The sequence below is a fragment of the Podarcis tiliguerta genome (assembly GCF_965153285.1).
Source record: "Podarcis tiliguerta genome assembly, chromosome: 2".
Taxonomy (NCBI): domain Eukaryota; kingdom Metazoa; phylum Chordata; class Lepidosauria; order Squamata; family Lacertidae; genus Podarcis; species Podarcis tiliguerta.
The window spans coordinates 59,455,090-59,511,753 of record NC_139535.1 but is presented as its reverse complement, the minus strand read 5'-3'; the positions used below and the strand labels follow the sequence as shown (position 1 = coordinate 59,511,753).

The following is a 56,664-nucleotide window of genomic DNA, read 5'->3' as shown; positions in this document are numbered from 1 at the left end:
GTGTTGGGAAATCATGTTAAGTGACTGCAGAATTACATCTAATGTGCAGGGGATGGAGGAGAGAAGAGGGGGTGACAACTAGTTTCTTCCCCCCCCCCCTCCTCCTGGTGCCTTGGGAGAAGCCTTATAATTTCTTGAAGAACCAGCAAGGCTCATTACACTACAGATCTTGGATGTTGCTTGAAGATTTTTCCATTAAAATTATTAATGCCTCTTGGGAATTGTTTTCCCTTTCCTGCAATTTAACAATACATCCCCCTTTGTTTGTGTTTACAATGAAAAACACAGTTGCTGTGAGTCATAGTTTATGGAAAGCTGTCAATTTCTGCAAAACTCTCTGTTCACAGGTTCCAGAGTCAGTTTATCGAGCATATATACTATCATCTCTCTTTGTATTTCAAAACACCATATGCAGGACTGCCAGACTATGATACATAAGACTGTTACCTGCTACTCCTTTGCAGGATAAAGCACATGTAAGGGAACAAGCTTTAGAGCGGTACCAACAAGTGTGATTCACCTTTTGTTGACCCATCCTGGAATAAGCATGCCTGCATGCTACAGACAATGGATAGATAGCCTGGTTTTAATGGAAAACCTTCTCTTTATTGAATCACAGAACAACATTTATTCTCTTTATATAATATAGTGCAGATTTCACAAACATACATATTTAAAATATAGATTCTTTGGTAGAAAAAGAATCTGTCCCAAACAATAGAACATTTATTGAAAGCTGAAAGACGTTTGCTCTGATGTAGCCACCATTTTGAGTGTGCTGCTGCAACGCTGCTTTTCTGAGTAACAGGGTATGCCAGTAGTCAGAGGATTTAGAAATCAGAGCAGTTTGAAGGCTGAAAAAGATACTAAAAATATTACAACAAACCAGGGATAAGCAACATGGTGCCCTCCAGATGTGGTTGGACTGCAACTCCTATCATCTCTATTGGGGATGTTGCCCAACAACATCAAGAGGGCACCATGTTCACTACCCTGGCAATAGACCAATCCTGATAAAGATGGTGAAAAATTCACTCTTAAAATAAGAGAAAAGTTGGGGGTTGGACTAGATGACCCTTCCAACTCTACAACTCCATGATACCATTTCAAACGGCTGTATCCAATGCTAGTCCTACTCAGAGTAGACCCATTGAAGTTAATAGATATGTTAACTTAAGTTCATTAATTTCAATGAGTAAGACTTAATTGGATGCAACCCCAAGCCTTTTCCCTTACTAGTCAAGCCCTCATTTTATTCTCTAAGTGGGGCAAAACATAGCAAGTTGCTTGGTTGTTTAATACAAAAATATTTAGGGTGTTCCTCCCAAACTGCAAGCACAAAGGGGGGGGAAAAACCTTCCCATAGCCATGCAAGATATAAACAATGCAAAGTAATAATTCTATAAAAATAATTCTGTCCTGAAATTCTTGGGGCTTCTCCATATGAATCAGCAACAAACCTTTGCCTAGGCATCTAGGCAGGGATCCCACACTGCTGAATACAATAGCGCAAGAGCATTCAGCCACTTAAGATAGGGCCAAGAGGAACAAAATACAGCCGCCAACTATGTACATTTAGCCTATATTAGCTTTTTATTAGCTAGTTCTCTTTGAGCTACTTTTCATCGATCACTGAAAAGGTAGACATTCCAAGTATATTGGCCAAATCTGGTCTAAGTTTCTGTTCTATCCAAACAAGTAAGCTCAAAGAAACAGTGCCACTTGAAGAGCGATTCTTTTAGAATTCCCAATTTGTCTCTAAGGTTTCATTAATAAAAGAAGCAAGGCTAGGAAGATAAGGGGCTGATCCAGGCGTTTAATGAAATCTCTTTAAAACACTCATACTTGTAGTGTAACCCCATGTTTGTTCACTTGGAAGGAAGTCACACTGTGTCCTATGGAACTTATTCCCGTGTAACTGTGCCCAGTATTGCAACCTTAATGATTCTTTCTCCAGGAACCTCCGGGGGGAAAACATTAACCGACACAGTGACAAAGCCGCCCCATACTTTGAACTTGCAGCGTTGTCTGCACTTTATCCTCCTCACTAGCCTAGGCAGATAAATGATGGCCATTCAGCAAGTTATTACTGGTCAGTGAAACACAGTCAAAACGTTTGTCTTTTGTTACAAGCTCCTATTATTTTGCTGAACCGGGGAGGTGCCGTTTATGCCGGCTGGGGCACTGCTCTAGGTGCAGAGATTTGATTTATTGCCGTGTTAACTCTGTACGAGCCTTGATGTGAGAAATCTGTAGAACTGGCAGGAGTAGCTGGAAGGCATCTTGGATGTAAGAGGCACTGTTTGAAGCCTGCAAAGAAGAACATAAAAGGGCAATCACGCTGGGGGGCCCTTTCCATAAAGAGTGCCTGCTAATTCTAGAGGTTAGCGTTTGTTCAGCATCTCACAACCACTGCTCCCCAAATCAACCACTTCAATGGAATAATGGGACATTATGCAACAAAAGGCATCTAGGACAAAGGACTGAGATATAGCCATGTCCCATCTGATAGCCTACAAACCATGTTCACTGAAGAGCTATGCCCACCCTCCATCCACTGTCATTTGAGCAGATAGTTCATATACTTTCTACATCTGCAATCCAGAAGAGTTTGGGGAGTATTAAAGATTATTTTTGTTCCAAAAATCCAGATTAAAGTTTTACAGCATAACCTCCCGCAGTCTAAATGAGCAGTCAGAAATATTTCTCAACATTTTATCCTCTACTTGCCACCCAATCAGCACAACAGAAAGATTACACCACACTTAGCTCTTTCGGTAATGAGATTTCAGAAACTAGTTACATAATATGAACCAGATGCCGTAACTTTATGACAATATTCACACACACACAAGATTTCTCAACTTATTCTTTCTTCACTCCAGTCATCAGCCAGCCCACTTCAGACAAAGTCATAGCCAGTAAAAATATACATTGTTTAACTAGCTAAAATTTTCAAGTACATTGCAACTGACCTCCAAAAACACTCCAGTGATTAAAGGGTTAAGGACATCTGCCTTCTCTTCCACCTGGAAAGATTGGATATTTTAGGTTGCATTACCAAACACAGCACAAAACCTCTTGAATATTATCTGATCTCCAGTCAAAAAATGATTTAAAGATACACTGATTAGATTAGCTGATAATCCATCTCACATTATTTGAAAATGCAGCTCTGATGTCTTTCACATCAAAAGCATGTTACATACAAAGTAAAGTCAGTTTCTCAGATGAGCTTGCAAAAATTAAAACATCAGCTGTAATACTGGGGCATCACGCTACTTGAGAGAGAGAAAGGTCAGTATGAACCAAGAGTACTGAGTGGGCTAGCAGAAATTATGAATAGGAAGTTCATAATATGCAGTCAATGTCAGCCGCCAAAGGAAGGGGGGGGGCATAGAAACCAATAAGATATCTCTAAAATAAGCATAGTGCAAAATGGACATTTTCCACAGACGTTGCTAAACAACAGTTTGCAAAATACTGTTATCTCACTAAGTCATATTATGAAATTAATGGACTTGAATCCAATGATTTTAGTTGGTCTACTCTATGAGTATAACTAACTAGATTATCACCTATGGATTTCCCCCCTTCTTTTCTTTTTTAAAAAAACCTTTTAATAAAGAGAGAGTAAAGTAAAGTCTAGAACTGAGCGCTGCAGCCACAAGAGACCATAGGCTGCCTCCTCTTTTAAAAAAGCAAAACAAAGGGAAATCCAGCTTTTCAGATGACTGAAGTAAGATCATACCATTGTCCAACAACTCTTTAAACTTGACTTCTTACCCCAGCAGCTGTTAAGCACGTCACGAAGCCTTTAGATACAGCCGATAGTTCTTTGCACAACACAATGGTCATTCTAAGAAAGAACAAACAGCACACAGTAAACACAAATTGAAAGAAAATTTCCTCCTTGAATGCAATGCTTTTCAATAACTGCTCTTCAAAACCAAAAGTGATTTGACGAATTAACATTCTTTTTGAAAAAAGATATGAAAGAATCAGCCTCCTTCAAGCTTAATTCAAGCCTGTATTCAAGAGACAGACGGTGGAGGGAACAGGGATTTTTCAAATAATCTGTCAGCATCACACTCTTACACTCTGGGGCGGGGGGGGGGGGCTGATCTGGACATCACTATTCTGTCTCATCGATCCACCACTTTGGGTGGTGAGATAAGTATAAAGTCCCCTGTGGAGTGAAAACAAGCACATGGCCCCAAAAGAGTGGTGTGATCTCCTGGCTCCGCAAGCAAGCAGGAAGACAAGTCAGAACTTTGGCACCTTTGCAGCAGGAACACAGCTCCATCTACATCATTGTGCAGGTTGCTACTGATTGGATTAGAAATTATTCTTGTGTATGTTTTTGTTGTTTATCGCTTCTAGATGCTTTGTGAGAAGCGATTCACAAATGAAATAGATGGAAGTATGAAGCAATCTGCCTCCTCCCTGTTTTCCCCACCCCCTAGTTCTGTGCTCCAGACTGCAGCATCCATGGCCGCATTTGATTTTTCAAAATGCAGAGGAAAACAACACATAACCGGGGGCAGTATCCAATGCACTTATTCCATTGGAATAAAAATTTATGCATGCACAAGGGAACTTTCCTCCGCTCCCCAAATCTGCTCTGGGGCAGATTAAAGGAGTGCATGGGAGGAGGAGGAAAGGGTGGAAGCTCCATTACACAAGCAAAAATCTTTGCATCAACAGAATGAGTGGTGTGGAGCTACTTTGGACACAGCTCTTGAGTATAGTTTGGCTTAATAGGTCTCTAATATCAAAATGAAGAGAAATGGAACAGTCGTAGCAAAGCAGTGGCGTAGCGTGGGGGGTGCAGGGAGGGCTGGCCGCACCGGGCGCAACATCTGGGGGGGGGGGGCGCTCGCACTCGCAGCTCTCTGCCCCTACCTGGCTCACTCACTCTCTCTCACTGCAGTGCTGGCTGTGCGAATCCGATCCGAGCCGCCGGGTCGCCACCCACTGTGGAGGGGAGGATGCCAGGCGTGTGGTGCGGTGCAGAGAGAGAGCGAGGGACTATCTGGGGGAGAGACAGTGAAGCCGGGGGGGGGGCGCAAATTACTTGCCTTGCCCCGGGTTAGGGGGCGCAAATTACTTGCCTTGCCCCGGGTGCTGACAACCCACGCTACGCCACTGTATCAAAGCCAGCAAGAAGGATTCTACTTATCATCTTCTACACAGCAGAGTGGCCAAGAGTGATCATCCTTACTGTGAAAGGGCTTTGGCCCGATCTAGGGCTAACACCTCTTGCTCCTGCCCGTGAAGAACCAGAGCTGCAGTTTTGTGGAACGCTTCGATAGAATAAGCTGTCAGTTCAGCCAGGCTCCTGATCGCACATGCGTGAACTTCCTGCAGAAGTTAGAAAAAGATGTCAGTCTCTCGTCTTTAAAAAAATAAATTATTATGTTACTTCCCCACCCAATTCCATCCCGCAGGCTTCATGCAGAGATTGTAACTGCAAGCATGAAGCAGCATGCTGTCAGCTATGAGCTTAGATTATATAAGCGCATTGACAGCTAGACAGCAGTGCAATATTCCTTCGGTTAAAATGATTACCTCTACTGATTTTTTATCCCCTTGCTCAGCATCCCCGGAGCCCACTTGCTGGTCTCCTTCGTTCGGAGTTTCTTGTTTTGCAGTTCGCGCGCTGAGGCTCTTTGTCAATTCATGAGCGGAGTTCCTTGCCTGTCCGAGAGGAAGCAGAAACACACCAGCACATCACCAAAAGGAGAGGCAGGACCACCCCGATCAAGATGCACATGGAGGAAGTACAACTGCCTCTGGAATGAAACTACGCAATGGGGAACATAATTTTTGTTGCATTAACACCTGCAGTTGTTCTAACCTAATTTCGACGTGCTGATTTCATATCTGAAGTTGGTTTTGTTCTGTAAGCTCTAGTTTTTTTTGCAGTTCATGTTTTTCACTTTTCACCATAATCTTTGTTTTTCACAGTGCAAGAATTCAGTATTTTATTAAACACATAGCCAAAGTAGTACAATATGAGTATAAATGTAAGTGACTTATATAGCATTGAACGTGACATGTATAGCATTGAAAATGACATGTATATCTATGTACAGTTGGAGGTGTGCAAAAAAATTTATTCCCTTGGGATACACAGTATACTGGGGAACAATTTTGTTTTCATTTTCTTTTGCATGAAATTTTTCAACTGTGCTTATATGTTCTTTCAATGCTGATTTCAAATCTGAAATGATTTCCGTGTACATGCTATAGTTGTCTTTCAATTTCCAACTCTTGCCGATATGTCATATTTACACGGGGGATAAGTGGACACTGACACGTTGATCTACCCTAACCACATGGTAATTATTGTTTTGCAAACCTAGATTTTCTTTATTTTTACAATTTTGTAACCTAAATATTTGTATTTTTCAGATCGGACCATGGCTTCTTCAACTAGACAAAAATGTGTAAACAAGCCTGATGCCTTTTGTGGCTGCTACACACTTCCTCGTCAAAGACGCAATATAACAGCGTTTGTGAGGTGTGCCTAACAGCCAAAAGTTGACAAAAAAAACACTCACTCACTTGGGTTAGTTTGGCTGGCGTTGTAGAGACTCGTAATTGTGAAAAGAGATCTCCTACTTCCTTTGTGAAGTCTTCCTCCTCTGAAAGCAAGAGATGACAGGTGCTGAATGCTACATCTAATCATCGACATTAAAACTTACTAAATTGCATTTGAATTTTGCATTTGTACTCATTTCTGTTCTTTTGTATAAATAGCTCTGCTTTACAAATACCGTATTTTTCGCTCTATAAGACGCATCAGACCACAAGACACACCTAGGAGGAAAACAAGAAAAAAGCCAGAGCAGCAAGAGTGAAAGCAGCAATCCCTCTTGCTGTTCTGGCTTCTGGAATAGCTGCGCAGCCTGCATTTGCTCCATAAGACCCACACACATTTCCGCTTACTTTTTAGGAGGGAAAAAGTGAGTCATGTAGAGCAAAAAATACGGTATGTTAGTCTCCTTAAAATCTACCAAGAGGGACGGCCTCCTGCTCAAGGATTTGCATTATAATGGTCTTCTTCCCCTTTATGTCAGGAATGATGAAGGAGATTATCCTGTGGAGCTTAGCAGTGCTTCTCTTGCGCAAGTCCACAAGACTTCTGCTGCGGTTTTCATGATCCCACTGATCAACTGCAATATCCTTCATTTAAGCTTTGGATCACAGACTCAAAGAGTGAGTGAGTCAGAATACCAGTAGTGATTAACCAAGAGCCTGATGACATAGATAATCTTGCCAAAGGTATTCACTTGAAGAAGCTGGAAGTGCACAGAGTAGTCAATTAACAGCCTGTGTTATCTGCATCTCCTGCAAAGCTTCCAGAGAACTGTCCACTGTCAGAAACAGAATAATGGCAAGATGGACCATTGATAGGACTTAATGGACTGGTTCATATGCTTAGTTTTCCATCTTTCATGTGTTATTGCACCACACTCATAACGGAATGACTGAACTCACCATTCAGTCATTTTACTTTTGCTAGTCAGTCTACTGTTACTTTTGCAAGTGGGAATTCTTGTAATTACCCTTCTTTTCTTCCTCTTCATCATCATAAAATTCAGCTAACGAAAACGCTTCTTTGAGCTGTTCCAGTTCGGCCTTCAAAGTCTCTAGCTCATCTCCGGAGAGGGCGCTTATCACCGACTTCACCTGATTTAAAAGGAAAGAAAGCCACAAAGAGAACCGTAAACTCACCAGCCAGAAACGCTTGATATTTGGTGTGAAAAGTTAAGGTGGCAGCACTAATGACAAGCTGACTACGGAAAGCAATTCACTCTTTGAGAAGGGGAGCTCTGTGTTTGGCATATTCCCTCACAGCAGAGAGAGAAGGTGTGTGTGTAAAAATATCAAACTTGCTCTACCTCGCAGTGCCATCGATTTTTACTATCAATGGCTCAGCCATTCGGAGCAACAAAGATCGAGAAAGCTCTTATTTTAATAAAAAACACTACACAAGGGGTAAAGAAACAGCAGGGGAGGGCAGGGAGAGGTGTTTTTCCTGCATTTACTGGCTTTCATTTACTGATGCTTGTGTGGAATCCATAAAAGGGCTCATCTGCCAGAGTTTAAAGAAATATTCATTTTTATTCCTCCTCAACTGTAAAAAAAGGAAATTGCTCAGGGCCATTACCTTTGATTCACTCTCTCTGGAAAGCATCTCTAAAGCTTCCAAATGAGAAAGACCCTGAAACTCATCAAAGAGTAGCCCATAATGGGCTTTCTTCTCTGTAGCCATGGAAACCTCAGTAGCTGTCCGCTGTTCTTCTCTCTCCTTTGCCTCTCGCAAGATCTACAAATGGAAAAGTTGAAGCGTTAACGCTGGTGCATGTATATAGAAACACACACAAAGGAAAGGTTCGTCCTGAAATATCTGGTGTTCTGCTGTGAACAGCTCTAGGGACTGATCATTTGCCATTAAGGGAATCCAGGAAGAGGCTACTCTTTGTTGCTGTGTGGAAGCTTGAAGTAAGCCAATACCTGAGAAAGTGTGGAATTTCTGATCATCAGGCCTTTTGTTTTCTTAAAACCAGGGTCACCTTCAGCTATCACATCCATGGTCTTCTTACCAATGAATTCTAATGCATCCAAACTTCCACTAATAACAGTCTTCCCCTAAAAGTGGGGCAGGGTAAGGTGGGAAGCAAGAGAAAGAGAATAAACCTTTGATGGATGGAGTTTACTTACGTGCTGCATTTCCACAATGAGCTGCACCCAAAGAGGCTTACAGCACACATTCAAAACATCAAAATACAGAGCATTGGAAATACAAATATACAAAACACAGAGCATGACAGTAAATTCAAAAAATTGAAGGAACAGAGATCAAAACTCAAGTCAGAAATATAAATCACATGATGAGAGCACTGGGAGTCAAGTGTTCAAAGTGCAGGGTGGGGTTTTTAGAAGTCTTTGGGAAGAATTATAATAGGTGGTGATAAGAAGGAACAACACAGCCTAACACCACTTTATCTTGATGCTGGAACAACCATAAACATGACAAATAATTTTTCAAAAGGATATTATTATATGCTGTAAGAAGTGGATAAGTTTGCAAAAACTATATTTCTCATTTTGTTTTACGAACCCAGTGAGACGCATTTCGTCTGCTTATTCCACACTGATTGAAAATAAATCAAAAGTCCCATCCACATCATACATTAAAGCACATTCATCACACATCTGAAGCACATGGCTTCCCCCAAAGAATCTTGGGAGCTGTAACTTGTTAAAGGTGCTGGGAATTGCAGTTCTGTGGGTGGTAAACTACAGTTCCCATAATGCTTTGAGGGAACCCATGCACTTGAAATGTGCATTGAATGTGCTTTAAATGTATGATGTGAATGTGACCAAATAATGCTTTCCAAAAAAAAACCCTCAGATGATTAAGAAGCCATGTTAGGTTGCATTGACCAGGTATAGGTCCTCCTGCTATTTTTACACTGAACTCCATACAGCATGAACTCCATATAGTACAGTGAGGTGGAAGGTGACGATATTAAACTAGAAAATTACTATGTGCTGCATTAGTTCAAACCTGGCCGCCGCCACCTAACACCTTACAGTCTTTTCTCAGGTTAGATTACAAGCCAACCTTGAGAAGCACCCCCCCCCCAACAGCTACCCGGCTGCAGAAATGACAGGGATGGATGTTTCTCTTCCCCTTTCTTCTTTGTGTTTGGAAGCTGCTAAGGCAACATTCCTCCTGCCATCACTAGAGCCAGCAGGAGGGTGGTTTGTGGCTCAGACTGTAGTGGGAAAACACTATTAGGGGAGGAAATATAGGCTACTTCAGAATACTAGCATGTTAGGAATACATCACGTCTCTAAATGAAATAAAGCGTTACAAAGTTCAGCAACATCACTAATGGCTAGCAAAGTCCACAGAATACTACAAATCCAAATCTTTATTGCTTAGCCAAAGGTCCTTACCACCACAAAGCACCATGCGATGTACCTTTTGCTAATGTACTTGTATACTTTCAGGATATTTCACTCCACCCCAATTAAACATCAATTCTAGACTAAGGAATTCACTGAGATCGGTGCCCAAGTCTTAAGCACGCAGCAGGAAATTCTCCTTTATGAAGGAATGCCCTCAAGACATTCCAGATTTTACATCTCAAGGATAGAATGACCTCTTCTACTCAGACGCCAATCAAAAACTTTTTCTTAACAAATACAGCTGCAAGACAGGTCACAAGCAACTAATTACCAACCAATAAGTTATGATAATGCATATTACACAACACTACAGAATCATTTGATGATTTAATGAGCCATTGCGCAGCATCAACCAACCGCTTGAATCAAGTTTTCCACTACTCAGAATTCAAAATGAAAGGCAAGCTTCCAATAAACAAATAAATTCAATAAAAAAATAATAAAATAAGCTGGTCTTCACTGATATATTGCTTGCAGTCTCACTCACTGTGCTCTGAACAGCAGCAGAGATGGTAGAAAACATTCCAAATGCACCACTAATAGGTGAGGGATTTTCAGTCTCTTCTTTGCCATCATTGCCTTCTTCAGAGTTTTGGATTTCTGAAACAAGGGGAAGGGAATAGGATTTAAGTGGTGTGTGGGCCAAACTTAGCCTGTGAGGGATTTAAATTTGACCTACTAGGCCATTTCCCCCAAACCATGCACACCTCTCCACACCTGACTTCATTTGCGGTGCCAGGTGTGGGGCAAGCAGAGATGCAGCAGCTGCCAATGCACAATCAAGCCCCTTCATTGACCACCCAATTGTCCATTGGCAAAGGAAAACAGGCTTTGATTCTGCTGCCCATCAGCTGGTGAGCAGTAGAGCCAAAGGCTGCTAGGTCAGGTGAAAGAGTTCCCTTGCACTCCTTATGCCTAGGGCTGTGCATGGTGATTTGAAGTCCCTACTTCAAAGCACCCAATCAGCTAACATCACTGTGATTGTCAAGTGACTGACAGGTGGTTACCACCACCTACCTGTCTAATTTGATAAGGATCTGGTCAAAGAGCCAAAAAGGTTCTCCACCCTGGTTTAGAACAAAAAAGGGAGGGAGAAATTGGGCAATTGTTTTACCCATTTTAATATATGCAATTGTTTCTATGGTATTATGACATTTCTGCAAGATGCTTTATAGGAAGCGATTCATTAAATAAATAAAGGTGTATACCAAATCTAAGATCTCTCTCTCTCTCTAAATTGCATAAAATTGATGCTTCTATGAAAAAGAGGCGGCAAATAAGGTCCCAAGCATCTTTTTTAATATATTTGTGATAATGCCACATAAAACTCATGCAATATCATAGATGTAGTGCCGACATGGATGTAGAGCATCACAGATGTAGTGCTTAATATCACAAACCTGTTGCAAATCTGATCTTCGTGTGACAAAATCCATAGTTGACTTCAGGGTCAGTGATAAAACAGCTACTTGATAGAAATCTAGGAATTCTGAAGTGAGCTGTAATCTTGTGTTCAACACTTGTGGTTAAAAGGCAGTTCAACATTTTGTGACCCATGAGGTCATAATTTGAAAACTGATTTGGATAAGCATGTGTCTTTACGAAATGGCAGATCTTTGCTTTATTTCTGTTTCCCAAATGACGTTTTCCGAATATGGCCAAATAGTTCTATTTTTATTTTGGGTTGAATCCAAAGCTTGAGTTCATGAGTCAAACAGTCCTTGCCATGAGCTCCAAATCTGTTCCAGAGGGTTGGGGGACCCTCAAGAATAGAACTGAGGTGTGCGTAGGAAGCTGCAGTGGGGATGAGAGGAGGTGAAAGTCCCCTAATGCAAATATTGGATTCTGCCCTCTGCCTCCATGTCTACTTTTACAATTGACATTCTACAATGAAGGAATCCGGTGTTATGGTAACAGTATCATCCTAGGCAAGGATGCAGGTGGCACATAATGCTAAGCCAAACCATGGCTTACTGTGAATGCATGAGTGTGCAAGTACTAACAGTAAAAATAAGGTCTGCTTTGATACCCACACCCACACGGTTTGGCTTAGCGTTACATCCAAATCCATAGTCATGGTTTGTGTCTTTCAGACAAACCACAAGTGCCAAGGCAAGAACAAACCTTGGCTACAGCTTGTCTGGAGTGAGACCAACCACAAGCCTGGATTTGGACACACCAGCAAGCCAGACCATGGCTGAGCTCCAGCAACATGAAGATCACAGGAAGAGTGAAGCAGGTTGCAGTTTTTACTGTTGGCACCTGCACACCAAGATAACAATGCTTAGCCATGCTTTGGCTTAGTGTTGCAATGTATCTAGGGCTTGATGCAGAGATATTTGGGCAAGGCCAGTGTAGCGTGACACTCCCTTCCCGACCAAAAGCTGACACATATGTCATCATCACAAGCTAACTTGAAAGTCGCCTTGATTTTCAATAGCTTGCCATGGGGAACTGCTCTTTCAAACAAGTTCAGAGTCCCTTTGAGTGCATGGAAATAAAAGTAAAGGTAAAGGGACCCCTGACCGTTAAGTCCAGTCATGGATGACTCTGGGGTTGCGGCGCTCATCTCGCTTTACTGGCCGAGGGAGCCGGCGTTTGTCTGCAGACAGTTTCGGATCATGTGGCCAGCATGACTAAGCCGCTTCTGGCAAACCAGAGCAGTGCATGGAAATGCCGTTTACCTTCCCGCCGGAATGGTACCTATTTATCTACTTGCACATTGACGTGCTTTCGAACTGCTGGGTTGGCAGGAAATAGTAATGCAATTATTTGGATCCCAGCCAATCTACGCCAGTAGTTTCACATGCAATAAGCTGAGAAATATGCACTTAATTTGATTGGGACCAGTAGTCATTTACACCATACAGCAAAGAATCCTCACGCGCAAAGGCATCTCCCACAGCCATACAGGAGGTGCCAGTGCTAGATAAGACATAGGCTATGGGCTGTAGCTCCCATTCCTTTGTGTATGTCTTGGATAAAAGGAGGCAAGGGAAGCTGATACTTATGAAGAGCCTCACAACCTGTAAGTAAACTAGTGACAGCAAAATAGCAGCTTCTATTGAAATATCTAACAGATTCCCTTGCACAAGAAGTAATAGCATTAAAACAACAACATCCATCATAGTACCACAAGGGGCAAACTTCAAATAGTTTATATATTTTTAATAGAAACCAACCTTCCCCAACATCTTTAGCCTCAGAAGATAATTCAGTAGGGCTGGGGATCCCAAGGGATGTCTCTGCTTTTTCAATGACATTTGAGATTCCGTGACCTAAAGAAAGCAGAGATGTTATTTTAGTCCAAAGGTAAAATGAATTACTTCACCAAGCAAGCAGAGGCCAAGTCAGCAAGATGAATTGCTGCAGGCAGTATGCTGCATTTGAAAAGCACAATGAATTGCCCAATCAAGCCAGTAGCTTAATATTTCCCTCTTTTTCCTCTTGAACAGACAGCACACATTGCAACCTTCAACTTCCTTGCTGCTGCTTACATTTTTACCATGTTTAATCTGCCACTAATTAATTTTCTTCTGTTGTTTTCTATATAGAACTTTTAACTGTCACTTTTAACTTCTAAAGGCAAAAAAGAAAAAGAAAAGTAATATTGAGCAGACCCAATTTATCTGATTCGGATTGCATAGCTTAGGTTTCGGGCAGCCTCACCTACGGTAGCCACTGTAGCAGAAGCAGTCGAGAGCAATGATTTTCCCCAGCTCCCCCAGTAACCCCATCCTGTCTGCGACTCTTCCATGGAACTGGAACTCTGGGGAAGAAACGAAAGGACATTGCCAACTGTACTATTGAAATTAAACATCCAGTTTAACCAAAATTCATTTCCAGACAGGAAAACCAAGTCATCCAGGAATTTTTATAGCAACACAAGAGTCTTGAACCTTGCCATATGGGCATCCAGTATATATGTTCTAAAGAGGTGTCACATGCTGTTGGCCATCTGCCCCCATCAGCAGTCTAGCTGCTGCATTCTGCACTAGCTACTGACCAATGCATGGTCTACAGAGGCCAAGTTATCCCAATCCAGACAAAGCTGGTAAAAGGCACATGCCCTCAAAATATGCTCTAGGGCAGTGGTTCCCAACCTTTTTTTGGCCATGGCCCACCTAAGCAACTCTAAAATCCTGATGTCTCCCCCCCCCCCCATGACATATCATTCTTATTATTCAAAAAGTGACCTCCTATTCACATGGAGGAAGCCTAAAAGGCCATTAACTGCTAACAAGTCATTCTTGAATTGTCCCCCTTAAAAATAAAATTGCCCCCCTGTAGGGCATGTGCCCCACATTAGCAATCACAGCTCTAGGGGGTCCAGAGCAGTTGTGGGTGTATATGGGGAGGAGAGAAAGGTGAAGTCTCATTGCACTAGCAGGAACCCGCTCAAGCAGTGTTAGATTCCACCATACATCTTTTTATTAAATAATTTTAAAAATAATTAATTAAATGAAAATTAAGCAGAGGAGAATGCAGGTCATTGCTTGTATCCCTTTTGACAGGTTCCATCCTCCTTAAAGCACTCAGTTTGTCTCAGCCTTTACAGACTGTCACAGTTCCGACCGAGTAAGGTAGCAAAATCAACAACAGGGTTTTGCCACTGTGCTGTCCGCTGCTACATCCATGCACATCTTCTTAGCCCATCATAAGTTACACAAGTCTGACTCCTGTTTTCCTTTTGTCTCAAACAGATCCAACAAGATGAATATTAATGATGCACCTGACTATTTAGCACACAGAGCAAATGTAGAACACAGATATCCACATCTCACAGTTCCACATTTCATTCAAATGGATCTTCTTGGCCCCCAAATCCTGCTAGGGAATGTATAATATTAAAATGTGAACATTGTTGTGGTAAATGAGAATTTACTGATAGCAGGTTTAGCACAGATACCTGTACATTCTGACCCTGTGGCTGTTGTGCAATACTGGGCTCAGAGATTTTCGCTTCAGGCCTTTTCCGTGTCATAGCCACAAGCTCAGCTTCCCCTCCATTAGTCTCAGTGGGTTCTGCCTCCTCTGTCTTCTGAACATTTTCCTCAAGTTCATGAGCAACTTCATTCAAGGGTTCATTATCCTTTTGGGACATGACCACAGCATACCCTAGATTTATAAAGAATTATTGTTAAAACACATACAAGAAGTTTAACAAGATAAACGGCATTTTTTTCACGAATAAACTTAACTGGAATATTTTCCAGTGGCCTACATAGGTTGTGGAGTGATTTAACATGTTTGGATCATATATACTTTTGGTGTCAATCTACACTCCTTACAAAAAATAATCCTAGTATGTGTTTCCCTAACAAGGACAGTCGTGGGAATGTGGGAGTTAATTACATTTTTAAGTGTCCTAATTTGACTGGCATTGTACCCATTCATTATGATACTAATTCTATGAGACAATGCATTTTGAAAACAAAGTGTTTTCCATAGAAAAATATAGCAGTTGAAAACTCCCCACCATTGCTCACTACTAGTCCCAGCGTATAGGGGATCTAAAATCCAGGTTATGTCCAGTTGTGAAATTCTACATAATGAAATTACATGGCCCAGTTAGTACAGTAGCTACTCAAAACATTTTTCTTAAGATTGTCGTGCATTCCAAGATGTATTCTATAGAGCAGAGAGAAGTGTATTAATGTTTTCCCTACTCATACCTACATCTACATTTTTAAAAATGTACTTGCTCTAATAGGGACCACCACTTGAAGACTTGAAGTGTCCTCCCATTCACCAATGGCTCTTTGATCCAGCAAAAACTTCCATAAACAGAAGGCAGGAGGCAATTTTTTGCCTCTTTCGCTCTGAAGATTCCTGTGCCTCTCTCCCCTGCCTGTTCCAGAAGGCTGACTGGTGGGGCAGAGGTCTTCAGGAGACAGGGACTGATACACACAAGTCACTCACTCCCGTTTTTCTTCACGAAAGCCTCTGCTGTATCAAACATGACAATGCTTGTCATAGAGAGTCAGCTATGTCCTGCTGGTCCTGATTGTGAAGATCAGACAATACTGACAGACAGAAACAACATCAGTGTGTGTGTGTGTGCTAACATCAGGGAGCACTCCCCAATATCGTGGAGGAAAATAAAAGATGACCATACCATAGCCTCTCCCTCTCTCACACACACACACACTTCACATATGCAGAACCACAAATATGTCTCTTCCTCTCTCTGTCCATGTGCATGACACAGGGCAGACAGCCCATTTCCCAAACATTTGCTCTTCTCAGGTCATATCACTTACCCCCCAAGTGACCTATCAGGCTTCTATTGCAGTTTAACATTACTGAATGACATCAGTGTGTTCAGTTGTATACAACACTGTTGTCAATAATAAAAATGAAGGGAGAAAAACTGGCTTTATTCAGGGTGGCAGCTAAAATAGCCTTCTGCTTAAACACTAGCCTGGTAGCTTTGTTGTTGTTTAGTCGTTTAGTCGTGTCTGACTCTTCGTGACCCCATGGACCAGAGCACGCCAGGCACTCCTCTCTTCCACTGCCTCCCGCAGTTTGGTCAAACTCATAGCCTGGCAGCTAGTGGTAGCTATACAGGTGGCAAGAAACGACATATAGGCAAGTGCATTGAATACCATATGGGTGAGTGAGGGAGCTGTTGGAGGAGGAACTCTGCACCTAGGATAGAAACCAGGGAAGCTCCTCCCCTCTGGTATCTAGCACAGAAACACAAGATGCTGCTGCAGGAGGGCTAGAGATCTCTGCCCCTCCTTGAGCAACACCCAGCAGACTACTAAAAAAACCTTCCTTTTCTAGGTAGGCCTCTAACTTTCATGCGCTTATTTGCAAGGCTAAGCTAAACGTGAATCAAAAAGGACTTTTTAAGAGCTATGTCTTAGGACCATTAAAAACAAAGCAAAACAAAAGTATATTAAAAAAAAAAGTACAATCGTTACCGAAAAGTGGCGGACAGCAAGTACTGGAAATGCAGCATCTGTTGATACTGTAAAAGATCAACCTGAGGCTACAGCTGGCAAACAGAGCGAGAGGTTGCTTTTTCCACACTTATGAGAAAACACCCGCTTTATGGAGCTGCTTTCAAATGGAGAACGGTGTGGGTGGGTCAGTGGGGGGGGGGAGGAGAGAGAAGAGGGACCTCCAAAACCCGCAGCGCCCCTGGAAACCCGTAAGTGGGTCAGGGATTTCGCACCGGGGCTCTCGCTCCTCCCTCCCGCGGATGCTCAACAGGCAGGCCCACGGCTGCTTCAAGAGGTCGGGACGGGGAAAGCCCCATCACAGGGAGGGACCCCAACAGAGAGACTTCCCCACCCCTGAAGGGGAAGCCTGACCCCGCCCTTTGGTTTGGGGGACGGTGACAGGCGCCCTCCGCCCCCAATCATCTCCTGGGAAGGTTTCGGCTAAGCATTGCTGCTGCTCCCCAGGGCGGCGTTGCAGGGACACGTAGAGAGTCGCGCAACTTACAAGCAACACAAACAAACCACCGGGCAACTCGCGGTCCGCCGCCTCCGCTTCGTCGGTTTCCACCCGCCAGAGACCTTCCCCGCCCCCACCGCAGCCACGTCTCAGCAAGTCAGGCACACGCGCCGCTCCCCCAGCACAAACACCGACGGACGGTCCTCCGAACCATAGAGGCGGCGGGAAAGACCGGCGGCGCGTGGGGGTGGGAGAGGCGAATCATTCCAGGAAAAAACACGCCCGACGGGCGGAAGTCGCGTCGCTCCTCCCGTTCCCTCGGTGGACCTCGCGCAGGAGCAGAAGAGGCAGCTCAGAGGAAGGGAAGGCGGAAGGTCCAGAGTCCCGGTTGGAGCTGTGCGCGGGGGCCCGTCAGCGGAGGGAACCTGGAGGCGGACTGAGCGGGCCGAGCGAGGGATGACAGGGCGTTGCCAAGGTAACTCGACACGGGCGCCGCTCCCGCTCGGAGTTCAAGGCCATGTCGTAGGACCCGGAGCGACGCGCCGGTGTTTTAGTGGGCGCATTTATGACGTCGCGGGCGATGGCCTCGGGGGTGAGCTGCTGGGAGCTGTGCAATGCTCACAGGGTGGTGTATTCGTGCATACATATAAATCGTGTGTGTACATGTATATGCATGCATGCATGCATGCAGAGTTGAAAGGAAGCGTGCACGGCCGCCACCAGCTCCTGGGAACTTGCGCCTCCTCTCTCGCAGGGCAAAAGAGAGACCAAAAAGGCCCCAAGTCATGAGCTAGTGAGGATGTAGGTTCTACAGTGCTTGCTTTCATCGTCCCTCCCTATTCCTTTCCCCCCTTTCCCCTCTTGCCTGTTAGGTTGCAGACCTTGCTGCTCAGAAAAAACAACAACACAGGCACTTTATACGTGTTAATAATAGCACACATGTGTTTACTCCCTTAGCAGGGCTAGCAGATAAAGCCTGCACAGGCTTGGAGGTGACATGGACTCAGTAGAAGGCGGGTAAGTCAGAACAGTACCTGGCAGGTTGAGGCAGACCCTTATGGTTCCCTAATGGGTTATGACAGAGTTAGACAAGTTGGGGAGGGGAGCAGGTTCAGATCTGGTAGTTGGGGGTGGAATTAGTGGAAACTTGTGGTCCAAGAGCAGAGCCTGGTGGCATCTATGGTGGACAGAAGTCCATGAAGCATTACTAGTTTTTCAGGCTCCAGTGTTGGTTTTTCCACTGAACACAATTTTACTGGTTGGACCAGTGAAAAGGTGACTGTTTGATAATCCAAGTGCCTACCATAAATAGAGTTTGTATTGCTAGTTGTATTGGGCTTCCTTTTTAAAAGGAAAGCTAGATGCAAACCGTGAAATGATCTGGTTACAAATGAGGAGGCTGATCTGGTCTGTAACACTGAAACCTGGGTGGGCGAACAGGGTGGAGTTGGTCTTACCCAGCTGTGCCCACCTGAGTAGTCGGGCAGCATCAGGGCAGACTTGGGGGTGGGGAGTTGTTGCAGTCTATAGAGATTCCATCTCTGTCTCCAGGTTCTCTGTCCAGTTATGTGGGGATCTAGAGTGTGTGTTTCTGGCACTGGGCAATTGGGACAGATTAGGAATTCTGCTGGTTTGCTGTCTGTCTCCCTACCCAGCACTCTGCCTGCCTGAGGTGATGGAGCTGGTTTTGAAGGCAGTGTTGAGGACCCCCAGACTGCTGGTTCTGGCGGACTTCAACATCCAGGCCAAGGCGATTGGCTCTGGGATGGCTCAGGACTTCATTGCTGCCATGATGACCATTTGCAGGATGTGCTGAACCGTTGTCTTGCCTTGGTAATGGATTGGAGAAAGCCAACAAACTGAAGCTCAATCCAGATAAGAGTGAGACATTGTTAGAGGGTGGTTCCCTAGATCATATGCATGGGAGGTTGCCTGCTCTTGGTGGAATTACACTCCCTCTGAAGGAGCAGGTACATAGCTCAGGGGTACTTCTGGCTCAGGTGGCTTCTGACCTGGAGTACCTTCCATCAGCTTCAGCTGGTGGCCAAGCTGCACTACATCTAGACAAGGGTAGCTTCACTTCTGTTTCTATTCCCTGGTAACCTCTAGGTTAGATTACTGCCACATGTTATACATAGGGCTGCCTCTGAAGATGGTTTGGAAACTTCAGCAGCCAGGTTGCTCACCAGGACAAGACAGTTTGAGCTGATCCTGGGTTTGGTGCTCTTCCTCAACAAACCCACTTTTTCAAAAATGATAAGAAAATTAATAGGAAGATCAAGAAAATTGATAGGAAGATCTGGGGTAACCATTGCTTGATGTGATGTTGTGTAACCTCCCCACAAACAAACCAGAAAGAATGCCCAATAAACAACCAGTGTTGTATAACACACACACCCTCCACTCCTGCAAAGTGTGCAAACCAGGGTGAATGCTCAACAAACAAATAATCTGGAATCAACCTCCAGCGTTTTTCTTTGTGTTATTCCATCTTCTCAGCATCGTATTCCTGTGATGTAATCTGCATCTGTGTCAGGCATGTGTAAGCACATTTGAAGTGCTTAGATATAAGCATTGCATTTAAAAATGTCTGATATGTTTGAAAAAAAATACAGGTATGTAGGATCAACAGCATATTTTAGGTAGAGAGTTTATTAGGATAGCTTTCTGCACAGTGGTGGGGGGTAGTATTTGGGGCTCTTTGTCTAGGCCTTTAAAGCACTCCAAATGTTGTTGGACTCCAACTCCCATTGGTAACAAATAGCACGACCAGTAGTTTGGTATGGTGGGAATTGTAGTCCAGCAAGATTCCCTTTTTTGCTTTAATTGCAGGGACTATCCTCCATATTATGTAGAACTAGAAAATATATATGTTATCTAATAAAGAATATCAGTGTGGTGATCACTTAAATTCATTAATTTAGTCTTGGAACTTAAATAAACAGCTTGCCCCTGTCACTTGGGAGTCTTGGAAACACTCAAAAAGCTGCAAAGTCTAAAGCTGAACACTGTCAGTCCTTCATAAAGATAAGGGTACCCCTGACCATTAGGTCCAATTGCGGACGACTCTGGGGTTGAGTGCTCATCTCGCTCTATAGGCCAAGGGAGCCGACGTTTTGTCCACAGACAGCTTCCGGGTCATGTGGCCAGCATGACTAAGCCGCTTCTGGCGAACCAGAGCAGCGCACGGAAACGCCATTTACCTTCCCACTGGAGCGGTACCTATTTATCTACTTGCACTTTGACGTGCTTTCGAACTGCTAGGTTGGCAGAAGCTGGGACCGAACAACAATCGCCAACCTTCTGATCTGCAAGCCCTAGGCTCTGTAGTTTAGATCATAGCGCCACCTGTGTCCCTCTCAGTCCTTCATATGTACAGTGGTACCTCGGGTTACATATGCTTCAGGTTACATACACTTCAGGTTAAATACTCCGCTAACCCAGAAATATTACCTCGGGTTAAGAACTTTGCTTCAGGATGAGAACAGAAATCGTTCTCCGGTGGCACAGCAGCAGCAGGAGGCCCCATTAGCTAAAGTGGTGCTTCAGGTTAAGAACAGTTTCAGGTTAAGTACGGACTTCCGGAACGAATTAAGTACTTAACCTGTATACCTAACATGTTTCTCGGAGTTCAAGCCTGATTCTGTACATATGTAAGCATAATTCTACATAACATCGGGCTGTTTCAGGAGCTACTCCTGAAGAATACTCTCAGCTTTAAAACACCTTGGAAATTTGGTGTGGGAGCTTCTTTAAAAAAAGAAATACCGTGAATTTTTGCTCTATAAGACTCACTTTTTCCCTCCTAAAAAAAGTAAGGAGAAATGTGTGTGCATCTTATGGAGCGAATGCAGACTGCACAGCTATCACAGAAGCCAGAACAGCAAGAGGGATTGCTGCTTTCACTGCGCAGCGATCCCTCTTGCTGTTCTGGCTTCTGAGATTCAGAATATTTTTTTTCTTGTTTTCCTCCTCCAAAAACTAGGTGCGTCTTGTGGTCTGGTGCATCTTATAGAGTGAAAAATACGGTATAAAGTCCAAAAGTATGGGTATGCTCTTTCCCCTAGTTTCACCTTTGTAAATATTGTCTCTCCGGATCACTGCAGTAAAATGAAGCAGCACCCAACTCTCTGTGATATATCAGCTTTGACATTTTCGTTTTCAAAAAGAAATGTTGTAAACTAGCAAATGTGGTGAGTGATTCTTAAGGGCTCTTAAAGCAGGGTGGGTTGAAACATGGTAACTCAAATATCTGTAAGATCCTTTGCTATTCATTGGAATATTAGCAACCAATAAGTTTTTGCCGTGATCTCAGTGTTTAAGTGAAATTCTTGCTCTTGAAATAGTTCTGTGAGTACTGGAGTTGCTGAAATTGATAAAAGTGAGACGCTTTGGAAGGATAACTGCAATTCGATAAAATGTCGCCATCCAGTAAACGTAGGAAACATTTGTTTTCGGTTCTCTTGGGGCCATAGTCTAAACTTTTTGCTTTTCCACTATCTATTTGGGCAGCAATATTGTAGATATTTTTAAAGTGCTGCAGAAACATGAGCATATGCTTCCTTCTGTTCTTTGAGAGTCCTGGTGGTTGTACACTGCATAAAATTGAGCATATGTTAGTTTTTAAGTGTGCAGATGAAAATGAAAGACATCTGCTTCTCAGTACATATACTGAATCTGTCTTCAGGTATAGTGCATCTGCGGCTCACATGGAGCATGTTGAACCTGTGTTAATGTTCATTCATAACAGCTACTTTATGATATGCATGGCTGTGCTTTCCTTGAAAAATTTAGGGCATTATATGGTCTTTTCTTCCTTGTGGTTTATCAGCCACAGAAGCCGTTTTATATAAATATGATGGCTCTGTCATAAAAATGTAACCTCTTTTCCTCAAAAGAAAAAAAAAACCCTGCAGCAGAAGATCTTTGCTTAACAGTAATGGGTTTGCATAAAAGAAAATGGGATAAACAGTTTAATAAATCAAACACTGAAGGATTTAATGGCAGAATCCAATGACCCATCACAACTGCTGCTGTGCATTATGCAAACAATGTACAATGTAGTAGAAAGCATATGCAATTACTGCTGATAGTTATCTCAGGTCTTTGAAGGACAATGTAACTGGATTTTCCCCAGTTGCAACTAACAGCCTCAGGATGCTATCCAAGCCCTAGGTGGTGCCTGGTCAGGCATAACAAAGTGGCAGGGCCATCACAGTCCTACTGCATGCCCTAGCTGTGGCATAAAGCAGGTAGGTGCAAAGCTGTGAGTCTGCAGCCATCACCCCAATCTGAGTCAATGCTGTTATATGACGGCAGTTGGTATTACGGTGGAACCTCAGAATCCAAACACCTGTAAACTTGAAAGTTTTGGCTCTTGAACAGTCGAAAACCAGAAGTGATTGTTCCAGTTTCCGAATGATTTTTGGAAGCCAAAAGTCTAGCACAGCTTCCGCGGCTTCTGATTGGCTGTAGGACGCTCCTGCAGCCAATCGGAAGCCATGCCTTGGAAGTCGAACTGACTCCCAGAACGGATTCCGTTCAGCTTCCAAGATACATCTGTACTTGAGATCCAACAGCTCCAAAGTCATCTCAGTAGCACCCCTGCTTGGAACTGATACCACTTCTGCCCACCCACCTGTTTGGTGTGCAGAACAGAGAGCTCTGCACTAGCAGAATAGTGGAACCAAATCTCATTAAATTTATATTGCTGTAGTTTAAACACATGTATTTCAGGATGGAATTAGTTCACTCTAGGTTTTTAGAGCACTTTGAAGATATTGATGAAAACGCTGCCATGTAGTAGTACCATGAGCTGCCCTGTTTTGTACTCTGAATTACTGGGAAGTTAGATAGCATTGCAGAAAGAGGTGGTTAGGAAGGAAGCAGCTAGGATAAGAGTAGAAATGCATTAAGGGTTCAAGTTTAGAGAGTATTGTCTATACTGACTGGCAATAGCTTTCCAAGGTTTCTGGCCTCTCCCAGCCCTACTTGGTGATCAACCTTCTGCAGGCAAAGAAGCTGTGCTTCTTGGCACCTGCTCCTTTGATTGGTCTGCCTTTTTCAGTTTCAACCCAAGGGTGAACAAAACCTTGAATGTTGTATGCAGTGGACCTATTAATTTTGTTGCTGTTTATAATTTGAGCCTACCAAAGGAAAGAATGGTTAGTTTTTAGGTCCCATTCCTTTCCTGGAAAGTTGCTATTTGTGCCAATTTACCTTAAGCTCCTTTCAGCTCTAGACAACTAACATTTTATACCAAAGGTGGCTCGGGCTGCTTTGATGGTTGACAGCTTTCTGCATACCAGCAGCTGGCATGGCTAAAGTCACCAGTGCATACTCAATTGCATGTGCACACTTACCACACATTTTGATAGGCAGACAGACATGCAGACATATTCAAACAGCCCACCCCCTGCACACTCTTTTGTCAGTCAGCAGAGGATCAGGTGGTTTCCTTCTCATCACATCAGTGGGCTGGGAGTAGTTCCCCTCTTTCTTACCCAGCACTGATACGGAAAGGAAAATACTGGTAAGTGTTCCTTTCTATTTCTGAAGCCTTTTTCTTCTGCTTAAGGGGGGAAAGGCACTTTTCCAAGGTAAGAAGAGGCAGATTTTGACAGAGGACAAGGAAGCCACTGTAAGTGGCTTGGCAAGCTGAATCTGGTCTGTGGGTTCGCCTTCCCTGTTATATGCCATTTCATTCTGGAATTGTATTGTTAATTATTTGAGTTTGAAAGCCAAAAAGCTTTGCGTTGTTAAGAATCCTGACTTGCATCGGTTTTGTTTTGTTTTTTTACATTTCAGTTGGATTGTTCCTTTACTTGTAAAGAAAAACCCAAAGCCCTTCCAAAGTTGATGAACCCATCAATATCTTCCATGGTGACTGGTGCAACACAGACTGCTTAACTTTTTGCAGTGTGCTTTATACTTCAAGCTTCCATGAAGCTCAGCTGCTGCCTATTGACTTTGATTCTCAGTTCTAGTGTTTCTGCACTAGAAAATGTGGCCTCCAACCTGACAGCTGCTACTGGGTCAAGGTTCCTTCCTCTCGATGCATCATTTCTTCCCACCCTACAAGCCTTCACAAAATCGGCAGTACCTCAAGATATCATAGTGAGAGAAGGTAACGGTGCTTTCATTGAATGTAAGCTGAACATCAGTCAGCATAACAGCATCCTTTGGTTCAACTCAAAAGGGCATCTACTGAAGCAAGATGGAGAGGGTAAGAGACAACTGTTTGACTTGCTTTACACAATGTACCAGGTGTGCTGTATTGATCACAGAAGTTCTCTTGTATGTCACACTTTTAAGAAGACGTTGAAGGGAAAGCCACTCTTCCTAGGTTCGTCGCCTCTCTGCCCAAACATACCTACATTAAAACACAATACAAGTCTATTTTAAATTAAAGTACTGGATTTTGGCTGAAGCTAAATGGGCTATAACTTACACAACTTGCAATCTAGGTACTTTTACATAATATTCGAGCAGCTAGTAGTTTTCATTCCGAATTAGTTGCTTTAGGAGTATAGCTACTTGATATTTTAATCCATATGCTGATTGCATGGTTTTTATCAGGGGAGAATGCTCACCTCATCAAACCCAGATTTGCATTTAGATTGGGGGACAACAGTGCAGCAATAATTTTTGGTGACCCAACCCTCTAGGGCAGCCTTTCTCAACCTGTGGGTCCCCAGATGTTGTTGAACTACAACTCCCATCACCCCTAGCTAGCAAGGCCAGAGCTCAGGGATGATGGGAGTTGTAGTCCAATAACATCTGGGAACCCACAGGTTGAGAACCGCTGCTCTAGGGGCTGCATGCCAGCAGAAGATGTGACCATTTCATATGGCCAGACATTCTCCTCAGCTGAGCCATGCAGATCAGCTGGGGAGAGGGGGTTATTGTCCGTTATGCAGTCATCAAATGATCAGTCTGGTGACTGGGGAAGGGCGTGGTTTGCATCCCCATCATGGCACTAGGCTCTGTCCAATCCAGCAATACATTTACCTTTTTTTTTTACCTTTTTGCTGTTGTTGCCAGAATAGGGTATTGGGAAAGCAGAAAACATTGCATGAAAAAGTGAGATAGCACTGTACACATATTTTGTCCAAGTGTCCACCTTTTATAGCCCATCAAGCTTTTAAGTACACATTTGCCTGCTGCCGCAATCCAGTGGATCTTGCTACATTTATTAATAGAAACATTTGCAGTTTAACAATATAATTTTCACAAGTAGTATTGGGGTTGGAGGGAAGGGCCACCCGGTAGGGATGAGTGCCTTTGCAAATGGATAGCAACATTATAATGTAAACAAGTGCCCAAATCAGATCCAGGGCCCAGCTCTAACCCAAACATGCATTTGTAGATCTATTTCTTCCTTTTTACAATATATTTGTATGTTGGGAGTGCTGCTGTGTGACCCACCTTAGATCAGGCAGTGACCCAGAAGTGGGTGGTCTCAACACCCCAGTTGAAGACCAGTGACCTAGATCAAATACATGAGATGAGTATTTTCTTGGCTAGGTAAAGATATTCAACCCTGCTTGACCAGTAGGTTGGCAAATGACCAGACATATGTTGTTATCCATATTCCCAATTCAGTGTTGCTGGTTTCATAATACAGTTCACGGGGCATGCCTATATATATATCAGAAAAGATGCAAGTATGATCTGTTACTCTAATGTTGAAATCTTTTTTTGTATTTGTGTTTTAGATGGAAGATGGCTGATCTCTAACAGTACCCTTAATATCACAAGTGTAACCTTTGGTGACCGGGGGCGATACAGTTGTGTTGTCACTACCCAAAATGGCTCTTTCTATTACTCAGTCACCCTCAGGGTGGTCTCCACATCTGGGGACATGGGCATTTACTACATGATTGTCTGCCTGGTTGCCTTTACTATCACCTTGATCTTAAATATAACACGTCTGTGCATGATGAGCAGCCATCTCCGCAAGACAGAGAAGGCCATCAATGAATTCTTCAGGACTGAAGGGGCTGAGAAACTACAGAAGGCCTTTGAAATTGCCAAACGCATTCCAATCATTACCTCTGCCAAAACGCTGGAACTGGCCAAAGTCACCCAGTTTAAGACTATGGAATTTGCTCGATACATTGAAGAGTTAGCCAGAAGTATCCCTCTTCCGCCGCTCATCCTTAACTGTAGGGCCTTTATGGAAGAGATATTTGAAGCAGTGAGAGTCGATGACCCTGATGAAGTTGGAGATGGAGTCAAACAAGCCCTCGGTGTCCAAGACGGACTCTATCCCTTAAACCCAGAAATTAAGCGCAGTAATTCACCGACAGCAGACTCGGATGATGGTTCTGTAAATGACCATGGTAAAGAAATAGCTGTTGAGGTATCCATCCACCTTCAGTCAGAAGCACAAAGCATTGACACTGTTTCGCATGACAGTGTTCCCTCCATACCTTCTGAAGATGATGCAGGTGCTGAAGCCAGTACAGCAGCAAAGGCAGATGTATGAAAGCTTCATCTGGAAACTTCAAGAAAAAAGGGGAAGCAAAAAAGAAAGAAAAAAGAAAAAAAAGCAGCTGGAGTCACAAATGCACAAAAACCTTATCTCTTTTTAAAAACTCCAGTGGCTATAAGGTGCTGAACATTTAGCAAAAGTATGGATTTGGATTTTTCTTTTGTAACATATCTCAGTGTTCACCAACCAATTAGGAAAACAGCTTAAATCATGTTTTTAAACCTTCTCCTTGGTAGGAATACTACTGGGGGCATTTTACAGAGGGGATACTTTCTCCCAGTTTTTGGGATCTCCAGCTAACATCAACAAAAGAGCAAGGATACATTGACATAAACTGTTTTTGCCATTCTTACAGGGAGGTTGAATTCCTGAATATGTCCAGTGATGATTTCATAGTGTGTGATGGCATAGTTCACTAGAACAGTGCTTGTCTTGCTTGTCTGAATTTATAATATCTGATCAAGCTTATCTTGAGTTTGTAAAGAAACATACATTTTAGCATTTCTTATAGTAATAGTATGGGATTATTACACTTTTAAAATGAAGAGTTGGATCCAGACTGACTCATGTTTAGAGAAGATCTATTGCAATCAGTGACACTTAAGTTAGCCTGAGTCCAGCCTTATGTCAGTAAGCTGTGAAATTACCAGAGCTGCCAGTTTGTCATGTTGTTCATGTTCGCGTACATTGCAATCACATGCAATACTTGAACTAGAAAATGGAAACCAAATGCAAATTTTGGCATCTGAATTTCTCATAGCAGCCAAGAAGTGGTAATTTGGTTGTTTTAAATGTGCTGCTGCTTGCCAAGCAGTTCAAAAAAGGCCCTGTCTGTTTGGTGTTTTTTTTTAGTAAAGCTCCAGATGTCAGCACTTCAAGTATTCTTTCTTCTCTGACACTGCTGAAATTCCAATGTGTTCTAGTGCCATCAGTATTGCTAGGAGGAAAGCAATGACAACTTAAACAGTTATGATCTTGTTGAAGAGTTTGCAATAAACTCTCACATTAAAAAGGGAAATAAAACCTCTTTGGTTTCTCAGGCAGTTGTTTCTGAACAATATTTATAAGAGGCAAATGTGTGGCCAGAGTCTTTGGAACTAGTCATTACCCAATGGACGTGCCTAACACTCTCCTAATGATTCAGGTAGGTAGCCGTTTTGTCTACTAATGTACATTTGTGTTTGATGAAAAGCAGCCATTGGTCCAGAATGATTGGGGTAGAGGAGCTGTGCAGGTGGATGAGGAGGTTGTGGCTGGCTTTTGCATGAACATACGCTGTATAACATTCTTTGGCACTTTAGTAAAATCTGATGAATGCAACAAAGGGTAAACAGTTAACACATTGAGTGATTTCTCTCCTGTGCTGATGCTTAGCTACCTCTGCATGTGCAGCAGGTGATACAATGGGCTGTACCACTTCAGATGGGGGATACTACATTTGAATTCTCTCACACACATTTAAAAAAATCAGAAAAAGAGGTTGTGGCCTCACTTCTTATTGGCCATTTTGTTTTTTGTTTGCTATACAGGAATCTTCCAAATGTTTCACATGATCTAAGGTGGTGCAGTCCTTTCTACCACCACATTGTGTGGCATAAGTAGACTGATATTTAACCAGCAAATTATTGCTGCATGACAGGTTGATTTGTTAATAGCCACTATAAATGTTTCCAGTGGCCATTTCCCCATGTCATGAATTGGGCCGTGTTATACCATGTAAAGCTGGAAAATAGAATGAATAATTGGAGGATGATAAAATTAACTTTTGGCATCCTTCTGTACTCTGAATAATATAGCTGGTTGGCTTCCTACTTGGCCCATGTTCTTTTTTGTATTTCATGTGACCATAGCTGTGCAGACCCAGTTTTGTGATAGGAATGTGCCTCTGCTAGCTGCTCATTAAGCTCCAGTCAAGGCAGATTCTAGCTTTTGCTATTTGGTGCTTGTTTTTTTTATATACTTTAGAAGTGTGTCACTTTAATTGCATCTTATATTCAGTTTTGTTTTAAAGTATACAAAGCTTGTCTACATTTTTTTCACGACTTAAAACATAATGTCATATCGTTTTAACAATTGGCAATGGGGGTTCCCATTAATTTCCTACAGCTCTTCTTCTGTTTTATTCATAGAATCTCATTTGAACTAGCAGTCGCTGAAGGGGAATAAACACAATTTTCAGGCGGATTTAGTGTTACATCTATAGCACTAGAAGTGGGTGGCAAACAGCAACAGTAATGCTACCTAGGGAATGAGAGTCATTGGCAGTAATGCTCGCTATGTAACTCATAAAACGTGTAAATGATATTTACCTGTTAGAATTTTGCTTGACTTTCTTCTGACAAAAGTTCCTAAAGCAAAATAGAGATGGTGCAGACATTAACTTGGCAGTGGGATATATCTAAGTTTCTCCTAACCTCCAAAGGTGCTCTTCAAATTAAGTTGCTTGCTTCTGGCCCTTGCTTCATGCTCAAGTAGCCCATTCTTCTCCACTTGACTGCTGCTTGCTGTGAAGCATAAGCTGGACACCTGCTTGGGAATGCAAATAACAGGTAGGATCTCTGGGTCAGGAGCTAGCACATCTACCCTCCACCCAGGCCCTGTTCATTCATTACTTGCATGTAGCGTGTAATTGTGTTTACATGTAGCAGGGCTGTGCTTTTTGTCCTGCCCACCCATATCATGCCTCCTTCCTCAAACAATTGCAGACAAGCAGGAGGTCACATGTTAGAGTTTCTGTTCGGTAGTGGGCAGCTTGGTTATTTGAAGATGGAGGTGTGACATCACAGGGGGGCAGGGCTAAAAACATATACCCTCCTTCAAGGAAACACAGCTGTGTCCTACATCAGGCATGTCCAACTCCCAAGAGACTGCGATCTACTCCCACTATTAAAAAAACTGTCAGTGATCAACCCATTGGATTGACCAAAGTTGTTGAGCTTTTTTGGGAGGGGAGGCAATCGGCCTGTTGGACATGCCTATCCTACATGTAAATAAGGCTGCAGTATTTATCTGTTGACTCCTCTGGGCTTTCCACAATGTTTCCTGTACTACCTGACTATCCTAAAGATAGAAACTGTGGACTGATGCATAATAGCTTCACTTACGTAAGCTAATCTGGCAGCAATGAGTGAAATTACTTTGGCAGGCTTGGCTGATAAATGTATTCCTCTGGGATTCCGCTCTGTCCTAGATCATAAGAACAGGTCAATTTATTTTCAGTGTGTCTGTTAGATGAAGAAAGTCTGCAGGAAGGAATTAGAATGCGACCCCTGCCTCTTGCTGAATACCGCAATCCTGATTTTTCACAGTAAGCGTTTATCAGCAGCCCCATCCTTGAATGTTAAAGCACACAGTTCACTGTTTTGCACTGAGGGGAGATGGTGTTTAATACTTTCCATAAGCGTAGGCTCTTCTAACTCTGGAAACAAGCGATTAAATGTTTTGAATCCCACCAATTTATTCCTACAGTTACAGTTTACAGCAGTAAATTCTACAGGCTATGGATTCCACTGTGCCCAGTTAGCACTGCACTGCAATGCTTACATGGCAACAGTGGCAACACTGTAATTGCTGAATGGATTTGTAGGCCTAATAATCAAGTCAGATTATCGTAATTGTCCTTGTGAATCTGCAGTACATGATGTTCTACGTATAATACGGAGGCACAACTAGCAAATTCAGGGCTTCCAACCCAGCAGATACAATATAGCAGTGTTTGACGCTTCCATAGAAAAGTCGCTGGAAAATTCCAAATAATCATATGACACTGGAACCTGGGTATAAGATCTGTGCAAGACAATAATACTTATTTCTGTTTTTCAATTTCTGTGTATGAAAATATAATGTACATTCAGGTATACCGTTGAAATATTTTGAACTGATATCGTCTACTAGGAGTAAGGGGGTGGGCAATGGGGAAAGCAGTTCCTAGAACATGATCTCCAACCCGCACTCTCATTGCTGGTAGACAGTCCATATTTGTTCTGTTCCAGGATAGAAACTGTGAGGTTTATTTTCTCTAGACTCTTCTGTAAATAATTTGCATTTATGGCACAGGCATAGGACCCCGCCTGTGCAACAAAGGCGCAACTGAAACATACAGTACATTTTCAAGACTAAGTAAAAAGAAAAGTATTAAAACTGGATGCATGATGAATTTGTTGTTGAGCGTGGATAAGCTTTACAAAATGTTGATGTGATATTGTTAATTTATATGGAGAAGATTGATTGTGTTTGCATTTGTTTGATGCAGCTAACTAAAAATTGATGTAAGATTACTCAGATGGCCAACAAATGGCAAGAGTCGCTTGCAGGTGAAATGTCACTTGCAGAATGCCCACTGGCTCACTGTGTATAAATTATACCAATGCTTGACTTAAACTAATGTCTCTTGTCAATCATGAGGTTGTCTTGTCTTGTTTCCTTAGCCTCTGAATTTTGTGGCAATCATAACGATCTACTTTTAACTGAAATAGTATTTAAAACAATATTGTAGTAATTTGCATTCTGGCGGGGGCAGTGTCAATTTTCTGTAACAGCACAGGATTTCATACTTTCATATAAAAGGTGGTGGGTTTCCCCCCCAGAATAAAATCCATTATTAAAAGTTTGGGCTGTTTTTTCCCCTGATTTTTGCATGTCTTCCTGCCAGAAAATGACAGAAAAATGAACTGTCCAATATAGGGTTTGGAGAGCTGGCTTTTACTAATTGCAAAGACCTTGCAGCAAACCTATCATACAATCAAATAACGTTTGCTAGAGTATTTGAGTGTCAGGCCATATAATAAAATATTTGGCATGTTGTGTTGATGGTCCTGTGACCATCTAAAACAATTCATGCCAGGTCTGGAGAACTGTTGTTGTGAAATAACTGTATTACAACTAATATCCCTAGCAACAAAATGCCCTTTTCCTTTGCTGAGCTTACATAAGTTCTTTATTTAGTTTTCATAAAATTCAATTCTGTTCAGAACAATGGATTTTTAAAAGGGGAAATGCGTAATTAACCTTCAGCAAATCTATTCTACAAGTGATGGAACAATTACAACTTGATAAGCACAGGATATTTAGCCTGGCAGAATCTCAAATGTTGCCCTGTGAGTAGGCCACAGGTTAGACCATAACTGCCACAATCCAACTGAAACCTATTTCTCCAAGGAAAAAATAACTCCTTAAGGAGAAAATGGGAGAATGTGTTTTATTTGGTTAGTGTTCATAATGCAGTGGATGATCTTTTAGATTATACTTCCGGGTTTTAGGCATTCGGGAGCCGAAACGTTCGAAAACAGAGCCGTTCGAGAACCGAGGTTTGACTGTACAGTGGTGCCCCGCAAGATGAATGCCTCGGAAGACGAAAAACTCGCAAGACGAAAGAGTTTTCCATTTTCTGAGTTGCTTCGCAAGACGGATTTCCCAAGGGCTTGCTTCGCAAGACGAAATGTCTTGCGCCTTTTTTTTTTAAACCGTCAATGCATTCCTATGGGAAACCGTCAATATGCATTGGTGCTTTGCAAGACGAAAAAACTCGTAGAACGAAAAAACTCGCAGAATGAATTAATTTCGTCTTGCGGGGCACCACTGTATTTGTGTGTGAGCAGATGAGTTGAGTTCCATTGCAGTAGCAGAAGTCAAATTGCTCACATAATGACTTCGAGACCTAGTGTTGAAACCAACTATCTCCAACTATGAGATCCAGATGTCAGCTGAGCCCACAGAACGGACCTTGTATATTAAAAACCTGGGCAGTGAGTGTAATTGGTTTGTGTAGAGCCTTTTACACAGCAGGGGCACAAGAAAATGTTTGAAAATGACAGTAATAATAGCATTTAAACCAGGGAAAGGATTCATGAGTCACACCTGATAACAAAATGGCAAGAAAAACTGTAGTAGGCATATATTACCTCAGAGCAATGAAGAAGCAAATGCACTCACATATTAAGAAAATATCTTCTTTGTACATTATAATCTCCATGTGTACCTGCTGTTTTTAAACTTCGTTTGTAATTTGCCTGTTGGATGCTACATCAAACCATGTGGGTGATTTATGTATCATAAGTGCTAGCAAAATGCCTGTTGATCTTCTGTTCAGCTTCTCTAAGGCCAGAGACGTCAATTTTTCCAAACTGTAGCTATAGGCATTTAACACTAGAGGCAGCTGTTGCTTTGAACACGAAGGAGACACGGAAAGCTTGGTGACTTGCACAGTGTTCGCTTGGTGGGGTGTGCTGATATTCAAAGCTCTCACATGTCCAAAAGGTTCTGGTTTGGGTCCTGTGCATAGCTTGAGGTTTGCTGACCTATTTTGAATTTGTAATGGATTATAATCCGTGCATTTGTAGCTGAACTATGGACATATTTTTAAACCATTCTGTAAAAACAGGAGGGCAAAAGTGTACTTCACTGAAAGCTGAGAGCCTCACAATTAAGTAGGGCATGATCCAGCCAGTTGTAAAACAGAGTTAAACTATTCTTTCCCCAGAGCTGCTCTGCTTAAAAAATTAAATGCGATGTTCACTGGGTGATTGTCACTCTCCTTCAACCTAAACTACATCATAGGGTTATTGTGGGACTAATCTGGAGGGAAGGGAGAAAACAGATCATTTACACCAGCCAGAACTCTTTGGAGGAAAAGGAGGAAATTATAATTGATTAATCAATAAGGGGTTGGTAGAGGGGCATAGAACCCTTGAATTACTATTCCAGACTTCCCAATTATCAATCCCATAAAGGGATCCAGGTTTGGGCAGAAGACATGGTAAAGTGTTTTGGCCCTTTTTAAAAATCTGGCTGCCGGTTTAGCAGGCAACTAATTCCACAGTCCCTTAGCTGAAACCTAACATCACTCCTAGGCACTATGGTCCATGGCTCCCTTGCTGGGGTTGGTAAAGATATCAGTGCATTGAGCCCTGCAATAGCACTGGGGCCCTTGAAGATGCCAGATGCTGGCACCAGACCTGTTCCCATGAACATCTTAAGTAGGGTTATCCTTTTTTTTCCTGGCAGGACTTTGGCCACACATGCAGATGGAGCACATGTTTGGTGAAGAACAGAGCCGTCTGTTTTTTTGCTGCAGGCCTCTTGTGTCCTCAGCCACTGCAAATGATGCAAAGAGTCTTTGAGAAACCAAATCTTAGGGGCAGCATATGCAAAACAAATACAAGAATGGATATAACTAGCTTTTTCTTGGACACAACCCTTCATAATGTGAAGAGCAAAATTGTATTAGCTAAAATTGAGATGAATTGCATCAGGGGAGGCACGGCAATGAATTATCACCAGCTAGATGCATTAACATTAGAATCAATTTTCGTAAGCACTCATTGTGTAAAAAAAAAACCACACCCAATAAGTTAAGTTTATAATAATGTCCAAATACATTGATATAAAGTAATGATTTCATTCCTTCCACTCACAAATATTTTTCACATACAGTACTTAATTGACATATTTCCCCCAATCTTTGTGCAACGTAGTACAGTCACTAGTGCCACCCATATAGTTTATTCCATGTGCAGTACAATCCTGCACAATGCCCCAAAGCACTGCAGTTGGACAGCCCTAGTAAAATATTTTCCTCTGATTAGAAGCTAGATCTATCGGTCATAAAAGAACTCACCCTTCTTCCCACCCTGGCATTTCCCTTAAATAACAAGCTTGGGGGTAAATGTTTCAATTTTCAGGAGCTGGATCTGAATGTTGAATCTAATTTGCCATCTGGATTGACATCCCAGTTGAGTCATGGCCATGTTTCCCTCTATGCAGTTATGACAACACTCAGCAAAGATGCATCACTGTTTCAAAAAAAAGAAGGCAGCCCCAGGTGGCCAATTAACATCCAAAATTGGATTCAGTACCTCACGACGTTTCCAATGAGTTGGATCATGAAAACCCACATCCGAGATAATCCCCTGTATAAGAATGTTCCCTGGCTATATTGGTTCTATAAAGCCAATTTGGTGAACACACCTTCCCTCCTTCACATGTGTCCTAGTCGGTGTCTTCTTATTATTGATGTTTTCTGTAATTTGGTTTCAAAGGGGAAAATAGAATGTGGTAAAAGGAGAAGAGAATTCCCTGGATGTCTCAATCCAATTTTGGGGCAAGTACTTATTGGTGAGAGAACCCCAGCAGAGATTTATAATCACAAACATTCAGCAAAGTAAAGCATGGAAATACAGGCTGTTAGATCTTTAAAATATCCCCTTATAAGTTGCTTCCAAATTATTTGTATAGAAACACTCATATGTCTTGCTAAAGCCACGCAGTCTAAGCTTGGAGCATTCTACTTTGACTTTACATGTAGGGTTCACCTGGTGGAAGAAAGAGAACAAAGAGTTTGGTAACCCTTTCTCCTAAGGTGAGTGGTTGTGACCTAGCTAAGCCTGGCAGGACAACTCTATGATCTTAACCCCTTCATGCATTAACTGGAGTTAAGCATGCTGGTTATACGAGACTGGATTTATCCCATAATTATAACACACTAAAACAAGTCAGTAGTTTGTTTTCCTTTTTGCAGTGTTCCAGCTTCAAGAGCGAAACTCCTATATTGACAATTCAAAGGCTCGATGAATCCCTGGGGAGCCTCAACAGCTCACTGCTTTCTGCCCCTTGCTGCTTTTGTTGTGTGCAATATCCCGATACTTGCCACAGAGAGGCTTTGTATGTGCACTGCTTCTCATTAATTTGATCACAGGGCACGGATGGGAAATGTGATTCAACTGCCTAAAATGATCTAGTTGGCTCTTCCATTTGTAATCTTCAGCTCATGCCTTTGAATTCACTAACTGTGAACACACACATACTGTACACCAGTACACACTTGTAAAGATACTGCCTTGCATTTCTCAAAGCATCATTCTTCAGGGGAGCCATTGGCAAAGTCAGTATTTTTGTAGTGCTTGTTCTAAATGCATTAGGACACTCACAAGATGCCTGCCCAGTCCTCAGGCTTACAGGCTTACATGGCTAGTCTGTTGTATGCAGTTGATTTTTATCACTATGTATATGCACAGCAGGCATGCTACATGGAGTCAGAAGTAGCTAGGGATAGGCAGGAGGGTGTGGAGATTCAGTTCAGATTTTAATGCAAACGTAACCACATTATCTGAAAAAAATATGCAAAGCATAACGTAGCTGACCTCTGGAATTTGCACTTCTCCAATTTTTGTGATGCAGTTCTCCAACCAAACCCTGAGTGAAAAAAATGTGTATGTTAGGGGAAGGTTTAAGGGGACCGAATGAAGACCCAGGTTCATTGTGCTCAGTGATGAATGTGCTCTTATATAACAGACAAGAAGCATCTTTACCTCCATCTCATAGAAGCTGAGGGTAGAAGCGGTGGTATCCCTCTTTGCACCACCTCCTTTGAAGCAGCAGTGACACACCAATAAGGCTGAGATAGAGATAGATAGAGATAGATAGATAGATAGATAGATAGATAGATAGATAGATAGATAGATAATCACTTGAAGACTGGAGAGAAGCAAAGAGCAAATATGCAATAAGAACAAATGCTGGTGTCAGGAAAAAAACCTGGGCATGGAATATAAATGTTTGTGGTAGCTTCAGCAATTCTGAAAACAGAATCAGAGCACAGAGGCTGTGACATTAAAAACACTTTGGATTTGAACCAGCCAGCCTTGCAAGTTGTTACCCAAAAATAACACAATAAATTTGTCATTGGATCTGGAATATCATGATAGGCTAATGGAATGACTGAACAACCACACCATTTCAGCATTCCTACGTAATGTGTCATTTCCCCAGCAGCCGATGTGGTTGTTTGGTTAGCTAAAATGATATAATTCATGGGATTAGTTTTGCAAAGGCCTGTTGATTCCTACTAGAACCTTGGCTCATGGTTCTAGAAAGTGTAGTTTTTAGTTTCATCTGTGTGCGTATTTGGCCAAACTGTTTTTATGGAATGAGTGGGATCTGCAAAAAAAAAGTTATGATTAATATATTCATTTTGGCTGTGATTCTGTGGCCAGCCATGTGCTCTAATACTCACCTATTTCAATAGTCATTCGGTGTACAAAATTGTGGGCAGCAGAACTTGGAATCAAGAGTCTCATTTCACTCAGAACACCAAGGGAAACCCAGATTTGGTACTGAGCATGCACTCAGGAGAGAGCAGCAGCCCATCATGTCTCTCTGACAAAGATGATATACATGTTTCCTGCCTTTCAGACTTTAGGGTGCCAATCCAACAAAGAACACATGGAGTAACTGGCTTTGACTGCGAGGGTGCCCTTTCTTAGGAGCTGAAATGCTGCCAATCAGTAAGGAGGAATAGGGATGCTGAATTTGAAATAGGGAATAGGGATGCTGAATTTGAAACGTGCAAATTACCAAGTAAGCCATGTTAGGATGATTGGTACCCCAAGAATAAGAGCACTGTGAAGAAGGCAAGGCTGGATCTAGACACATCAAAAAAGCACTTCAGGGAAATGTGTTCTAAACTTCATAAAGGGAAATCACGTTGATGAAAGGCGGGACTCCACAGCGCCATCTGGTGTCATAGTGTTATAACGCATATACAGTGCTTTTTCTTTGCCAGTGTAGCTGAGTCCCAAGTCTGTGGTTGGAATGGTGGGCCTCAGGGGCGGAGGAAAGGGTGTGTGGTGGGGGCAAGGCCTCCCGGCTGCCACCACTGAGGAGGGTGACAAAATGCCAGGCAGCACTCACCACAAGGCCTGGGAGTGACGTAGTGGCTTGGGCGCCCACAGGCTCTGCGCTGCTACAAATGGTACGACCACCACCTCCCCTCAGCTGTAGGGCGGCTGAGTGGGAGGAGTCAGGCAGACTCCTTGGAGGCCCCACAGAGTGTCCTGCCCTGTCTGGCCCTGCCCAGCAGATGGCTGGCCCCACTCCCGGGCTCAGGGCACGCGCACCGCCCCAGGCTCCCAATCGGCTCGCTCTGCTGCTGGTGGGCCTTTCACTTCATGAAGGAATACATGCCAAGGAAAGTAATGAAGAAATGAGAAGTGGAGCTAGCGCAGGAGATACCAGACTGTGCTGCTCAAAGACTACAGTCTGAGACACGCTTACCAAGGAGTAAATTTTTTCACCTCCATAGATCTTACTTCCAAGTAGAAAAGGCTAAGGTTGCACAGCATAACCACAATCTAAAATACACTTAGATTGCAATCCTATACATTTTAGTTCAAGAGGACTTAGGCTGTGTATGTGATGAATTCTGCTCATATTGATCCAGAGCAAAACTCCAACGTATAGTTAGCAGAGTAAACACTTAAACACGTTGCAGGATTCCCCCAAAAAATAGACCAGAGGCAACTGTATTTCATCCAGCAGAGGTTACTGCTGCTACTGAAGGTTAATGAGCGTAATGGTCACAAATTCATACATTCAGGATTGGCACTGTCCATAAGAAATCCAGTTGCAGGAGACTTTACTTAAAACTTACAAGAAGTTACACTAAGACTGAAACCTTAACACTTAAGCATACTATGTACAGAACACCACACCAGAAGGAAAAGTGAAATATACTCAGTGCCGAGTGTGAATTTCATGCTCTTTATTTAGCTCATAGCAATGAATGAAACTTTCCCCAAAATGTCTAGCTATATTTACATTATTTACACAATGGGCCCCGCGTGATTGGCTAATTCCGGGCTTCTCCTGTAGGCCAATCAGGTTGCAGATTCACCTCCTCCAGAAGCCTGATTGGCTGCTCCTGCAGGCTAATCAAGTCACTGATTCACTTCCACCTGGAGCTGGATTGGGTGGCTCCTGCGGACCAATCAGACTGCTGCATTCTGGATCCTATTGTTCTAGGATTCAGCTCAGGACATAACAAAAAGAAAGATAGAAAGTGAAACTCAGGCTCCTTCTGGCCCATCATAGTCGGCATGACCTTGAGTGAAAGAGATAACAGAACCAGTTTAAACCAGCTGTTCACCTTCTCTGAAGGAATAACCCAAACATCAGGAACCTTCTGCAAGTTTCCAGGCAGAATAAAAACCTACGTGTCAGTTACAAACTGGTGCAAGCTGGAAGTTTCTATCACACAAAGAAGCTTCCAGAACCCCCTTGAATCAATTAGAATAGACAAGATTACTGTACTTCAGCTCAAAACTTTCTTCACCAAAAAAATGCAAACTGACAGTGTACACACTCGTTTCCTCCACATCCAGTTGGCTCCTGCCATTGGTTTGAGAAGCGGTGTACACACTTAGCCACAATCTATATCTACCCTGTTATTTCTTATGAAATACTGCATTTTGATGCCTGTCGCCCCCAACCAGCTTCCATCTGATTTGCGGGGGAGAAATGAGTTAGCTGCATTTTAAGCCAGTAATGTGTACACAGCCTTATTCCCAGGTATGTATGTCCAGGACTGCAGCCTCAGGCAGCAATCTTATATCCACATTCCTGAGAGCGAGCTGTATTGAACCCAGTGGGGCTTGCCTCAGAGCAGACATCTGTAAGATTGCACAGTTACTAAAATGTAGGGCCTGTCAATCTATGTGAGTGGGGAAGCTACCATCCTAGTAAATGCCCTTGGGATTGCATTGCATTTGTTATTGATAAAAAGGTAAAGGTATCCCTGCCCGTACGGGCCAGTCTTCCAGACTCTAGGGCTGTGTGCTCATCTCACTCTATAGGCCGGGAGCCAGCGCTGTCCGCAGACACTTCCAGGTCACGTGGCCAGCGTGATAAGCTGCATCTGGCGAGCCAGCGCAGCACACGGAACGCGGTTTTCCTTCCCGCTCGTAAGCGGTCCCTATTTATCTACTTGCACCCGGAGGTGCTTTCGAACTGTTAGGTTGGCAGGCGCTGGGACCGAACGACGGGAGCGCACCCCGCCACAGGGATTCGAACCACCGACCATGTGATCGGCAAGTCCTAGACACTGAGGTTTTACCCACAGCGCCACCCGCGAACCCCTATTCTTGTCATGTCCCTGCCAGAAGAATAATCTTGGGAGGACAGCCTGGAGCTCCCAGAGGAGCAGGCTGTGCTAGGGGACCAGGAGGCAGACCAGAGGGGTCCAGGGCCCTCAAGGGGAGACAGTAATCCAACCTTCCCCTCACAACACAGGTAGCCCCTTCACAGACTGAGAGGCAGTCACTGAGCCATAGGGAGTGCAGGCACAAAAAGATGCAGGCTCATGAGGAACATGGTCTCCTCGGGAGTAAATGAATGCTTGTTGTGAGGAAGCCACTTCTTATGCGTAGACCAAATCTGCACACAACACCAATGGCTTATAGCTGTGTTCTGCGTGGGACTCTAAAGTATGGTTACTAGATTTTTTTCTCAATGAATCCGGAGGCACTTATATTTTTATTTTATTTTTTGAAGCTGATTAGCAACAGGGAGTCAGTAGTGGGGATGATGAGGCAAAAGATGCTGGGCCCAAGCACACATGCAGATTGTATAAAGGTGCAAAGCCCTTCTTTCACACCCTGTGAAACATAAATGCTTGTAAGTTTTTTTAAAAACTGGGCAATGCCGCCGCCCGCACGTGACTCCCGAGCCTCAGCCGATCTCCTGCCCCTCCCCCCTTTGTTTTGACTGATCAGGGGAGGCTCAGGAGTCGTGGGCAGGTGGCCGTTGCCCAGTTTTTTAAAAAACTCAGAGCATTTATGTTTCACAGGTTGCGAAAGAAGGGCTTTGCACCTTGCCTGGCAGAGAAACCGCGCGCATGGCGCCCCTCCTGGGCAACAGCTGCCCACCCGCGACTCCCAAACCTCCCCCGATCTGCCAAAACAAAGGGAGAAGGGGGCAGGAGATCTGTACCGCCGGAAGTCCCTGGTTCCCCCTCGGCAGTGGTGGTGGCAGCGAGCAGCTCCTAAAGCTAGCCAGAGCCAACTGCGCTACCAGGCTGGCTCTGGACTGCTGAGGCTGACGCTGCCACATTTCCCGGGAACAGATTTGCAAATCTGGGGACATTCCAGGGACAGATTTGCAAATCTGGGGACTGTCCCCAGGAACCGGGGACGTCTGGTAACCCTACTCTAAAGGCTCAGGTTTAAAAGCCTTCAGTCGTTGGCCCAGAGTGCTGGAACAGCATCTTTGCCCTGGCCTCTAGCTAGTTGCTAGGCCCACTGTGTGCAAACCTTGGACAGTTTCTGGACCCTGCTTCTCATGCTGCCTGTCTATATGGACTTTGCACTTCCCCATTAACTTGTAGCTGCTCAGCCTGTGCACTGCCTTAAATATATTGGATTGCAGTGGTCTGGCCACGTTCAGAAATGAGTTCAGATGTGCATTTCTCCCTCTAACATTTGCATTCCTTTTAAAGTAAAGTGCATAACCAATAGGATATGCTAATCAAAGGGGAAGCTTTCCAAGCGACAGGGGACCACTGTCAACCTCCCCAGTTGTTTTAAAGCTGTAGGCATCCACAGTACCTCATTTTAAAAGTTTTCTTCGTGATTCATCTGACATTAAGCACTTGTCCTGCAAGGAGAGGAGAGATGGAATCTAATTTTAGAGCTACTCCTGGGATCTGATTTGGAGAGCACGGCAGCATAAGCAGATGCCCGTTTGTCAAGCTCAGCAAGACATATTGGTGCTCAAAATTAAAAGCTGAACATTTGCTTTCTTGTGATACCTTCCTACATGCAAAATGTGAATCAGGGATCAAAACTGCTTTTCAGATGAGCAATCTGCAGCTGATGGCATTTAGAAAAAGAAGAGAAAAAGTTCCCCCACAATTTGCTTGCTTTTGTTCATTGTCATTATAGCTTGGGAATCTGCATGAAGATGCAGCAGATCAACATGAATCTTTCACCTCCTCCTTCTGCTGCTGCTGCTGACACAATCCCATGGAGGCCCTCTTGGTGTACAACTACAAATCTGTAGCTTTTCTCAACCCACTGCATAATTCAGCTGATCATAGGAGCAAGCACAAAGCTGCTTCTTCATAGGCAGCAAATGTTTTGAAGCAATATTTTAAAGCAAATATAATGATGGCATTAAAACAGGCCCATCGAAAACAATTTTAACACCCAAGAGAGGCTGTAGATAAGCAGGTGGTCTATCAAATATTTGGGGCCCAAGTCATTTAGGGCTCTAAACACTCAGATGAGCACCCTGAAACAAATTGACAACTGGAGCAGCTCTTTTAAAGCAGGCCTTATGCAAGATCTAAATGGGAACCCCCAGCAGGAATCTGGCTGCTGTGTTTTGAACTGACGGAAGGTTTTAAGCTATCCTCAAGGGCATCCCCATGTAGAGTGCATTGCAACAATCCAGTCTGGAAGTTACCAGAGCATGGAGTACAGCAGCCAAATCATTTCTTTTCAAAAAGGGGCCAGTGCTGGCAAAGCAGCCAGAGTGGGAAATGGCACTCCTCACCACCAAAATCACCTGGTTCTCTAGTGACAGTGCTGAACCCAGAAGCGCCATTAAGCTGCAGACTTGCTCTTTCCAACAGGTTGAAGTCTCACTGTTATGTACTGAGTTGAAGAGGATCCAATAGGATTCAGAATGCAGCAGTCTGATTGGTCCTAGAATAATAGGACCCAGAATGCAGCAGTCTGATTGGTCCTAGAACAATAGGACCCAGAATGCAGCCGTCTGATTGGTCCACAGGAGCAACCCAATCCAGCTCCAGGTGGAAGTGAATCCACAATCTGATTGGCCTACAGGAGAATCCTGGAATTAGCCAATCACGTGGGGCCCATTGTGTAAATAATGTATATAAAGCAGACATTCTAGGGGAACTTCCATTCCTCCTCACCACTATGAGCTAAATAAAGAGCATGAAATCCACTCTCGACTCCGAGTATATTTCACTCACCCAGGACAAGCCATCTCCCTACCTCCCAGACGTGAGAACCTGGAACATGTAACACCTCTGTCTTTTCAGGATTCAACTTCAGTTTGTTGCCCCACATCTAGTCCAACACTGCCTCCAAGCACTGCTCTATCACCTCAACTGATTCAGATGGAACAGTTTCTCTGCCAACAAAAGGCTTCCAGCATAATAGACAGCAAGGAAACCCAAATAAGGTGCAAACAAAAAGACAGTAAAGCAATAAAGCAATAAAAATGGGAGGTATTTTATAAAGCACCAAAAATGGTTTCTGGTTCTCAAAGGCCTTGTGAAATAGCTGCTTGATATAAGCAGATCAGTGCCGCCTAGGTATAGGGAAGCGGCAAACATTTCAAAACTCCAAGCATCTCTCCTGCTGCGGTTAAAAACAAAAAGTCCTCTTCGGGTATGCTAATTGTTGTTCACGGTAACTAAATACAAATCTGAATGTGTCAAAGTAATTGGAAACAGTGCTGGGGAAGCCATTTTCATTGTATAAGCCAAGGGAGCGACATTTATTTTTAGCACTGAAAAGGTGAATTGGTACTAGGGAGCTTTATGGTAAAATGTGAGCAGTGGAGAAATGGAGGGGAGAGAGCAGGGAGAGGAGAGAGATGGCAGTGAAAATAAATAGCAAAAATCCCCGAAACATATGGCTCATGCACTCTATCTTCCCACATGAGACAGGCCAAATAAAAGTTTAAGACGGAAAAGGCAAATGAAATTGATAATCTGCCCAAGGAGAGTGATTCAAAGAATGCCAGCCTGCGACAAGTGGATGTCTGATTTACCATTTCCTTCTCTTTGCCATTTTATGACTGCTTGAGTTATTCTTGCACATGCCGTTCATTACGTTTCCATTCATTCCCGGGAACAAAAATAAATAAAAGAGATCTAGAGTTTATCAGCCCGTAGCAGAAACAATGAAAAGCTACCACAATGCATGGTTCGTGCTGTTTTGGGGGAGGCAAAATCAAAGTCAGAGCAAGAAAGTATACTCTGCAAAATTGGGCACTTAAAATATATATATATCAGAGAGCCCTATGCATACGCTCAGCTGAATGATTAATAATAATAATAATAATAATAATAATAATAATAATATCTTTATTGTCATTGCCCCCTTCGGGGACAACGAAATTACTTGACTGCTCCATAAAAACACTAATTAAACAATACAGTATAATACAGCAAGGGAGAATAGATGACTTTCAAAGTCCGTGATTCCCATTCAGGGCCGAGATCGCTCTGGAGAAGAAGCTGTTCTTAAGACGGCTCGTTCTTGTCTTCATCGTCCTGTATCTCCGTCCCGACGGCAAGAGCTCGAAGAGACAGTGACCAGGATGCGATGGATCTTTTACTATGTCCAGTGCCTTCCTATGACACCTTGTGGCATAAATCTGCTCTAAGGTGGAGAGTGGGCAGCCAACAATGCTCTCTGCTGCCTTAACAACCCTGCACAACCCCATCCTGTCCTGGGTAGTACAGCTTCCGTACCACACACATAAGCCATAAGTAAGCACGCTCTCAATGGCACAGTGATAGAAGGCAAGCAGCAGTTTCTGCGGAAGATGGTTTTTCCTTAGTATTCTCAAAAAGTACAGTCTCTGCTGTGCCTTCTTCACAGTGTTGTGTTAACACTGTTTGCGTTAATCTCTGTTTGCAAGATTTCCTAGGCATCAGGGTGAGAGAACAGAATGCTGGACTAGATGGAGCTTTGGCCTGATGCTACAGGTTCTTCTGGGGGTTTTTTTACTCTTGCACTGTACTGTGTTTCCATTGTCACCATTCCCTACATACTAGACAAGGTTGGCAGAGGTGTGAGTGGGGAAGGTGGCTGGCAGTTGCTGAGCCTGCTGGTGGGCTCAGTCCTACTCAGTAAGCCACCAGGCTTGCTTAGCATGAGAACAAATTCAAGTGGGTGCTGGTGAGCCAGGAACAGCAGTGAAGGATGGTCTGGGGGAACCCGAAGACTCTACTCTTAATGCTATTGTAACAGATTATGCAGCAGGTCCCTCATCTCATCAGCAGTCTCCCAAGTCAGCCTCTGTTCTGGGCCTCCACCAGTCCTACCTGTAACAAAGGCAACTGAGACAAAGGTGGCAAATACAAAGTGGAAGGAGACTGTCAGGCTGGCAGGTCAAATTGCTTGAGCCTGCGCAGTTGCTGGAGCTAGAGTCCTCCCCATGCATGCGTACACTTACATGCACTAAAAGCATTTTCAAGAACAATTACATAAATTTAAAATGACATACCTGCTGCTTCCTGCAGTCTGCCGCCTGAAGCTGTGCCCTTTAGCCCACTTCACAGCAGAGCTGTTCCTGGCAGACTTTCTCGGTGCCCTGCTGGTAGACGGGTAATATCCTAATCAACTCCCTATCTTTGCTTCCCACCTGCATCACATGCATTCCACGGCTCATTTAACTCGGGCCCATTAGAGAGGAGGACTCTTTCCAGGTAAGAAACCACAGCAGACATAAAGCCTGTCAGCAGCCGAGTGTGCAAAGTGAGGCTGAATCTCCTAGAGCAATAAGTACATGGATATGCACTTACGATTGCTTACGCAGCTGTTCTCAACCTGTGGGTCCCCAGATGTTGTTGGACTACAACTCCCATCATCCCTGAGCTCTGGCCTTGCTAGCTAGGGGTGATGGGAGTTGTAGTTCAACAACATCTGGGGACCCACAGGTTGAGAAGGGCTGGCTTACAAGTTGCACTGTGCTCCATACCTGACCTAAATCTCTTGGCATCATTTGCACCAGACAAATTATTATACAGCATCCCGTGATCACTGAGCAGGGGTCAGCAAACTTTTTCAGCAGGGGGCGGTCCACTGTCCCTCAGACCTTGTGGGGGGGCGGACTATATGGGGGGGGGGGAATGAATGAATTCCTATGCCCCACAAATAACCCAGAAATGCATTTTAAATAAATGCACACATTCTACTCATGTAAAAACACTAGGCAGGCCCCACAAATAACCCAGAGATGCATTTTAAATAAAAGGACACATTCTACTCATGTAAAAACACACTGATTCCCGGACTGTCCGCGGGTCGGATTTAGAAGGCGATTAGGCCGGATCCAGCCCCCGGGCCTTAGTTTGCCTACCCATGTGATCGATAGTACAGTGGTACCTCAGGTTAAGTATTTAATTTGTTCCGGAGGTCTGTTCTTAACCTGAAACTGTTCTTAACCTGAAGCACCACTTTAGCTAATGGGGCCTCCTGCTGCCGCCGCGCTGCCGGAGCACGATTTCTGTTCTCATCCTGAAGCAAAGTTCTTAACCTGAGGTACTATTTCTGGGTTAGTGGAATCTGTAACCTGAAGCGTATGTAACCCGAGGTACCACTGTATGCCTAAAGTGCCTTGCACATGGGCGTCACAGCTGAGCCTCCCAGTCTGCTCTGTAGATAGCTGTCACGATCACAGAATCAGCATCTCCCCTCAGTGAAGAGCAATGACGGGTTGCTGGCTTTGTGCCCCAGAGTTTCATTTTAAGGAGCAACCTGTGTCTCTGGATGGCTCATTCATACAGCTACAGCACTGATACAGCTTGAGACCACTCATTGCTCTCTCATCACCTTCCTTGTCTCTTCACCTCAAGAGTCCTACTCAACGTATAATTTTCCCTGTTTAAGAAGGCATTCTTAATTATGTTTCTTCTCCTTTCTACATGAAGCAAGGCCCAAGGTAAAGGATGGTAATGCATCTCAATGATATTTACAGCCTGGCTGATAGAAAAGGGGAGACTTTTGCAGTCTCATGCTTAGCAAAGGCTCTAGAAGGAAAGGGATGCCTTTCTTTATACCTTGTGGTACAGACAAGCTGAAAACAGCAGCTGTAGCAGACTTGCCAGTTGACTAGAAAATCAAATCAGAGGCTATTTATTAGGCAATTACAAGAGGTAACAAAAGCAAAGAACACAATGGAAGTTGAAGCAGATATGCTTTTATTTCTGGTCATGGCAAACATTTAAAGAGGCTTTAATTTTATGGGAGCTAAGTACCATCTGACTATTTAAAGTAGTTTATTGCCAACCCTCTGGGGAAGAGTGTGGGAAGCAGTTAACACGTCCTTATTGCGGCTCTTATTAGGAAAGAGCATCATGAGTTTAGGGACAGTTTGGTTCCTTACAGCATTCAACTTCATTTCTGACCTTTGATTACATACTGACAGATTTTCTATGGCAAGACAAGACAGGTGGAACTGTGGTGCAATCAGGCTTCAGTCCCTTAGCACAGCAACCAGGGAGAAAGTCTCATGAGCTCACTGGGACTTACGGTACTTGTCGATAAATGTGTTTAGCATTATGTTGTGTGAAGGGATCCTGCACCGTGTTGTCACGGGAATATAAACTTGGGGAGAACAATCCTGTATCTAAGAACACCACCTTTTAAATATGTGATAGATACATATTTGCACGGCCTTTGTTTACCAAAAAAATGTTGACCGGGTATTTGTAATTATTAATTTAAAGCAGGTGTAGTGTTATGGCGTACTGTGAAAAAGGTGTGCATACTGATAATGGGTCATATCCAGCACTGTTGTTCTGCCAGCACAGCAGACTTCCATTTGGACAATGGGACTTTCCCCTCCCCTCGGCTTCAACCCCCCAGAGCAAATTTTGAGGGTGTGGGAGAAGAGGAGAGGAAGGGGAAATCCCGTTGCATGGTCAGAATTCTGTGCACACAACATTGGCTTCCATCCGATGATGCTGTTGTAACAAACATTGGTTCTTAACTTAAATGTATTAAATTTTGATGGAAGCTATTTGGGCACCTCTAAACTGAAGTGGAAATGCAGGGTGTGCATGTTTTTCATAAAAACAATCAGTTATTGTTCTTTGGGTGGGCGTTCTCATCATGACTCTTGTGAGAGTGCTTTGCTGTCCATTGTTCCCATGGAACAATGTCTCTGTTATCGGATGTACAGTAAAAGAAAAGGATCCTCTGCTTCACAGCATCTCTTGGACAGCCTCCCTCTTTCTCTCTCTAGTTATTGCCTGCTGGCATTGCACTTGAAGGAAAACGGGGGATTGCAGACAATTATGGATCATTGTGAAACATATTCCACACCTGCTGTTTGAGTTGCCTCAGCTGCTTGAATAGAAGGTATAGTTTCTTCTTCTCCAAGCATTTCTTTTCACATTTGGATCCTTGGTAGGAATTCCAGTTTCTCCTTCTCAACACCCATCCCAGGTTATGTACTGCTTCAGTTTGCTAACAACTCCAGTGCTAACTCGCCAGAACTCAGGTTGAGGCTGCACAAAAAGAACTGCATTTATTTTTGAATCATTATTGATCCCCTCTTATAACTTACTGAGGACTCTATTGTGTGTCCCAGACATGAATTATGAGCTCATCAGTATCTTGCTGAAGTAAACAATATACACAGAAGAGCAATTTATTGTTTGCTGCTGCTTCTTTTTAAAGAAGAAATAGTGCCTTATATCCATACTGTAGCATACACACCCGTGCGCGCGCACACACACACTCACAGAGTTTTGAATGAAATCATTCACAGGGACTGTTAAGAGAACATAATAACTGTCACCTAGGGATGAGGGACATTTTTTGTTCTGATGCACAGTTCGTGAAATAATATGTGAAACTGAAGCTCAGCTCTCCTTTAAACCTCACACATCTGTGAATTTTGTGATGCAGTTCTCCAGGTCAAATAATAGATAGGACAAGTGTATATTTTAGGAGAAAGGTTTTTGCATTGAATAAAGTTACAAATTATGGATTAATGTAATCAAAATCATATTACAGTGTCACAGCAATGTAAATAAATCATATGGCTTTATATTACTATGCACTTCATTGTTCCAAAACAAAATAAAAATTGATCACATTTCTAGGAACCTTTGTCCTCTTCTTTATCTAATGAAATGTGTAAGTTTTGTTAATATTACCATAGTCCAAATCTATTCAAACCGCTCCAAAACTGATGGTGCTGAACTTTTTCTCCACACTTCACAAAGCAGCTTACAAAAAACAATTCAAAACATAGCCAATAACCTTTATGTTAAAATGATTGCAAAAGCATTTCCACAATACAATTAAAAGTCCGTACAAAAACAACATAGAAAAACCAGGCCACAACACCAGTTCCACAGCACAGTTTATAATTTCTTGAACTGATTTGGTTCCGCAGTAGAAATATTAATATGATATTAAGCTGTGCAGAATGAAAAAGCCACTCTTTGATCACTGAAGGGCTGAAACGACTTCGGCTTCTGATCCTTTGGTACATAACAGCATAAGATAAGCCCACCTGGTCAGTCCTGTAACCCATCTAGTCCAGCATCCAATTCTCAGAGTGGCCTAGTGGAAGCCCACAAACAGAATCTGAGCACAACAACACTCTCCTCTCCTCATGTTTCCAGCAACTCTCATTCCAGCAACATCCTGCCTCCAACTGTCTATATGTTATCAGTGTTTCCCCCTCAACATGAGAACTAGAAATATTTATTTATTTATAAAAGAAGCCTTGTTAAATTCTATACCTGGTTCAGGATTCTAGGCACTGTGGCACAGTTCTGGGCACCACAGTTCAAGAAGGACACTGACAAACTGGAACGTGTCCAGAGGAGGGCAACCAAAATGGTCAAAGGCCTGGAAACGATGCCTTATGAGGAACGGCTAAGGGAGCTGGGCATGTTTAGCCTGGAGAAGAGGAGGTTAAGGGGTGATATGATAGCCATGTTCAAATATATAAAAGGATGTCACATAGAGGAGGGAGAAAGGTTGTTTTCTGCTGCTCCAGAGAAGCGGACACGGAGCAATGGATCCAAACTACAAGAAAGAAGATTCCACCTAAACATTAGGAAGAACTTCCTGACAGTAAGAGCTGTTCGACAGTGGAATTTGCTGCCAAGGAGTGTGGTGGAGTCTCCTTCTTTGGAGGTCTTTAAGCAGAGGCTTGACAACCATATGTCAGGAGTGCTCTGATGGTGTTTCCTGCTTGGCAGGGGGTTGGACTCGATGGCCCTTGTGGTCTCTTCCAACTCTATGATTCTATGATTCTATGATTCTATGAAATGCAGAATCATTTATGTCATGTAATAATTCCTTTAACGACATTTGTTCTCCGCTTCATTTGTCTTGACTTGACAAAATTCATTACCATCATGACCGATTGTGGCTGTCATTCAAAAGCCCATCGCCTGTTTTTTGTTTGCATTTGTTCTTTGTGTGTATGTGTGTTTAATAAGAGTTCTGCAGTCAGTGCATTAAATGGGATAGACAGTAGACAGGAGAGCTTTCCTTCCCCATGCTCCTAGACATAATAAAGCAATCGTCAGCTGGTGCCAAAATGGAGCGTCCCCTTTGGCACAGCACTGCAAAATTAGGTGCCTTAAAGAGCATTCATTGCTTCAGCATTGACCTGCTTTTGGAGGCAGCAATAGAAGGGCCATTGATCTCTTTCTGTGAGACAATTTGTGTGTTCTAGTAAAGCAATTTACTACAGCAATTAGAATATCCCTGCAGGAGGAAGCAAAGCTGTGGGAAGCTTAAAGCCACTGAAGTCCAAACATTTCAGGAAAAGCAAATTTTAAAGGAGTCCAGGTTTTAAGATGGAATCTGTGTCACTGCTGAATATTCCTTTAAATAGGGACCAAGGAGGAGGAAGGGAGAATGTGTTTGTTGATGAAACATACTGATGTCAGGAGTGCTGGAAAGTGAGGCAAATGATTCATGCCCAAGCCCAAGCAGCAGCTGTGCTAAGCTTTCCCGACCCCAGTGATCTGACACTGCACTATTGCCAAGAACATACTTGCCCAGGTCACTCAAGCCAGTGGGGAGATGATTGCGTCATCCCAAAATGCCTTCAGTGAACTCCTCACAATGGGATGGGACGAAAGCAACATCTCAGCAATTCATTGTCTGCATGCCTCATTCATAGGTCTCAATTGCCCTGCCAGTGACCTGGAATGGGAACCTACTATGGCCACTTTCGTGATTGGTAGACAGATGTGGCCTGCAGAACTGGCAAGATGAAGCGCACCAACAGCGCGCAGCAGAATGTCAGCCGGTTGATGAAATCAGTGGGTTGCCAGCTGTGTGTTCTCCTGTGTGCAGCAGGGGAAAGGATTAAGCTCCGGCACGCTTGCTGCTGGAACATATGGTATACCAGAGCTGTTTCTCTTCACTGCCTCGGCTGCGGTGCCTGGAAGGTGGAAACTGACTGCGTCAGCTTGTAACTGGCTTGTTCAGCTGTGAGAACATTGGGGAGTTTCAGGGAAATTTCACACACAAGTTGTCAGCATTTCCCCTCCGGAGATTCCACATGCTAACATTTTGGATTTGCCAAAGTAGACGTGAGGAGGTGGGAGAAGAGGGTAGCAACAGACTGTTGCTATTATTGGGTGGGATCCAGTCGCCTACTGGCAAATTCAGGTTGTGCAATTATAGCTGGTTTGGAGCTCTTGCACAACAAACCTGTTTCCCCAAAGACTGGACTTTTTATGACAAAGAAAATAACTGGGAAATGCAGGGGGGGGGCATGTTTGGGCAGACGCCTCTCCGTAAACAAGTCTGAGTGAACGCCCATTAAATAGCCAGTGTTGTCTAAATTCCCTGCAAACAAATCAGGATGAATGCTCTGTAAACAGGTCATTTAGAAGTAGTAGTAGTAGTAGTAATAATAATAATAATAATAATAATAATAATAATAATAATAATAATAATTTATTTATATCCCGCCCGTCTGGGTGGGTTTCCCCAGCCACTCTGGATGGCTTCCAACAGAATATTAAAAACACAATAAAACAGGGCTGCCTTCAGATGTCTTCTAAAAGTCAGGTAGTTGTTTATTTCCTTGACATCTGATGGGCACCACTACCGAGAAGGCCCTCTGCCTGGTTCCCTGTAACCTCACTTCTCACAGGCTCTCGGTGCTGGACCTCAGCGTCCGGGCAGTACGATGGGGGTGGAGACGCTCCTTCAGGTATCCAGGGCCGAGGCCGTTTAGGGCTTTAAAGGTGAGCACCAACACTTTGAATTGTGCTCGGAAAAGTACTGGGAGCCAATGTAGGTCTTCCAGGACCAGTGTTATATGGTCTCGGCAGCCACTCCCAGTCACCAGTCTAGCTGCCCAAAGAGCCAGATACTTCCATCACAGAGATTCATGCATCAAGTCTCTGTTTTAGAATTTTTGTAACTAAAGGCAAAATTACACATTACATGAAGTGGGTGTTGGTGTGGGTGTTTGTTTAAATAGCCATTACCATCAGAACTATTCCTCCTCTGCCTCCTGCATCCATCTGAGCCCCCAGAAATTCTGAATCATATACAAAAATACAGATTCTCGATCTGGAACACTACCTCCAGATGTCACTTGCCTTCTGTCAAATATTATGTATTCATTTATTGGTTTACATCTTTTCTACACTGCTTTACATTTGAGGGACCGCTAAGTGGTTTACAGCTTATCATAAAGCATTGTGAATACAACTGTGCAACATATTGAAACAGAATGTTACAAAGGAACAACGAATGCAATAAAGAGCCACATTTAGTGCAGAATAATTAGCAGCAAAAATGCTAAGAGCACCATGTCCTGTTAAAACATTTTTTAAAAATACAAGTAAAAATGAGACACAAAAAAACAATGAAAATCCCAACAATTTACATTCACAACAAGGATGGCTAGAACTGAAATATTCAAATTATGGGGCAGAGGCGGAGAAAGGGGCGGGGGGGGGGCAGTCTGCCCCGGGTGTCATCCCTGAGGGGGGTGACATCGCCATGGGCAGTTCCCCCGAGATGCTCGCCGTCCCCCTGGGACATGCAGTGGTGGCGCACCCCCCGCAGGTGGCTAGCCCCACCCCCACGGGCTGCTCCGGGTTCTGGAGCAGCTAGCTACGCCTCTGTACCTGGTGATTCCATGCAAAGCTCCACATCACAGAAGAGTTTGTTTACGTGTACATGTGTGGCACTTGATTTCAAATAGCTTTGTTACGAAACATTTAATGACTCATCTAAAAGAATTCAGAGAAGGTTCACAGAAGGATTGACTTTTAAAAAAACTCATGTGTAAGTTCTGCCAAATTCAGTTTCACCTATAATACCTCATTCAGACTTGGGAAGTTATCCGTCGGTTTTGTAGCCTTCAAGTGATGAACACATCTGCATATCCCGCAAGTGTCCCAGAAAAAACAGGACATCCTATTTTCCCCTGCAAGAGTACAGTGGCCATTTTGGTCACTGTGATCTCACCCCCCCCTCCCCCCAAAAAAGAAAACATTTTTCGTGGCTGCAATCTGAAACGCAAAATGGATTTTTTGGCACTGTTTAGAACATGTCCTCGAAAAAGCACATCTGGGCTAGCAGATAGAGAATTAGTTCGTCCTCTTGCCAAGCTCTATTCCAACCCATGTTGAAATACCTACGTTTTTCCTTACTTTGTTTAATTATTTATTTCTCCTCCTTTCACTGAAGCTCTGTTGGCACTCATGAAAGGGATCTTACAAAGAGAGAAGGGGGGTATTGATTTTCCTGTCATGCCAGGAAGCGATTGCCCTTCCATCATCCTCTAATTGGAAGTTTAAAACCTCCATTTGAAAAATTATGGGTTGCATGTTTCTGTCAAACTTAGTGGCAGCTAGGGAAGAAGAACTACCAAGTTGTGGTCTCTGTAGTGAAGTCACTGGAACAACATAGGAATGGGAATGACAAGCTCTCACCCCCTGGTATAACTGTGTGTGTGTGTGTGTGTGTGTGTGTGTGTTTCAAATAACTGAAGCTTTTAGTAGTGTCAGTCTGCTGTAGCAAAAAACAATGAAGACTCTTATGGCATCTTAAATACTAATACATTAATTATGGAATACAGTGGTACCTTTGTTTACAAACTTAATCCGTTCCCAAAGTCCATTCTTAAACTGAAACCGTTCTTAAACCAAGGCACGCTTTCCCTAAAGAGGTCTTCTGCCGCCGGTGCCCTTCCACTGTTTAGCCATTGGCCACAGGTTGCCAACCCCTGATATAGACTCATGAATCTGCTTTATCCTTAGGCTTTTAATCCACTGGGCAGACCAAATGTTCTGACTCAGGCTAAGACAAAATATTTAGAAACTGTGGAATTTTTTTTATTATTATTATTATTATTATTATTATTATTATTATATTCAAGTCATGGCTCACACATGAAGGATTGAGAAACAGATTGGTTAAGGATATGAAAACCAAACAGAATGAAAGAGTCGGTACTTAATTCCTTGTCCTTTAACCTAATCCTTTCCCCTGTGTGTTACCTGTGTGCAATTGAGAATCACCTTCCTTTTGCATTGATCATTGAGTGGGGTTGAAATGCATTTTGGGAAGATTATTGCTTACGTGCATAGAAAAGGGTGTACAGATACACAGTAAAGTGTATGGTTTCCAGCCTCCCTGCTCTGTATTGTAATAACTATAATACACAGCTACTGTAGTGTAACACAATCTTTGCCACATCACAGGGGGTTGTTATATTTTAAGCGTCAGCCAATCTCTCCTTGGAGAATGCTTGTTAAAAGCTTTAGGGTAGAACAGCAAAAACCCTTTAGACTATTACACGCTCTGAAGAACTAGTGTGACCAAGTGAAGCTCTATCAGCTGATAAAACGATCAAGCCACCAAGACTTTCTCCTGCGGAAGGAGACTCTAATGAGCTCCAGGGGTATAAAATAATGAATAGGTGTATTGAGGGATATTAAATCAATATAAATCAGTTCCTGATTTATTTTCCTTGGTGGGCTCCAAGAAGTAATTGAAAACATTCTCCTAGACGTCTAAACTCTTGGCATGGATAGATTAGGACTTTGAAAGCATATCAAACCACATTATATGCAGCAGCAGAGCAGAAGTGAGGCTCTTTGTGTGAAGTGGGGAGATAATAGAATTTAAATAAAGTCTTGGCCTGTTTTGGGGGAAAACAATGTGGTTTTTTAAAATAAATAAATAACCCTGCATTTTTCTTTGCACACAACAGTCTCACACCAAGGAATGGTGAATGGAGTTTTACAAAGGGACCCCCAAAAATACATTAAAATTGTGTGTCAAACTGAGAAAGCATTGGAATCTGGGTCTGAATATAGCAACTGTCTGTGCCAAAGTTAAGCCAAGCTTTCTTTTTTTCTGCAATTTGGGAGATATTTGGAATCACTTTTAATCTTGGCAGCTGAAACCTATTTCCAACTATATTGAGCTCTTCTTGTTTTGGGTTTGGCTTCACATCAATGATGATAAAGGGACTTTTTGTAAATTTCTATCCTGGTGCTCTGAGTCTCAGCTGGCACCAGGAAATGAACTAAAAGTGCTTGACTATAACCTTCTAATCACTTTGTTTTCTAATGTATTCCTCTACAGCGCAGGATAAGGAGTGATGGTTCTGTGAAGGTGCTGCACTCTGAAAGTAAGAAATTAATACATCCTGTGGTATAATGAAAAGGGCCTCTATCCCACTAGGAGACAATGCTACTCAACCCTGAGAAATTCTTCAGACATCTGCTTAACTCCTATTGGAAATGAGCTATAAGAGCTGGTTAAATTAGTACTACTAGTGCACCACCTGGAAAGGACATTGTAGTAGCCCAAGGGGGGGGGAACAGAATGCCTGGAATTATTCCCTCTATTTCCCATGAAAATCTTGCCATGTTCTTGAAGGTATATTCAAAACTAGTGCTGTGTTGAAAATCTCACCTGCATTTTTCACCATCAATTAATGAGAAAAAGAATTTCATTGGAAAATTATGAAAGGGAAGTGGAAATATGGACGAATTTCTCATGGGTGGAGTGTGGAGTTTTTTTTATATACAATGACTGCATAAACATCATGCATTTAAAGCATGCGCACAAACACATCCCAAGAATCCTGGGGATTGTAGTTTACACCTCACAGAGCTACAATAACCAGCATCCTTAATGAGTTACAGTTCCCAGGATTCTCAGGGTGTGTGCTATAAATGTATGGTGCATGTGCAAATCATCTCCTCAATGTTCTGTGTCTCCCCACCCCCATAACCAGCCATGAGGACAGACATGGTATACAAGTTGTCATTTTAGATGATCCATACTTAGTATGATTTCCTTTTCAACTGGGTACTTTCAAAAAGTTTGTCTCAGATCCAAGCTGCAAAATTGTATATTTCAAAATATAAATGTTGGATTTGAATCTTGAAATGTTTAACAATTAAGCATTTGCATAAAAATTTGCTCTTGAACTACTGGATAGATTATCTGCACTTTCAGTCAAATTCATTGCTTTTTGTCCTTCAAGGTCTGATTTGATTCTTCTTAACCATGGATCAAACTTTAGAGGATGATACTTTAGAAGATAAGACACAACTCCACCATCAGCTTAGGAATGGCACATCCAAATGTCACCTACTCTAATAAAATACTATACTCAGGCTAAAGTCCAGAGAAAAATCAGGACATGGATGGGAAATTTTGGTATTCATATAAAGGATTGAAGACAGAGAGGTCCCATTTGGACCCATCTTCTCCATCTGAATAGTTGAAGACCAGTTTATGGGCTCCATGCATAGTCCTGGATCAGGCCTCTCAAGTCCTGAATGAACTGGCCTCATAAGTAAACAGATTTGAGACATTATGTTCCATAAGTGATGTGTATGTTATTAATACTTAAATATCCTTAGCAATTTAATACTTAAATATCCTTAGCAATTAAAAAGCAGAGACATCACCTTGCCAACAAAGGTCCGTATAGTAAAAGCCATGGTTTTCCCAGTAGTGATGTGTGGAAGTGAGAGCTGGACCATAAAGAAGGCTGATCGCCGAAGAATTGATGCTTTTGAATTATGGTGCTGGAGGAGACTCTTGAGAGTCCCATGGACTGCAAGAAGATCAAATGTATCCATTCTTAAGGAAATCGGCCCTGAGTGCTCACTGGAAGGACAGATCGTGAAGCTGAGGCTCCAATACTTTGGCCACCTCATGAGAAGAGAAGACTCCCTGGAAAAGACCCTGATGTTGGGAAAG

At 43.1% G+C, this 56,664-nt stretch overlaps 2 protein-coding genes and 1 long non-coding RNA gene across 8 annotated transcripts; 1 reads left to right on the top strand and 2 right to left on the bottom strand.

Moving 5' to 3' along the window:
* Nucleotides 1-584: 584 nt before the first annotated feature.
* On the bottom strand, nucleotides 585-17,586 carry FAM114A2 (family with sequence similarity 114 member A2). Of its 2 annotated transcripts, none has more exons than XM_083423243.1 (14): nucleotides 17,446-17,586; nucleotides 14,900-15,108; nucleotides 13,660-13,759; nucleotides 13,173-13,268; nucleotides 10,478-10,590; nucleotides 8,527-8,661; nucleotides 8,180-8,338; nucleotides 7,575-7,698; nucleotides 6,571-6,650; nucleotides 5,572-5,700; nucleotides 5,225-5,364; nucleotides 3,787-3,859; nucleotides 2,976-3,029; nucleotides 585-2,310 (listed from the first exon to the last, which is right to left on the bottom strand). In XM_083423243.1, exons 2-14 carry the CDS (start codon nucleotides 15,092-15,094, stop codon nucleotides 2,209-2,211), a joined length of 1,500 nt encoding a protein of 499 aa, XP_083279369.1. In that variant the 5' UTR covers nucleotides 15,095-15,108; nucleotides 17,446-17,586; the 3' UTR covers nucleotides 585-2,208. The 2 variants fall into 2 exon arrangements, with proteins under 2 accessions (XP_083279369.1, XP_083279370.1); XM_083423244.1 differs by lacking the exon at nucleotides 17,446-17,586 and adding an exon at nucleotides 16,415-16,537.
* Nucleotides 17,587-17,732: 146 nt separating this feature from the next.
* On the top strand, nucleotides 17,733-31,499 carry MFAP3 (microfibril associated protein 3). Of its 5 annotated transcripts, XR_014507204.1 has the most exons (4): nucleotides 17,733-17,872; nucleotides 24,205-24,622; nucleotides 26,115-28,037; nucleotides 30,113-31,499. XR_014507204.1 is itself a non-coding variant. In XM_083423626.1 (3 exons), exons 2-3 carry the CDS (start codon nucleotides 24,340-24,342, stop codon nucleotides 26,885-26,887), a joined length of 1,056 nt encoding a protein of 351 aa, XP_083279752.1. In that variant the 5' UTR covers nucleotides 17,733-17,872; nucleotides 24,205-24,339; the 3' UTR covers nucleotides 26,888-31,499. The 5 variants fall into 5 exon arrangements, 4 of the variants coding, with proteins under 4 accessions (XP_083279752.1, XP_083279755.1, XP_083279754.1 ...); XM_083423626.1 differs by having other exon boundaries at nucleotides 26,115-31,499; XM_083423629.1 differs by lacking the exon at nucleotides 17,733-17,872 and adding an exon at nucleotides 17,905-18,022 and having other exon boundaries at nucleotides 26,115-31,499.
* LOC310669898 lies at nucleotides 27,636-38,951 on the bottom strand. Its single transcript, XR_014507447.1, has 2 exons — nucleotides 32,472-38,951; nucleotides 27,636-32,205 (listed from the first exon to the last, which is right to left on the bottom strand). It is a non-coding gene; the product is annotated as an uncharacterized lncRNA (long non-coding RNA).
* Between the last annotated feature and the right edge of the window lie 17,713 nt (nucleotides 38,952-56,664).

What these genes read in the sequence shown, in the direction of transcription:
- FAM114A2 (XM_083423243.1), bottom strand. Translation starts at nt 15,094, where the DNA reads ATGTCCCAAAAGGATAATGAACCCTTGAATGAAGTTGCTCATGAACTT. An exon ending in CTGCTGCTGTTCAGAGCACA is followed by an intron (nt 8,662 to 10,477) that starts GTGAGTGAGACT and finishes CCCCACTTTTAG; the next exon opens with GGGAAGACTGTTATTAGTGG. An exon ending in CGCCAGCCAAACTAACCCAA is followed by an intron (nt 5,701 to 6,570) that starts GTGAGTGAGTGT and finishes CCTCTCGGACAG; the next exon opens with GCAAGGAACTCCGCTCATGA.
- MFAP3 (XM_083423626.1), top strand. Translation starts at nt 24,340, where the DNA reads ATGAAGCTCAGCTGCTGCCTATTGACTTTGATTCTCAGTTCTAGTGTT. An exon ending in ACTGAAGCAAGATGGAGAGG is followed by an intron (nt 24,623 to 26,114) that starts GTAAGAGACAAC and finishes TTTGTGTTTTAG; the next exon opens with ATGGAAGATGGCTGATCTCT.